This window comes from Glycine soja, chromosome 19, assembly GCF_004193775.1.
Source record: "Glycine soja cultivar W05 chromosome 19, ASM419377v2, whole genome shotgun sequence".
NCBI lineage: Eukaryota > Viridiplantae > Streptophyta > Magnoliopsida > Fabales > Fabaceae > Glycine > Glycine soja.
Genome location: NC_041020.1, coordinates 12794042 through 12866130, shown reverse-complemented (window position 1 = coordinate 12866130; position 72089 = coordinate 12794042). Strand labels below are relative to the sequence as shown.

Sequence of the window (72089 nt, the reverse complement as noted above, 5' to 3'; positions counted from 1 at the left end):
TAAGTCTCAAGCTAATCAGAAGGGGAATGGTAAAATACCACCTCAAGCTGATATTAAGAAGGTGGCAAAGTGTTTCTTTTGCAAGAAGAAGGGACACATGAAGAAGAATTGCCCCGGGTTCCAGAAATGGCTTGAGAAGAAAGGTAAATCAATCTCATTAGTATGTTATGAATCTAATATGGTTAGTGTTAATATTAACACCTAGTGGATTGATTCTGGATCTACTATTCATATTGCAAATTCTTTACAGGGTATGCAAAACCTAAGGAAACCAGTGGGAAGTGAGCAAAGCATTTTATCAGGCAATAAGCTAGGCTCACATGTGGAGGCCATTGGAACTTGCATTTTGACTTTAAGTAGTGGCTTTATTTTAAAATTAGAAAGGACTTTTTATGTACCAACTTTTTCCCAAAACTTGATTTCTATTTCAAGACTTGTACCGTTTGGATATTCCTTTAATTTCAAAGACACATCATTTGAGTTATTTTATAATTCTTAATGTGTTGGGAATGGTATCTTGTCTGATGGTCTTTATCTTCTTGGTTTACAAAATAATGTCACTTATAGTTCTATACATGTTCAAACTGGTATTAAAAGGTGTAATATTAATGAGAATTCCTCTATGTTGTGGCACTGGAGATTAGGACATATCTCCATTGAGAGGATTAAAAGGTTAGTGAATGATGGGGTACTCAATACTCTAGATTTTTCTGACTTTAAGACTTGTGTGGACTGCATTAAGGGTAAGCAGACCAACATGTCTAAGAAAGGTGCTAACAGGAGTTCAAGCATATTAGAAATAATTCATATTGATATTTGTTGTCCAGATATGGATGCACGTGGTCAGAAATATTTTATCACCTTTATAGATGATTATTCACGATATATGAATGTTTATTTGCTTCATAACAAATACGAAGCATTGGATGCCTTCAAAGTCTTTAAGGCAGAAGTTGAGAACCAATGTGGCAAGCAAATAAAAATAGTGAGATCAGATAGAGGTGGAGAATACTATGGCAGATATACTGAGAATGGACAAGCACCTGGTCCTTTTGCAAAGTTTCTTCAAGAACATGGGATTGTTGCCCAATACACTATGCTTGGTTCTCCAAATCAGAATGGTGTGGCAGAAACAAGGAACCGGACATTATTGGACATGGTGCGGAGTATGCTTAGCAACTCCAATCTTCCTAAATCCTTGTGGGCTGAAGCACTAAAGATGGTAGTGTATATATTAAATCATGTTCCAACCAAGGCTGTCCTAAAGACACCTTTTAAGTTGTTTAAAGGTTGGAAACCGAGTTTGAAACATATGCGCGTTTGGGGTTGTCCGTCTGAGGTGAGAATATATAACCCACAAGAGAAGAAACTTGACTCGAGGACCATTAGTGGGTATTTCATTGGATATGCCGAAAGGTCTAAAGGTTATAGGTTTTATTGTCCACATCATATTACTAGGATTGTGGAATCAAGAAATGCCAAATTTATTGAAAATGATTTGATCAGTGGGAGTGATCAATTGAGGGACTTAGGTTCTGAAATTGATTATATAGAATCTCAACCTTCCACATCAAATGAAAGATTGGTTGTAATTCATACCCCTCAAGTTCAAAGGGATGATGAACAACACATGATTGGCATTCCACAAACTGTTATTGATAATCCAGTAGATCAAGTTGATCATCAAATTCATGAAAATGATGAACAACCAGTTGAACAACATGATCCCCAAGAAAATGTTGATGCAACATTAAGGAGGTCTACTAGAGTAAGAAAATCAGCTATTCCTAGTGATTATATTGTATATTTGCAAGAATTTGATTATAATATTGGAGCTGAAAATGATCCTGAAACTTTTGATCAAGCCATGAGTTGTAAAGAGTCAAATTTATGGTATGATGCCATGAAGGATGAGATGAATTCCATGCAGAGTAACAAAGTTTGGAACCTTGTAGAGTTGCCTAATGGGGAAAAGGCCATTGGATGTAAATGGGTCTTTAAGACCAAAAGGGATTCATTAGGCAACATTGAGAGATACAAGGCAAGACTTCTTGCTAAGGGATTTACTCAAAAGGAAGGAAAAGATTACAAAAAGACTTTTTCTCCAGTATCTAAGAAAGATTCTCTTCATATAATCTTGGCATTAGTTGCTCATTTTGACCTTGAGTTGCAACAAATGGATGTGAAAACAGCTTTTCTTAATGGTGATTTAGAGGAGGAGGTTTATATGAAACAACCTGAAGGTTTCTCCTCTGATAGTGGTGAGCATTTGGTTTGCAAGCTTAATAAATCTATATATGGTTTAAAACAAGCTTCTCATTAGTGGTACCTTAAGTTTCATGGGATAATTTCTTCATTTGGTTTTGATGAAAACCCCATGGATCAATGCATATACCACAAGGTTAGTGGGAGTAAAATATGTTTTCTTGTTTTATATGTAGATGATATTTTACTTGTAGCCAACGATCGGGGTTTGCTACATAAGGTGAAACAATTTCTCTCTAAGAATTTTGACATGAAGGATATGGGTGATGCATCTTATGTCATCGGCATTAAGATTCATAGAGATAGATCTCGAGGTATTTTGGGTCTATCATAGGAAACCTATATTAACAAAATTCTAGAGAGATTTTGGATGAAAGATTGCTCACCAAGTGTTGCTCCCATTGTGAAGGGTGATAGGTTTAATTTGAACCAATGTCCAAAGAATGACTTTGAGAGGGAACAAATGAAAAACATTCCTTATGCTTCAGTTGTTGGAAGCCTCATGTATGCTTAAGTATGCACAAGGCCTGACATTGCTTTTGATATCAGAGTAATCCAGGTATTGAACACTGGAAAGCTGCTAAGAAAGTGCTGAGGTACCTTCAAGGGACCAAAGATTACATGCTTATGTATAGACAGACAGATAATCTAGATGTGATTGGTTATTCAGACTCAGACTTTGCTGGTTGTGTTGACTCTCTTAGATCAACATCTGGGTATATTTTCATGATGGCTGGTGGAGCTATTTCATGGAGGAGTGTTAAGCAGTCTTTGACTGCTACTTCTACCATGGAAGCTGAGTTTGTCTCTTGTTTTAAGGCTACATCACATGGTGTATGGCTTAAAATTTTCATTTCTGGGCTGAAGATAATTGATACTATTTCAAGGCCTTTAAGAAATTTTTGCGATAACTCAGCTGCTGTCTTTATGGCTAAGAATAACAAAAGTGGAAGTCGAAGTAAGCACATCGACATTAAGTACTTAGCCATTAGAGAAAAAGTAAAAGACAAGAAAGTGGTCATGGAGCATATAAGCACTGAGTTGATGATCACTGATCCTTTAACTAAGGGCATGCCACCGTTTAAATTTAAGGATCATGTAGAAAGAATGGGACTTGGTTCCACTTTATGATTGTATACTTATATGTTAAAATTGAAACTTTTATATTATGATATTTTCTCATATTTGGGTGCCCATTGATTTATTTGAGAAAAATTATGTTTTGGACCAAGAATAAACATTGGGTTTATTCATTAAGTTTTATTACCACTTTGAGTATATTGCTTGGGAAATTGAGTATATTGTAATACATGGATGATATTACTCATTATAAGAGGAACTATCGCTATGATTTGTATATTCATTTCTTAAGAAGATTGAGCATTAAGTCAAAATGTTTGGACCAAGTGGGAGAATGTAATAATTTGGTCTTAGCATTTTGAAAATCTGTAACGCTCGTCAGTTTTGGAAGCCAGATTCAATGGTTGTTAATGGGTGGTAATGACCACTAATGAATTGTAACAACCAATAATGAGTGGTAATGGCTAGTAAATGCATTCTTGATGGTAGAATGCCTATATAAGCACATGAATTTGGTCCCTGAGCTCATCCCTTCGAATTCAGCCTTAACTTACCCAAATGCATCCCTCAGTGAAGCACATTCATTTTCCAAAAACATAGGAGCTTCCATGCACTGCATTGCCCAAGCATGAAGGAAAAGATGCGCACAATCATCATATGCAATCACTCCATGCCATGGACCAAGAGCACTGAAATGAATTTGCATATTAGCGGACATTCAACGAGATAAATATTCAGCACAATAAAGAACACACAAAATACCTTGCATGAAATGTTGGAAGGTGAGGTGGGTGTGAATGTGAAGATGTAGCAGTAGTGGATAACACAATATCTGCCTTATCAAATATAAATTTTAAATTACTGTGAGCAGTAGTTTGGGTGATCAAATTCATATTAATTTGTAAAATAAAAACTGCTATTCTAAAAACAATACTTTTTATCACCATTTTCATAAATAAATAAATAAGAAATCAACATTAACAATTTTTCAGTAATACTATAGGCACATTACAGCCTCAATAATCTATATCATATCCACCATTTCATACCTTTTTTGTAGTACTTTTCACATTCATCCTTGAAGGCACACTAGAAGCATACCCTTCAGACAAATAAGTTCTACCTCTAGGCAGTGCTCCATTGATACTTCCTCCTACCTGTGTGGTAGAGAATTCGGAGCTGGCTGCAGAATCCGATGAATCATCCTCTGTGAAGCCACTCTGTCTTACATTTGCTGCATGCCCCCCTCAAGGTAGTGGTAATGTTGGTCAAGAACACCAACACAACAATTTTAAAAAAAAAACTTACAAATATTAAGCCGAATCAAGAAAACCCCAATTTGATATACCCTTAAAAAATCAAACTTTGAGAAACAAAATCAAAAGGGTGTGGGATTAACGAGTGAAGGTTACCTCTCTGACCCATTGAAGTGCATTTCTGTCAAGGCCTTCAATGAACATCTTAACCTAACCGTTGAATTCTCAAATAAAGTAAAACCCCTTGATGCAAATGCACTTCTTCAAATTGAAGGGCCTAACAGACACACACACACACAGAAAAAAAACGAAGCTTTTGGTTAAACAAAGCAAAGCAAGAGCCTCAACAAAGGCAGGGAGGTTCCCCTCCCCTCCCCGGAAGCCATCGAAGCGTTCAAAATGCTAAACCCTAACTACCGCAAGAAGAAAAGGGAGGAAATGGGACTCACCGAGGAAGAGTTTTACGCGAAGCAGTTTGAGATCAACGGCGACATTCCAAAGCCTTTCATGATGACGTGCACCTCAGCTCCTCCCCTGTCTCCTTCTCCGTACAGAAGTAGGTTATCCAGAACTCGTCACGGCCCAGCTCATAGCGGGCCTCAATCTCACGGCCCGTTAGGGACTTCAGAACGGTGAGCTTTGATCCGTTCGCGGCGGTGGCGTTAAAACTTTAATCGATCGCGAAGTGGTTTTCCTATTTTACCATTTCGCCTCATGCCGCCACACAACTGGCCGCCTCGTGGCTAGCGCGTGGACCAAGAGGAGCTCGAGTTCATCCGCGAGGCGCATAAGGTGCAGGCGAGGAGGGTGATGCTGGAGGAGGTGGAGAACTTTGGATATTGGATTGGGAAAAGGGAAAAGGAGAGAAGAAAGAAGAGGAACGGACATGAAATTTTTTGTGAAATATGAATGGACGCAAAATTTGTTTATTTTTAAAATTATTTAAAGATGGTCATTATAATAAGACTGTCTTTGTATCACCATATTTTTAAGACGGTCTTAATAGACCCGTCTTTATGTCAGCATGCTTGTGTATTAAAGGCGGTTATTTTAATAACCGTCGTTGTCAACTTTGTGAAAATTACAATAATGCCACCGTTATTATTTATACGACGTGTTACATTTAACCGTGGTAAGTGTGGTGTCGTAAAATGGCATTATTGTAGTAGTGATTTTCTCTTAAATATTTCATATATATATATATATATATATATATATATATATATATTTATCTATTCTGTTAATCATACATTATTTATGACATCTATCAAATATAACAACTTTCAGGAGCAATTAAAACGAAAGTCTGAATTATTTCTTAACCAAAAGGGGATCTAAAACTCCACGAATAATAAGCTGATAACAATATTCTATCTATCCAAATAGAAAACAAAAGTTCATACATAATCTTTTTAACAATCTGAAAATTTCCTAGAGTAAACTAAGCATGCTATACAACCTTCAAACACAAAAAAGTTTCTAAGATGGGCTTCCAACGTTGTCAATGAACAATCATCAATGTGATCTCTTCCAGTACTTTTGATATATTTATCGCATTGGTCTAAGAACCCAATTTTGTTGATTAATGTAGTGAGGGACTGCCAGATGAATTTCATATAACTCCTGCATTGTATGATTTTGAAAAGGAACCCCATTCTGATGATCAATGTGGTGCGTGATAGGGACATCAAGATTTGGAAAAGAAACTTCATTCTGCTGGTAAATGCGGTGAGGGACAGGACCATTATCTGGTAGGACCATGTCATAAATGCTTCTTCTTTTGCCTTTATTACTTGAGGCTTGACGAAGGAAATACTTTTGGGCATGAGAAGCAACTTGAGTTGGGTTTCTTGTTTTGATGATTCTTGAAATTTTTTTCCAATCTCCCTTTCCATATTTCTGAAGCCCAAGCAGAAACAACTTGTCATAAGAAAACAAATTGGTATAAATATTTGAGAAAAGTGAAATATTCAAGAAACAAAATGATTTTAAGAGATACAGACAGTACCTGTGTTCTTCTTCACTCCATCTCCTGCACTCATTGGACTTCGAAGAACTGCCTTTCACTGACAACGAGTGATTGCTTTGGGAGCCTGGCCACACGGGAGCAACCTTTTTTGCTGCCCTATTAAGAAACTGTGTCTGAGGGTAATCATGAGTGTTGTTCCCGCTATTGATGTTTTGTAACGCTGACAATTGATCTTGGAGGTTCAGTTGAACGTAGGTGGTGTCCTCCATCGGCGGCAACATAGGAGGAACCGGAGTGGTGGTGGTCTCCAATGGTGGAAACATCGATAGGGGAAGAACCTTAGGGGCGAAGTTAATTGACAGAGACGTTAAGTTGGGAGGAAGGCAAATGAGGGTGCCTTCCCACTCCAGATCTTGCAGCGCCAGGTACTTCCAATACAGTGGCTCGTCAAAGCCATCATCACCTTGAGAGGTAGTGTTGCCACCGCGTGAAACTCGTTGTTGTTCTCTCCCATTCTTTCTTTCAACTCAATACTCGCAAAGTCCTTTCTCTTCTTTCTTTAATGGAACTCTGATTCTTTCTTCGTTTCTTTCCACCAGGGTCTCTTTTGTTTCGTTTATAAAGGTACTTCACTCTGATATCTTATCCTGATTATTTTAGGAAATTGGATTTGGCGTTTGGGCGCGTAAGCTATTTTCCTCCTTTGTCTAACGGCCCTTTTGGCTTTAACCAATCAAATATGGCACCACACGAACTGATTATGAAGAAAAGAAGATCTTCACCGAGCAATTTAGTTAGAAATTTGAAAAAGGAAAGATTATGCTATTGAATAAAAACAATCGATATAGATATATTAACATAAAAATCGAATATTCAATTATGATCTATTACTTAAATGTGTTGAAATTAGATAAAAATATATATATCTTGTTTTAAATTTATGTTTACTAATTATCAATTTAGTTCTATTAAATATTTTTAAAACTAAAAAAATACATTTTATTTATTAAAATAGTTCTGTATATATTTGATGGTAAAATGGTTAGTTTAATTTTCATGTATTAGTAGGATGATTTTTTTCCACTGACAATTAATTAAATTATTCACAATTAATATGACTATAAGCTAATTATTATATAAATTAACTAAAATTACTAGATATGATGATATTTTTAATTAGATAACAATGTTGTATGGTTCTGGCCACACAAACTTGTAAATTTAACCATTGATCATTTGTTAAATTGCATCTTATACAAAATTAAGTTAAATTTTAATATAAACTTGTAAATTTGTAAATTGAAAAATATTATATGAAAATGATATACTTCTTCTATAGGTCTATATTACTCACAAAAAAAAGTAGAACTTATATTAAATTCAAAAAATTAAGTTTAAACTTCTGTTTCATTTATTCATTTATTTATGTCAACAACTTAAAGATGGGCAACATTACACCTTTAGTTTCTTGATTTATTATTTTCCTAATATTGCAAACCAAACTTATGCTTAAGAATAGAATAAATTAATAACTATTGTATTTTTCATATGTAAATTAAAATAGGTATAGGATTATATATTGAATTCAAGAAATTGTTAGATAGTTCAAAAATTTATGACACAAACTCATCACAAAATCAAGTGATAGTAGTGGATTACATTTCACTCAAAATAAATAAAAAAATAAAATTATCTCAAAACAAATAGTAATTGTGATAGGTCGTCAACATTTTTTTGGTAAATTCATTTCGTACTAGATAATTATTTTGTAGAAAGAATTAATATGTGTAAAAAGAACTAATATTTATTATATATTATTACTTACTAGTTTAAAACATGTATTTGTGTCTTATCTATCTATGTTAAGAGATATAAATAACAATCATGAACGCAGAGTTAATCCTTTTAATAATTATTTATAATCTAGATATCATTTTCAAAATCAATTAAAGGATAAATTAAAAGGTTTAAAAAATGTGTCAACAAAAATGATTTTTTATTAGTGTATATATATATATATATATATAGTGTTGATCATCCACGTTAGATTGAATAATTCCCATAAATTGATTTTTCTATTGCATTCTCTCTCTCATGTAATAGCTTGTTTTGATGCGTTCTCATCTAGTAGCTTTAAATAATCATTATATTAATCTAGAAATAAATTTCTACAACTCTTTTTTTATCAAGAAAATAAAGAATTGTAAACATTCATTTATAAATTTAAAATTTTTTTATTCCACCTAATGAAATAGAAAACATATTCCCATAGAAAAGTATTTTAATATTGCGATGCACAAGTCAGAAACTAAAGAATTGTAAACATTCATTTATAAATTTAAATTTTTTTTATTCCACCTCATGAAATAGAAAACATATTCCCATAAAAAAGTATTTTAGTATTGCAATGCACAAGACAAATTATCTTTACGTAACTAATATTTATGACACAAATATTAATGAAATAAAAATTGTTAAATGGTTCAAAAATTTATGATCACTCAAAGTCATCACAAAATCAAGTGATAGTAGTGGGTTACATTTCACTCAAAATAAATAAAAAATAAAGTTATCTCAAAACGAACACTAATTGTGATTATTTGTCAACATGTTTTTGGTAAATTCATTTCCTACTAGATACCTATTTTGTAGATTTAACCTCAAGTGTTTGTGAGGGTATGTATGAGGTGTGGTGTAAAAAGAACTAATAGCTATTTATGAGCTCTTTACTATTATGTTGTGATGTCACCAAAATTGATGATTTGGAGAAAAGAGAGCTTTCTTCTTTTATATTTATCACTTCTCTTTTTCTTTCTTCTTTCTTCAATGTTACTCACAACATAACAAAACCTATATCTAAACATCTCAATTTAATCATACGGACCTCCAAATATTTCTCATGTTCACGACCCTCATTCATCAATATTCTATAACCATTTTTTTTACATTTTAGATATCATTCAATTTTTTCATATTAGTAATTTCTAAATTCTAATATATTTTCTGCTCTATAAATATAAATATAAATAAATATTTCACATCAACAAAGTTCATGATGTAAAATTAGTTTTCAAACTAATCTCTAAAAAAATATGTTGGTTAAACAAAGTTGAAATTTATTTATTTTTCACATTTGTTTGTAAAAAAATATATTTCACATTAACTTTAATTATTACAAATATAATTTTATTTACTATCTCCAATATTACATATCATAAAATGAAAAAAATTTACATTAAATTACTTTAAGAAGATTTTATATTGATGAAATTTATTTAATATTTTTAATTTTAATCTGATTTGCACTTTTAAATATATTGTTATAGGAAATTCCACTACATGTAGTAATACGGGAGAACATGATTTCAAAATTTAATTATATTTTACAAGAGAGGAACTTATATACCATACATAATTTAAGAATTGTTTCAACAAATGATGCATATAAACCTATCAAAAGAACATTCAAAGGATAATATATAAAAGTCGAGCTCCTCACTATTACGCTGCCACATCAACAATGATGATTTGGAGAAAAGAGCATATTTTCCTTTTGTGTCTATCACTTCTCTTTTTATTCCTCCTTCTTCAATGTTACTCACTGTTGAACAAGTAGCCTCAATAACTTAAGAGGGGGGTGAATTAAGTTTCACAATTTTCCCACTAACAAACTTTACCCCCCCCCCCTTTTAAATGATAGGCTTAGAATGCAGCAGCAGAAGAAGAAGAGACTTTCAATTTAACAATTTTCTTTTAAATGCATAAGATAAAATTGATTGCAATAAAATAAATGAGATAAGGAAGAGAGAAATGTAAACTCGGTTTGTACTGGTTCGGTCATTTCTTGTGCCTACGTCCAATCCTCAAGCAATCCAATGGAGATTTTCACTAACTTTGTAAAAATCTTTTTTACAACTTCTGAACACCCAAGGAATCCCTTTCCCTTGTGTTCAGGAAACTTCACAATACAAGAGACAACCAGTCTCTTGATTACAACTGACTTTCTGAGATAAACAAAAAGATTTCTCTCCTTTAGAGTGGATGATACAAATTGAAGTTCCTGGATGAACTCTCAATAGATTTGCAAGTGTTTTCCCAAGAGTTGTTGATAGAGCATTTGACAATGAAGTTCTCTTAGAATATCTCTCTCTTTCCTTTTGAAGTCAAACACACACACATATATATAGGCCCTTCGTGCCTTTTCAAAATGGTTAGAAGAGATGTGTCTTTTCAAAAAGCTTTTTCTAAAATTCTTCACTGGTAATCAAGTACAGGTTTCTGGTAATCGATTACACAGTTATATTTTGAAGGGTCATGACTTTTCAAATTGAATTTCAAGAGTTTCGTTGTTGGTAATCGATTACACATCAATAGTAATCGATTACACATTCAAATTTCAAATTTCAAACCCTTTTAAGAAGTTGATTTGCAAACTTGTCTTCTGGTAATCGATTACACTGCCTGATAATTGATTACCAGAGCCTTGATATGTTGGAAGCAATGTGTTTTGAGGCAAAAGCTGATCTTGAATGAATCTTGAAGCAATGCTTGTTTGTTGAAGCAACCTTGTCTTAATCTTGAAGCAATGCTTAACCTTTGAATGTTTGTTGAAGTAATCTTGAAAGCAACCTTGTTTGATTATTCTTTGACATCATCAAAATCATGTATTCATACATTCAAAATCTCCCCCTTTTTGATGATGACAATCATTATCAAGTGAATTCTTAGCATCATCAAAACCTGCATTATTCACATTCTCCCCCTTTTTGATGATGAGAATAATTATCAAGGAAATTTTTTTCGGCATCATCAAAACCCGAAACCTGCATTATTCACATTCTTCCCCTTTTTGATGATGACAATCATCTGTAGGTTAGGAGTAAAAACAAAAGAATATTTATCTATATAGTTTACTCCCCCTTGATTTTGCAATGATTGCTTATATGAAACAGTTGAATATTTCATATATAAAAAGTGTCTCATAGAGAATATATAATTTCCCTTACTATCTTATCTTTTATCTATCTCTCCCCCTTTGTCAACATCAAAAACAAATCATGAGCAGAGGGGAGAAAAACATTTAGCAACTTATAATGGAATAAAAGAGTATAGAATGTCATACCGTTCAAGTATCATTTCGTGGCTTAAAAGAAAATGTTACCGCTTTTTGGAATATATGAGAATCAAATGATATCAAAAGGCCTTAAAACTAACTATTTTGCACTCACAAAAATACAAATTCAGTATAAATAATCAAAATATATAATAATAAAAAACAATCATCAAAAGTAATCAATAATCAACATAACTCTCATTAATAAGTAAAGCATTTTCTATGGAGGTAGAGGGATTCATACCTATTTTTCCACCTCCAACAATTTTACCTTTGTTTGTTGTCTCCATAGATCACATATTCACTATCTTTGGGAGAAATATGAATAAACTTTGATGCAACTCCTGCCATGTGTTTGGAGCAACTGCTCTTCTTCGCTTTCATAGTCTTTAGTCATGAAACCCAGATTTATGATTTCATTTTCTGAATCACTTGAAGAATCTATGTCATTCTCTGTTGGATCAAGTGGCCTCAGAATAATTAAGAAGGGGGGTTGAATTAATTATTCCTAAACCTTTACTAATTAAAAAATTACTCTTCTAAGGCTTTTACTTATGTTGTTAAGAGAATATAGAGTAGAAGAGAAACTTAACAGAAAGTAAAAGCGGAAATTAAATGCACAGTGGAAAGTAAAAGAGTAGGGAAGAAGGAGACAAACACACAAGAGTTTTTATACTGGTTCGGCAACAACCCGTGCCTACATCCAGTCCCCAAGCGACCTGCGGTCCTTGAGATTTCTTTCAACCTTAATCCTTTTACAAGAAAAGATCCACAAGGGATGTACCCTCCCTTGTTCTCTTAGAAACCCTAGTGGATGTACCCTCCACTAGAACTGATCCACAAGAGATGTACCCTTTCTTGTTCTCAGTCAAACCCAAGTAGATGTACCCTCTACTTGTACCACAAAGGATGTACCCTCCAATGTGTTAAGACAAAGATCTCAGGCTGTTAAACCTTTGATACTTTGTGAATGGGGACACAAAAGAATTCTCAGGCGGTTAGTCCTTTGAACACATTTGTATAAGGGAATGGGAAGAATCAAAAGAATTCTCAGACTGTGTCGTTTTGAATTCTTTGACAAGGGAGAAGAGAGACACAAAAGAATTCAGACGGTTTGTCCTTTGTTCTTTTGGAAAAGGGAGAAGAGAGACACAAAAAGAATTCAGGCGGTTAGTCCTTGGCGAATTCTTTTTGGCAAAGGGAGAAGAGAATGAAAAGATGAATAGCACAAGTTTTCAAGGATTGAAAAACCAGAAAACTTCAAAAAGCTTTTGGTACAAAGAAGAAGAAGAAGTTCAAAGAGATTCAAGGCTTGTAAAGGATTGTATGAATAAGTGTAAAAGTGCATTAGATTGAAAGAATGAATTGAATTTAAAATACAAAACAAAGCCTTGTTTTTATAGACTCTTCATGCCTGGTCAAGAAGACCATTTAGAAGAGTTATAACTTTTAGAAAAACTTAAAACGAATTTGAAAAAGTCAAAACCTTTTTGAAGAGTTACATCTTTTGATTTATTCAGAAACAATCACTGGTAATCGATTACCAAATAAGTGTAATCGATTACACAAAGCTTTTATGTGAAAGGATGTGACTCTTCACATTTGAATTTGAATTTCAACGTTCAAAGGCACTGGTAATCAATTACCAAAACATTGTAATCAATTACAGCTTTTTGAAATTAATTGGAACATTGTAAATTCAATTTGAAAACTTTTTCAAAACAATTTTGCTACTCGTAATCGATTACAACAATCTGGTAATCGATTACCAGAGAGTAAAAACTCTTTGGTAAACATGTTTTGAGAAAAATCATGTGCTACTCAATTTTTGAGAAAAAATTTTCATACTTATCTTGAATAAGCCTTCTCTTGATTCTCGAATCTTGAGTCTTGAATCTTGATCTTGATTGTTGAGATATTGAACCTTGAATCTTGATTCTTGACTCTAAACTTTCTTCTTGAGTCTTGAATTCTTCTTTATTCTTATCTTGAACTCTTGAAATGTTCTTGATTGATCTTTGAGCTTTTTATCATCACCTTTGTTATCATCAAAACACCTTTGAATCACCTTTGATTCACCATGAAGCTTTGCTTCTACATTATCTTCCCAAGTGTTGTATGCTTTCTTTTCTTTCTTTTCTTTGAAATTTCTCTTGTCAGATTTTTCCATTCTTCTCTAGGTTTTTCTATAGTTTCATTTCCCACTACCATTGTAGGAATAAAGGGACCAATTTCAATGGCATCCCATATATTTAAATCTATGGCTTCTATAAAGATTTGCATTCAGGTTTTCCCATAGTGATAACCCTCACCATTGAACATAAGAGGACTATTAATAAAATTTCCCTCAAGAAATGGAAAGTTAGACAAGACCATAATTATTCTTGAATTTTTTAAACTTTAAACAAAAATCCTGCTCTGATACCACTTGTTAGACAAGTAGCCTCAATAACTTAAGAGGGAGGGTGAATAAAGTTTCACAATTTTCCCACTAACAAACTTTAACCCCATTTTAAATGATAGGCTTAGAATGAAAAAGAAGAAGAAGAAGAAGCAATCAATTTAACAATGTTCTTTTAAATGCATAAGATAAAATTGATTGCAATAAAATAAATGAGATAAGGGAAGAGAGAAATGCAAACTCGATTTATACTGGTTCGGCCACTTCCTGTGCCTACGTCCAGTCCTCAAGCAACCCACTTGAGATTTTCACTAACTTTGTAAAAAATCCTTTTTACAACTTCTAAACACTTGAGGAATCCCTTTCCCTTGTGTTCCGAAAAATTCACAATACAAGAGGCAGCCAGTCTCTTGATTATAACTGACTTTCTGAGATGAACAGAAAGATTTCTCTCCTTTAGAGTGGATGATACAAATTGAAGTTCCTGGATGAACTCTCAATAGATTTGCAAGTGTTTGCCCAAGAGTTGTTCAGAGAACATTTGGCAATGAAGTTCTCTTAGAATATCTCTCTCTTGCCTTTTGAAGTCAGACATATATATATATATATATATAGGCCCTTCGTGCCTTTTCAAAATGGTTAGAAGAGATGTGTCTTTTAAAAAAGCTTTTTCTAAAATTCTTCACTGGTAATCGAGTACAGGTTTTTGGTAATCGATGACTTTTCAAATTGAATTTCAAGAGTTCCATTGCTGGTAATCGATTACACATTAAAATTTCAAATTTCAAACCCTTTTAAGAAACTGGTTTGCAAACTTGTCTTCTGGTAATCGATTACACTGCCTGGTAATCGATTACCAAAGCCTTGATATGTTGGAAACAATTTGTTTTGAGGCAAAAGCTGATATTGAATGAATCTTGAAGCAATGCTTGTTTTTTGAAGCAATCTTGTTTTAATCTTGAAGCAATGTTTAACCTTTAAATGTTTGTTGAAGCAATGTTTAACCTTTGAAAGCAACCTTGTTTGATTATTCTTTGACATCATCAAAATCATGGTTCAAAGATAGTTGCACTCACAACAACGTCTAAGAAGAAGGCTCAAAGATAGTTGCAATCACTTCTATCATGGTTAAGAAATTTAGAGGTTTGATTACTTTCACACGTTTAAAATCCTCAAAAAAATTTATATTCTACACTTTTGATATGTTACTACTCTATCTCTTTTTTTCTTTATGTATATAGATAATTCAGCCAAAAATATATGGATAACTAGATAAATAGATGGTTAAATTGTACTTAATATTTACATTAAGTGATTCTCATATGTCATTTCACAATGGAAATTGAAATTATTTTTCTAAATTTAATTTTTATATTAAGTTACACACACACACACACACACACACACACACACACACACACACACACACACACACACACACACACACACACACACACACACACACACACACACACACACATATATATGTATATATGTAATCTCTAAATAACATTTAAATAAAAATTGATCCATAATTTCCTATCGCTTTATTTTTATATTAGGTTGTTTTTTTTAATTTGATATATATTTATTTATTTGAGATATTTTTTTACTATCTTAAGTATTGATTTCAATTCAACTTATCTAATAAATAAATAATTTTAATTCAATTAAGTCTCTATCATACTTTTTGCTTACAATAATTTTTTTATATTTTATTTACTATAATAATTTTAATGCACTAACAATTATATTTTAATAATTATTTTCAGATGAGTTTTCAGTCAATTTAACTTCAAGTACAAGTATGGATAACTAGATAAATTGATGGTTATTTTGTACTTAATATTTACATTAAGCGATTGTCATATATATCATTTCACAATGGAAATTGAAATTATTTTTTAAAGTTTAATTTTTATATTAAGTTATATATATAATCTTTAAATAACATTTAAATAAAAATTCATCCATAATTTCCTATACTTTTATTTTTGTATTAGCATGTTTATTTAATTACTATTTTATTTATTTGAGATATTTCTTTACTATCTTAAGTATTATTTTCAATATAACTCATTTAATAAATAAATAAATAAATTTAATTCAATTAAGTCTATATCATACTTTTTGCTTACAATAATTTTTTTATATTTTACTTACTATAATAATTTTAATTTACTAACGATTATAATAATTTTTTTTCAGACGAGTTTTCAATCAACTCAATTTCAAGTACAAGGATCTATATCGATGTAGACAATCCTGATTTTGCAAAGTTCAAGATAGGATAAAATGAACTTTCTTCTTTCTTTTCTTTTCTTTTATTATACACATTTTGTAACATTCAACAAACCAAATTGTTAGTTTATTCTAATTCTTTGATTGATTTAGGTAAAAAATTATAAATTTTATTCTAAATAACTACTTTGTAGAAACAAATGGAGCAACATCAAATAAAAGAACTATCTTCTCCAAGTTCTATTGATCTTGACAAGAAAATGTAAAAAAATAGAAGCAAGATTGTCTATGAAATGGGTATGAGAATCACATGTATGCTAACCTACCATGACCTCCATATACATAATATTCAATAATACTTTATTTTTTCTTAGTTTTAGCATATATAAAATAATAGGATAATGTGTTCACAGTTCATGCAACAATCAATGAGATCGATGATAGGTTTGGTTGGAATATGTTGCATGTGAGAAATGCCAAAAGAAAGTTACAAAAGAGGAAAATTAATACACTTGTAGAGAATGCAAACAGTCATCCAAGTACCCAACAACAAGGTTTAATGTTTTGTATATAATGAATTATTTTTTATAACATAATCAAATAAATATTATAATTTTTAAAATCTTTTTTAGGTTCAAGATACAATTGAAAGTCTATGATGACATCAGTATAGCAACATTTGAACTCCTTGACAACCCCCAATATTGTATACCCTTTGGAGACACTTTTATTTTTAAGATCATGCTCATAGCTAACAACTTGAAGGACGGATTTCAAACCTATACCATGACAAGGACTTTTATACCAAAAAATATAACTCAACATGATCCTCTCCTAAAAGAAATTAAACAGGTCACCATATTTATAATTTATTTTCATTTTTTACTTCTTGTAAAAATTATTAATAGTTTCATCCACTAATTAATATTTTAATTAAAAAAATGAGTCCACTTCACTACAACAAATATCATCAGATGAGTCAGTTGAATAACTAATTATGAGTCAAAGCCCACAAAGTACATTAAGAAAAAGACAAATAAATAAATGGTTACAAGTCAAAATCCAAAGTTACAACTATCCAAGAACTCAAAAGATACATCTTCACCATCAAAAGAAGAAGAAAGTCCATAAAAGAAAAATGAGAAAAAACAATCTATCATTAGTAAAAGCTCAAAGCTACAAAAATCCAATGAGTCAAAAGATGTATCTTTATCATCAAAAGAAGTTTATTCAATCTCAGAAAGTCCATTAAGGAGAAAGGAAAATAAATACAAAAATTCAACAACAGGTCACCAGTGAAAGGAAATAAATACAAAAATTCTATTTAAATGAACAATTTTTGGTGTTTTATTTGCATCATTTTTATGTTTTTTTACCATTATGGTTAACTATTTTTCTTTCATTAAATATAATTCTTTGGTTGCTTTATTATGTTAATATCATTTTATTCGTATATTGCAGTTATAATACATAATGCTTACATTTATCTTCATGTTAACCAACTTCAGTTGAGTGGTCAACCTCCAATTTTAGAATATTCCCTTATAAATATATTAATAAATACAAAATATCTTTATTTATACATAATTTTTTATCTCCTTTAACAGAAAATGATATAAACTATCATTGACAATTATATTTTAAAATTTAGTTTATCATACAAATAATTAATGTAAATATTTCTTTAATTATTTATAAGCCCGCACAACACCCATGTATATGTCTAGTTTAATATATATTATTACTTACTAGTTTAAAACATATATTTTTGTCTTATCTATCTATGTTAAGAGATATAAATAACAATCATGACCGCAAAGTTAATACTTTTAATAATTATTTATAATCTAGACATCATTTTCAGAATCAATTAAAGGATAAATTAAACAGTTTAAAAAATGTGTAAACCAAAATGAATATTTTTTTCATTAGTATTGATATTTAATGTTAATAATCTATGTTAGAAGTTTTATTAGTATATATATATATATACTAATGTTGATTATCTATGATAGATTGAATAATCCCGATAAATTGATTTTTCTCTTACGTGATTCTATCTCTCATGTAATAGCTTTTTTTTATGCGTTCTCATCTAGTAGCTTTTAATAATCATTCAATTAATCTAGAAATAAATGTCTACAAGTCTTTTTTTAATCAAGAAAATAAAGAATTGTAAACATTCATTTATAAATTTAAACATTTTTTATTCCACCTAATGAAATAGAAAACATATTCCCATAAAAAAATCATTTTAGTATTGCAATGCACAAGATAAATATCTTTACGTAACGAATATTTATAATAAATAAATTTTTTCTTGTATAAATTATATTATATTAAAATTCATAATAAATAAATACTTTTAAACATGTAAATTATATTTTAAGTTTGTAATGAATAATATATATCTTCAATGTTATTTTTAACTATTAATGTTTTTAAAAAAATATATTGACATTCAATTTAAAAATATAGATAAAAAGAATAAGAAATTAAGAAAACCAAGTATATAATTACAAATAAAGATAAAAAGAGAAAATGTTGAGACGAAAGAAAAAGAATTTTTTGGGGCTAATAGTTAAATCAAATTAAGTTTGAAATTTAAATTAAGAAATATATTTAAAAGGAATAAAAATTAAATATTCAATGTGTGATATTAGGATAAGACATGTAACTCAATGAGATTAATGATAATTACCAAAACTGTTCTCATTCTCAAATATATGGAGTTGTACTACTTGTTCAAGAATGTCATATTGCTGATAAACCATGGAAATATTATGTCATAATATACATGCTTTCCGAAAGCCAAAGCATTCCTGTCACAATGTGGTCGAGTACTACTCCTTGTGTTGAAGGGTCCTTATCATTCCTTTTTCTTCTTCACTTCATCCAAGTGGTGTGATCAGAAGGGGGAGTACCTGCAAAAGGGACTCCATTGCTCGAGTAAGGGTTCGACCTAGAGTAGTAAATACGAATAATAAATGTGCATTCAATGAAAAATGGTTTTTATCTGGGGGTCCTACCCTTTTTATACCAACCTTATTAGGCTCTGGACCTTGGGCTTGTGTTTATTGATTACCATCTAGGTAATCCATCCTCTAAGTAGGGTTAAGTGGCCTAACCTAACGATTAAGTAATTGCGATTATTGCCTCACGTTGGTCCGAATGGGTACATATGGATCTTGAGGGCAAGATGAAGGTGTTGGAGAAAAGGGTGTTGGATGCTGAGGCTTCGAACAAGCTTAATAAGGAGGAAGTGGAGAGGTTGGAAGCTACTTTGGCCACCACCCAGAGGGAGAGGAATGCTGAAAAGGAGGAGAGGATTGGGGTTGAGCAAAAAACATATAACAATGTTTATGAAGCTTATGAGTGTGGGTTGAATCACTGCATCTAACAATTACACTTTGACTATGAGGTCCCAAATGAATCCATTTTCAACATCAACAAAGATGTCTATAATGGAGACTTAATCTTGATTGATGACATTTCGGATGAGGTGGGATTAAATGGTGGGCAGCCAACTACCCCTCTTGGTGAAACCCAAATGACCAATTCGGCTGAGGAGGATGTGGACGATGTCCCATATACGAGCCAAAATGGCGTCTCTTGGGTTGCAGATTGGGGAGTGCACTGGTATGCCCAAAGGACTTCAAAGAGCTCTTTGGCCCATCTCCCCTTGGCATTGTGCAGTTGTTTCTTTAGTTTCACCATAATTACTTTGTTAGTTGCTTTGGCCTGGCCATTTGCTTGAGGGTGCTCTATGGACGCCGCCATGTTCTTGATGTTGAGGCCTACTGTCGTAACCTACCCTTCGGCGGGAGGACAACGCGTGAATCGCGGGTGCATCTTCCAAGAAAGGAATACGCGCGGAGTCGCCACCAATGTTTATTTGAGGAAAACGTCAGAAAAACCGGAAAAGACATGATCTACGAACTTTAAGTGAAAGGTTCGGGAGTTGTATTTACGCACGAGGAAGGTATTAGCACCCCACGCGTCCGTCACAAGAGACGACAGCCTTTTAATTAAATGTGCAAACATGACTTCAATTTTATGTTCCCTTTTACGTTTTTATTCCTTTTTATATTTTTTATCTTTTTGCGGTCGACGAGGGTGTTTCCCTTGCTCCTACGTATTCCTTAATTGCGATAAGGAAATCAGACCTACGTAGTTCTTTGTGAACAAAGTGTTTGGTTAAGTTGTTTTTATCTTTTTTGCAAAATATGTTTTTTTAATGAAAGGTCATTTAAGGCGTTGGACCATTAAACAATCTTTCGATTTCTATGAAAAGAGAGAAGACATTAAGGTATTAAACCATTAATGATCTCTTTATTTTTGAAAGAGGTAATAAAGTTACATGTTGATTTTAGGCCTTTAGAAATCTACACTTAACAAATAAAAGCGGAGAACACCATTTCAAGGCGTTGGACCTTTGAAAATTGGTTTTTTAGGCGATGACAAAAGTTTGGTTTATGAATTGATTTTAGCCTTAGTTTCGCTTCGGTTATTAGTCAATTTAATCAAGAAAGAGAAATCCCAAAGAGAAACGTCCAATTGCTTTTTTTGGTTTATTTTACTAAAAGATATTTTTTGATTATTATATTATTATTTTACCTCTTTTTGGTTTCCAACGTGGTTATGGCACGACCGAACGGTCGGATTTCATTTTAACAGAAATTAATGGATATTACAATTCAAATGATCGGTGGAAATTTATTTTATTTTTTGATTAGGCAAGAAAATGACTTAAGCAAATGACTAAAGCACGTCAAAAGGGGGTACGGAAAGTAAATGAAATGAAAATAAAAGCACGTGAAACAAATGAGGACCACTAAGGGTACATAGAATGAACTGAAAAGTTCAATTTCGGGAACTTACCGGTTGAAGACCGAAGAACAATGAAGAACGAACGAAGAACGGTTGAAAATCTTCGCGAAATCACCCACGGAAACGTTACAGAAATGTTACGGAAGCGCCTCGGCTTGGATTTTCTTCACGGAACCAATTTTTTTCACTAATTTCAAGTGATTCTCGAATTACCAGGAGGGCTGAACATTTTTTCTCTTCACTTCTCCCCCTATTTATAGGAAAATGGGGGAGAAGCTTGCCACCCAGCTCGCCCAGGCGAGCTAGGTTGCTTCCTCCAGAAGCAACCACCTTCTGGAGGAATTTTCAGGAAGGCACAAGTGGGCCTGGTTTCTATTTGCACCCCCATTTTTATTAAATACACCCTTGCTCTTTTTTGGTGATTCTTTTTCCGTAACATTACGAAACTTTATGAATTTCATAACGATGCCTGTTTTCTTTCCATAATGTTGCGAAACCTTATGGATTACGTAATCATCCCCTTTTTACCTTCCGGAACGTTACGGAACTTTACGGATTGCGCACTAACACTTGCTTTTAATTTCCGGCATGTCACGGAACTTCACGAACTGCCTAACCTCGAAGTGGTCAAACGAGGGTCGCATCCCAACAACAGATGGTCCCCGGACGAAATTAGGGTATGACAATTGCCCCTCTTTACTTGTCTTTTATTGGAGATAAAAGGGAAGTAAAGATAAGACATTAATTTCGTTCAAGCGAAAACACCAATCGGCCAGTGAACCTCCCTGCCAGTGGAACCTGCAAAAATTTGAAAATGATCTGTACCGACACATCATCCTGATATTGTCGAACTTGCTCCCCTTGGTTGATACAAGACGCAGAATGACCATAATTTGTCTCTGCGTTTTGTTGGACACGATCGAGCCTGGGTGGCGAGAAACAGAATGACCATAATTTGTCTTTGTGTGCCACCGGACACGACCGCCTCTGGCAGCGAAAAGGTGTGCTGAATGACCATAATTTGTCTCCGCGCACCTCTCAACTTGCTGTTTTTGAATGACAAAGGGCGCAGAATTGGTCTCTGCGCGTTTATCACCCAACTTGCGAAATCTGAATGAAAAAGGGCGCAGAATTTGTCTCTGTGCGGTTATCACCCGCCTCGCTGCTCCTGAATGATAAAGGGCGCAGAATCTGTCTCTGCGCGTTTACCCACTCAACTTGTTGTTCCTGAATGATAACCGGTGGCAAGGTAAAAGGAAACATCTCATGCCAATCTTTGTATAATACTGTCATCTTCTGAATGATATTCTTAATATTTTTGTTGGCTGCTTCCACGGCTCCGTTCATCTTTGGCCGGTAGGGCGTGGAGTTGTGATGCTGGATATTGAAATCCGCACACATTTCCTGCATCATCTTGTTATTCAGGTTGGTGCCATTGTCAGTAATGATCTTCCTAGGGAGTCCATACCGACAAATCAGCTCCCTCTTTATGAACCTGACCACTACACTCCTCGTGACATTGGTGTAGGAAGCCGCCTCGACCCACTTGGTGAAATAATCTATCGCCACAAGAATGAAGCGATGACCGTTCGAAGCCTTGGGCTCGATGGCCTCGATGACATCTATTCCCCGCATGGAAAAAGGCCAAGGGGCGGACATGACATTCAGAGGATGTGGCGGAGCATTAACATTGTCCGCGAACGCTTGACACTTGTGGCATTTCCTTACATGAACGTAGCAATCACTTTCCATGGTGAGCCAATAATAACCTGCTCTCAGGATCTTCCTGGCCATAGCATGCCCATTGGCGTGCATTCCAAACGAACCCTCATGGACTTCCTCGATCACGTGGTTCGCCTCTTTGGCATCCACGCATCGCAGGATAGTCATGTCGTGGTTTCTTTTATATAGTATGCTCCCGCTCATGAAGAAACCAGCCGCCAATCTCCTCAATGTCCTTTTATCATTGTCGAAAGCTCCTGGTGGGTACTCTTTGCTTTCGACATATCGCTTGATATCGAAATACCAAGGCTTACCGTCTCGTTCCTCTTCCACCTGGCAACAATGTGCGGGTTTGCCATGACACCAAAACTCAATGTATGGTAGATCCCCGTGCAGCATCAGCTGGAACATGGACACTAAAGTGGCAAGCGCATCAGCCATTTGATTTTCCTCCCGGGGAACATGATGGAAGGTGATCTCATCAAAGGAATTAGCCATCTCCTTGATATAGGCTTTGTAGGGTATCAGCTTGGGGTCTCTAGTTTCCCATTCCCCTCTCAGCTGATGGATCACCAACGCTGAGTCCCCGTACACCTTGAGTAGCTTGACATTGGAGTCAATCGCTTCCTAGACGGCCAGGGCACATGCTTCATACTCAGCCATATTGTTGGTGCAATCGAACCCCAGCCTCGCTGTGAAAGGTATACATTGATTGTCTGGAGAGACTAATACTGCTCCAATGCCATGGTCTAGAACGTTTGATGCTCCATCAAACCACACGGTCCATTTGTCGCGGTCCTCGTCTAGTTTTTCCTCAAACAAGGCCATGATGTCCTCATCTGGGAATTTGGGATGCATGGGCTGATAGTCGTTGAGAGGCTGCTGAGCCAAATAATCTGCTAAGGCGCTTCCTTTTATCACCTTTTGGGTGACATAAACTATATCAAACTCGGATAGCAAGACTTGCAACCGGGCGATCCATCCCGTAAGAGCTGGCTTTTCAAAGATGTACTTAACCGAGTCCATCTTGGATATCAACTAGGTGGTATGGCTCAGCATGTATTGTCTTAGGCGATGGGACGCCCAGACTAAAGCATAACACGTTCTCTCGAGCAGGGAATAATTCATTTCACAGGCTGTGAACTTCTTACTCAAGTAGTAGATAGCGCGCTCTTTCTTTCCGGACTCGTCATGTTGCCCCAGCATACATCCCATCGACTCGTCCAAAATCGTCATATACAAGATGAGAGGCCTTTCGGGTACTGGTGGCATAAGCACAGGAGGATTCATGAGACACTTTTTGATCCTCCCAAATGCCTCTTGACAATCCTCATTCCAACGGTCAGTTTGGTTTTTGCGTAAGAGTTTGAACAACGGCTCACAAATAGCAGTGAGCTGTGATATGAATCTGGCAATATAATTCAAACGTCCCAGGAAACCTTGGACTCGCCTCTCGGTACGGGGTTCCGGCATCTCAAGGATGGCCTTCACCTTTTCGGGATCTACCTCTATCCCTTTCTGGATTACGATGAAACCTAGCAATTTCCCTAATTTGACCCCAAAAGTGCACTTAGCGGGGTTCAACCTCAATTGATACTTCCTAAGCCTTTTAAACAACTTCCGCAGGTTGACGAGGTGTTCCTCCTCGGATTTAGATTTGGCAATTATGTCATCCACATAGACCTTGATCTCTTGGTGCATCATATTGTGAAACAAAGCTACCATGGCCCGTTGATAATTTGCCCCGACATTCTTGAGTCCAAAGGACATCACCTTGTAACAGAACGTTCCCCACAGGGTGACGAAGGTAGTCTTTTCCATATCCTCTGGCACCATCTTTATCTGATTGTAACCGGAGAACCCATCCATGAAGGAAAATAAAGCGGAATTGGTCGTATTATCCACAAGGATATCGATGTGTGGCAAAGGAAAGTTGTCTTTGGGACTGGCCCGATTCAGGTCCCGATAATCCACACACATTCGCACTTTCCCATCCTTCTTAGGGACTGGTACAATGTTGGCAACCCATTCTGGGTACCGAGTGACAGCCAAAAACCCAACGTCAAATTGTTTCTTTACCTCTTCTTTTATCTTCAAGGATGTCTCGGGCTTCATTCTTCTCAGTTTCTATTTTATCGGGGGGCACTCGGGATTTAGGGGTAATTTGTGCTGTACAATGTCAGAACTCAAACCGGGCATATCTTGGTACGACCAAGCAAAGATGTCTTGGTAATCTCTTAGCAGGGCTGTTAATTCTTCGCGGATGGGCGTGGTCATACCCGTGCCTATCTTTACTTCCCTTTTTCCACTGCCAGTTCCCAAGTCTACTAGTTCTGTCTCTTCTTGATGAGGCCCCATTTCTTAGTCCTCCTGGGCAACTATCCTTTCCAACTCCGGGGAAAGTCCCACATCCTCGTTCTCTTCATCTTCTATTTGATTCGTTTCTTGCTTGAAGTCGATGGGCGGGTCTCAGGTATTAGTACCTTCGAGGGACTCATCGTTGGATCTGGCGTTTTAAACATAAAGAAATAAACATGCAAATGGATGAGAATGGGTAGAGACGCAGGAATAGATGAAGAAAGATCTTTGTATTATAGATTCAGGAACAAAAGACACAAAGCCTTAACAAAAGGAAACTCTAAAGCCTAGGCCCAACTGTAGAGCTTTTAAAGCCATAAAAAGGTTTACATTATGCTTGTCGCGTAAATGTCCGGGCGCTCCTCCACTCGCCAATTTCCTAGTTAAAAATCAGGAGGGCATGGTCGTACCAAATCTGACCCACTCGGAGCATCATCTTCACATATTGCAACGACTTGGCCTTCGTCCCCTAGACCCGCACTTATAAAGCTCCTACTTATGTGGCAGGGCGGGCTTCCTTCTTGTTTTAATCGCGAGCCTTGACTTCCACTTTTCCTTCCCGCAATGCTTTTCCTTATATCTGCCTGTGTGGGTTTGTAGCCTAACCCAAACTTCCCACGATTTCCCTTGGCGCTTATCAGGCTAGTTATGCCGCCGTTATCCTTGCCTAAACCCATTCCAGGTTCGTAACCATTCCCCAACATTACCCGGGCCACCATCACTGCCGTATCTGACAGGCAAGGTTGCCCAGAGAAGGAATCCACAGAGGAAATACTTACCACCTCGAAAGACTGGAAAGCGGTTTCTAATGACTCCTCCGCTGCCTCCACATATGGCATAGAGGATGGGCAACTCACCATGATGTCTTCCTCGCCCGATACGATAACCAAATGCCCTTCCACTACGAACTTCAATTTCTGATGGAGTGTAGAGGGAACGACTCCCACTGAATGGATCCACGAGCGTCCCAACAGGCAGATGTAAGGGGGTTAATATCCATGATTTGAAAGGTAACCTGACAAGTGTGAGGGCCTATTTGTACCGGGAGGTCGATCTCTCCCCTAACCTCTCGGTGGGTGTCGTCGAAGGCACGAACTACCATGGAACTTGGCTTTAGATGGGAAGCATTAAACAGTAATTTCTCCAAAGTGCTTTTGGGCATCACATTTAAGCTGGAACCATTATTGATGAGCACCTTGGCTACAACGTGGTCCATACACTTCACTGATACGTGCAAAGCCTTGTTATGCCCTCTTCCCTCAGCAGGGATTTCTTCTTCGGCGAAGGCGAGATAGTTGTTGGCGGTGATATTATTGACTAGCCCTCCAAAGCCTTCTACAGAGATATCTTGGGCCACATGGGCTTCGTTCAAAACCTTTACTAGCAAAGCCCGATGAGGCTCTAAGCTCATGAGTAATTCTAACAGCGAGACCCTGGCCGGGGTTTTGTTGATCTGCTCAATAACCTTGAACTCGCTCTGCTGAATTATGCGGAGAAATCGCTGGCTTCCTCTAGCGACACCTCCTTCTTGCCATAACCATCCCTTTTCTCCGAAAGACCTTTCACCGGAATATCCTCATTCGGAGTGAGGGGCACTTTATCATCTTGTTCTTCCACTACCTTCACCTTCCCCTTGACGTTCGTGGGCTGAATTGGTAGGTCGGGGGGCGCAAATACGCGACCGCTACAGGTCACACCGCTCAGCCCCGTGATATTGGTTACCTTGGCTGACAATGAACTGATGTCGGTGGCTTCTTCTTCTTCTTTGTTCGGAGGTGTGTACCTCCATGAGATTGCGTGACTGTTTTGGTATGGGCAAGGGACAGGTTTAGCTGCCGAGGGGTGTCGGGGCTTTTGCGAAGCTGCGCCCTTGGTGAAATATATCACCAAAGGTTTAGGCCTTCCAAAACTTCTCTCATCCACGGACTGCATACATATCTGCTGCTCTTCTCTTCCCTCATCACCGACTTCCAATCGGCCTTGATCTATCATTCACTACAACAATTCCTCTACTGCCAAACATGTTTCCATGCTATGTAGCTCGTCGAGATGCAACAAACAAGAGTCCTCTTTATGCCCGCCGTGGGGAATCACACCTCCCTTTTGTAGGGCCTCAAAGATAAACCTCTTAGGGGTTGCCACGTCCTTTAAAGGTTTAGACCTGTGCGGCCTATCTGACCCAATGGCATTAACCGCTCCCCCTCCATGATTGGCAAGCGGGTTGGTTTTCACGTTGGGCCGATCCTCTTGGAATGTCAGCCATCCAAAATCTATCAAATGTTGGACCTTGTATTTAAGGGCCAAGCATTTTTCGATGGAATGCCCCAGGGTATTCCCATGGTACTTGCAAGTTGCGTTAGGATCATACCACTTTGGGAAAGGGGGTTGGAAGATCTTCCCGGGAGGTATTACGGCCAGTTGGTTGGCGATGAGGGACGGCAAGAGGTCTTCATACGTCATTGGGAGTGGGGTGAATTCTTGAATTGGCCTCGGGGGAAAGTTCCTCATTGCGTTGGAATTGTCGGCTGGACGAGTCGTGGTTGGGGTTGGAACTTGGGGGGCCTCCCTCTGAATGGGTGTCTTAGGCTGCATGGGTGCTGAATTAGAGTTCTCGGTGTGAGCTGAGAAGCTCGGATGATGTTGCGCGTACTGATGTGTACCATGAGATGCCTACGGGGGTTTGACCCATGCGGGTGCTGAAGTGACGGCGTGGGCATCTCTCTCCTTCCTTTTTGCCCCAGTTGCTCCGATCCTTTTAGCATTGGCACTTGTGGAGGAAACATAATCAAACTTCCCTCTTTTCAACCCTACTTCGATTCTTTCCCCGACGAATACTAGGTCCGCGAAGCTGGACGACATGTAGCCCACCAACTTCTCATAGTAAAACACAGGCAGGGTGTCCACCATCATGGTGATCATCTCCCTTTCGACCATGGGAGGGGCCACTTGTGCTGCCAAGTCTCTCCACCGCTATGCGTATTCTTTTAAGGTCTCACCTTCCTTCTTGAACATATTCTGTAGCTGAGTGCGATTGGGAGCCATATCGGAATTATACTGATATTGCCTTAGTAAAGCAATAATCAGGTCCTTCCAAATACGGATGCGGGAAGCTTCCAGATTAGTGTACCAAACGACCGCGGCCCCGGCTAAGCTATCTTAGAAAAAGTGTATTAATAGCTTCTCATCCCTAGAGTGTGCGCCCATCTTACGACAATACATCTTGAGATGGTTCTTGGGACAAGTCGTCCCTTTATACTTGTCGAAGTCCAGCACTTTGAATTTTGGGGGGATAACAACATCTGGTACCAAACAAAGATCCGTCATGTCCGTGAACGGATAGTCACCAAAGCCTTCAACAGCCCTCAATCTCTCTTCGAGGAAATCAAGTTTCCTTCTTTCTTCGGTCGCCGGGGGTGGTCCTTCTGTGGACAAGATTATTGGTTGTGCTGTGAGGTTGGGCTGAGGCAAAGTGTTGGGTGCCGGCCCCTCGACGGGGATCGGGGGGTAGAACTCGACATCCCCTTGGGCATACTCTTGATGATCTTCGTGGACATCGTTGGGCTGTCGAGGAGGCTCCCCTTCAAGGATGGGGGAAGAGATATGACCCGCATCATCTTGCATGATTGGCAGCATGTAATTAGGTGGCAATCCATAAGGGTAAGGCACTCGGTTGTATCCCAAATGGGGGTTGCTGTTGTGCTCCTTCCTCGTCCTACCGCATTTGGGGGAGGATGGTGCGCGGTAGCTAGGAGAGTTGGGTCTGCTTCGGCAGCCGAACTAACAGCGGCAGCAGTGGCCACGTTTTTCTCCATGAGTTGCCTCATACCTAACATGGCCTTCATCATGGAAGCCATTTGATCTTTCAGAGTCGACATGTCGGCCTTCATCTGTTCCTGTGTTTCCTCTTGATCACCCATCGTTCTAGATTTGGCTCTGGTGCGATAGGGATGCCTTGGGGCGCGTTTAGTTATGGTGTTTTTCCCTAAAAAAAACAAACGTGAGGAGTAAGTAAAATAATGAATGCATGTTTAGGGATAAAATGCAGGAGTGATTTGATTCGCACTGACTTTTTGGAGTAAAAACATGGGATAAACTCATTTTATTCAAAAGTTATAACTAGTCAAGATCTGAGTGACAATACAAGTTCTCTAGCGGTTCCTAATTATATGGGCCATTAAATCTATCATATGTTGACAATAGTCTAGAAGTCCGTGGATCTCCTTGGGGGCGGAGTAGGTGTTCGCCATTGCTTTGGCCTTGGCTAGCAATCGGGGAAGTTCTTGACTCCCATTCAAGGTAAGAGAAAATCGGTCCATCCACATGGTTGCCTCTTGGTGTAACGAGTCCATCACCCTTCCTCTAGCCTCCTTTTCCGCGTACACTTGGGCAAACTCGTCCGCCACCCTATGCTCGTGTGTCGTGGCTAGACTTATTTCTTCTTGGTACTTGGTGATGATAGCTAACATGTTGGTCTCTGTCTCGCATAAACACTGAGACAAGTTTCTTTTGGACCTTGAGCAAACGGCTAACTCTTCTTTTAAAACCATGCTATGTGCTCGTGATCAGTCTCTCTCTTCCCTTCGAAGCTTGAGCTCACTATTGCTGCCCCATAATGCCTCACGAAATTTGTCACAGCCATGCTCTTCCCTGCGAGCCCTCTTGGTTTCTTTTTCAAGGGCTTTTGCAGTAGCTGCATTTTCTTCTCATAACCCGGCACACTCTTTCTGGACGTCTGTAGCGACCAACTTGAATTTTTCTTTGGCAAGTCTCGCTTTTCCTAGTTTGGTTTTCAGAGCTCGGACTTCTTCATCCTCTTCCGGAGCTTCGAAGTTCTCTTCGTTGATAATCTTTAACTTGGCGAGCCAATCTAAACCTTGTGTACAAACTTTCAGCCATTCATGATAATCACCAATGATGCCATTACGAATGCCCCTAAGTTCTTTATCTTTCCTTAACGGGCTTTCCCACGCCTTATGGACTCTTTGTATAACCTTGAAATTTTGCGCGCCAAAATCTCTCACAAGGAAAGGAGACAGGCTTTCTTCCGTCGGTGCTCCCCTCATGGGGTACCCTAACTGTCTTATAGCAAGTGCGGGATTGTAGTTAATGCAACCCCTCGTTCCTATCAACGGGATGTTTGGGTAGCCCCCACATGAGAAGAGAACTCTCTCCTTTCCTTCTTTCCATCATGGAAACCAGTTGACTGCTCTGCCTTCTATCCCCGCCAAGTGTTGGTCCCAATCTACTCTTCTTTTTTTGACACACGAACGATGGCTTCGGAGCGGACATGGATGCCTTATGTCTTGTTGAAATAAGTGCGAAACCAACCATACACAAAGAGTGGGTAAACAATAGATGATTCGTGCACTACTTTTTTCGCACCTTCGGTCAAATGTGTCAAATAAGTCCGCCAAGACAACTACCACCGGGCTCTCTTTGCTATGGTGATATGCAAGGAAAGCATCAATTGTGGCTAGGTCCACCAAACCATCCACGTTTGAAAAGAGGACAACCCCAAAGATTAGCAATGCTAATACATCCATAAATGGAACCCACTCCTCTTGATTTGCCATATCCCTCACCTTGCCTTCTAAGTACTTTTGTGGTAGGCCCACTATGCCGTTTCGAGTTTGCTTTACGCAATCCAATCCTCTCGCCGAATCCCTGACCACAATTGCAATTTTGCTCAAGGAGGGAAGAAACCCGGAGAAAAGATACGGTTTCCTTCCCCCAAGAGGACATCCTAGAATCTCCTCAAATTCTTCAACGGTTGGTACTAATTGCAAGTCTCCAAACGTGAAGCACCTCAAGGGCTGGTCATAGTATTGGGTGAGTGATGCAATGGCTTCTGTGGATATCTCTGCTATGGTCAAATCTAAGATCTCTCCGTACACCTTGCGGAAGGCTTGCATTTGGAGAGGTCCCATCAACAGCCCTAACTCCTTAATGCTGGTGATATCTAGGCTCTTAATCTTGACTTGATAAAACCTTTTGCCAGTTTGATTTGTCCCCATGTTTGCTAAAGTGAAACAAAAACCGGTGCGAATCAAAACTCTGACATCTATCATGGGTGGACTGGATGAATGCATGAAGAAACACATATGACACAAATGCAATTTATAAATACGAGAGCCCGAGAAATTGTCTCCTTCTTAGATACAACGTCTTGGGGTATGTATTTAAGAAGGTGACACGGACCCTCCGTTGGTTTGCCCAAGAGAGGGGATTTAAGACGGAACCCACACATGATGCATATGCGAAAAGTACAATACGGGGATGTACATAGTACGGAAATATTCACAAACAAATATAAGAAAAAGGGTAAATGATACTTTATGCATGGCAGTGTGAAAAAATGGCACGCAGCGTGTCCGCTTCGTGCCTCTATTCAAGGGACCTACATGGGAGGGAGCTAAAGGGCCTTTAGTGATAATTCCCAAGGTTGTCATATCTCTCTTGATGGTCTCTAGAGGTATCATCATCTTCGAAAAACATATTGCAGCAGTAGGGACTACTAGCAAAATTATGTTTTCAAAGAGACTACTGGTATGCCCAAAGGACTTCAAAGAGCTCTTTGGCCCATCTCCCCTTGGCATTGTGCAGTTGTTTCTTTAGTTTCACCATAATTACTTTGTTAGTTGCTTTGGCCTGGCCATTTGCTAGAGGGTGCTCTATGGACGTCGCCATGTTCTTGATGTTGAGGCCTACTGTCGCAACCTACCCTTCGGCGGGAGGACGACGCGTGACTCGCAGGTGCGTCTTCCAAGAAAGGAATACGCGTGGAGTCGCCACCAACGTTTATTTGAGGAAAACGTCGGAAAAACCGGAAAAGACGTGATCTACGAACTTTAAGTGAAAGGTTAGAGAGTTGTATTTATGCACGGGGAAGGTATTAGCACCCCATGCGTCCGTCACAAGAGACGGCAGCCTTTTAATTAAATGTGCAAACATGACTTCAATTTTATGTTGCCTTTTACATTTTTATGTTGACGAGGGTGTTTCCCTTGCTCCTACGTATTCCTTAATTGCGATAAGGAAATCAGACCTATGTAGTTCTTTGTGAACAAAGTGTTTGGTTAAGTTGTTTTTATTTTTTTTTGCAAAATATGTTTTTTTTTAATGAAAGGTCATTTAAGGCGTTGGACCATAAAACAATCTTTCGATTCCTTTGAAAAGAGAGAAGACATTAAGGCATTGGACCATTAATAATCTCTTTATTTTTTAAAGAGGTAATAAAGTTACATGTTGATTTTAGGCATTTAGAAATCTACACTTAACAAATAAAAGCGGAGAACACCATTTCAAGGCGTTGGACCTTTGAAAATGGCTTTTTTAGGCGATGACAAAAGTTTGGTTTATGAATTGATTTTAGCCTTAGTTTCGCTTTGGTTATTAGTCGATTCAATCAAGAAAGAGAAATCCCAAAGAGAAACGTCCGATTGCTTTTTTTTGGTTTATTTTACTAAAAGATATTTTTTGATTATTATATTATTATTTTACCTCTTTTTGGTTTCCAACGTGGTTACGGCACGACTGAACGGTCAGATTTCATTTTAACAGAAATTAACGGATATTACAATTCAAATGATCGGTGGAAATTTATTTTATTTTTTGATTAGGCAAGAAAATGACTTAAGCAAATGACTAAAACACGTCAAAAGGGGGTACGGAAAGTAAATGAAATTAAAATAAAAGCACGTGAAACAAATGAGGACCACTAAGGGTACATAGAATGAATTGAAAAGTTCGATTTCGGGAAAATACCGATTGAAGACCGAAGAACGATGAAGAATGAACGAAGAACGTTGAAGAATGGTGGAAAATCTTTGCGAAATCACCCACGGAAACGTTACGGAAGCGCCTCGGCTTGGATTTTCTTCACGGAACAAATTTTTTTCACTAATTTCAAGTGATTCTCGAATTACCAGGAGGGCTGAACAATTTTTCTCTTCACATCTCCCCCTATTTATAGGAAAATGGGGGTGAAGCTTGCCACCCAGCTCTTCTGGAGGAATTTTTTGGAAGGCACAAGTGGGCCTGATTGCTATTTGCACCCCTATTTTTACTAAATACACCCCCTTGCTCTTTTTTGGTGATTCTTTTTCCGTAACATTACGAAACTTTACGAATTTCGTAACGATGCTTGTTTTCTTTCCGTAATGTTGCGAAACCTTATGGATTACGTAATCACCCCCTTTTTACCTTCCGGAACGTTACGGAACTTTACGGATTGCGCACTAACACTTCCTTTTAATTTCCGGCATGTCACGGAACTTCACGAATTGTGCTACAATGCTTTCTTTTGACTTTTGGCATGTCACGAAACTTCACAAACTGCCTAACGATGGGTGCCAAGTACCTCGAAGTGGTCAAACGAGGGTCGCATCCCAACAACGGATGGTCCCCGGACGAAATTAAGGTATGACACCTACCATAAACTCATTTAGTTTTCTATCATCAAACTATAAACCATTATCAGTCACAATGACGTATGGGATGCTAAAGCAAGTGATGATATTCTTCTAAATGAACCTCTGTACATTTTGAGTCGTAATTGTTGCGAGGGGTTCAGCCTTTACCGACTTGGTAAAGTAATCAATGACTACTAACAAAAACTATCTTTGCCCCGAGTCCTTAGAGAAGGTTCCTAAGATATCCATTCCCCAAATAGCAAATGGCCATGGGAAAGTTATGGGATGCAGCTCTTCGCTAATGTCTCAACAACTGAGGGTCCTTTATTTGAAAACCTTGTTAATTTATTCTGATGCGATCTACGAATCACTTCAACATCTGACTCTCTGAGCTCCTACTTCCTTGGATAGTCTTAGGCCTACTAACAATGCTTCATATTTGACCTAGTTGTAAGTGGCTTTAAATTTGAAATGCAGAGATTATGAAAAAGCTACATTATTCAAGCCGTCAACATGTAGAGTCCACTGCTCATCCTACAACTAAGGCAATGATGGGTGAAATTCATTTATGAAATCTGCTAAGCTTTGGGCTCAAATGATGCCTTTGGATTCATAATGGGTCTCGTACTCTAATAACTCAATGAACCAAGCCATCATCCTCTTGGCTAGCTCAGGCTTTCACAACATTTTAGCTATTAGGCAGTCGATCCGAACATTAATCCCATGGCTTTGTGAATACTATCGAAGATGCTAAGCAATAGTAACCAATGCCCATGCCACTTTCTCCATTACCTAATACTGAGTTTCTTGATCTTGTAACACTTGGCTAACAAAGTATACCGATCTTAACTCATTGTTTTCTTCTTGGACAAGGACGTCACTTATGGCTTCAACGGAGGGAGAAAGGTATACTACGAGTATCTTACTAGTGCCGGATTTTGAAGGCACCAGAGGGTTGCAAGTCTAACCTTCAATTATCGAAAGGTTTCTTCACACTCATCATTCCATTGGAAGTTCTTTGCCTTTTTACAAAGATTCATTATCGATTTGGCCTTCTCGACGATTCTTGGCAAGAACCTAGACAAGGAGGCTATTCTAGCAACCAACCTTTGTGCTTCCTTCATGTTCCTAGGACTTCTTATCTCCAAAATGGCTTGACATTTATCAAGGTTTGTGTGTATTCCTCTATGTGTTAGCATAAAGCCTAAGAATTTCCTCCTTCTACCCCGAACACACATTTTTTGAGGTTTAGCCTCATGTTGTGTTTCCGAAGTTGTCCAAACACCTCCTTTAGATCCTTCATATGTGCTGACAAGTCGTCAAACTTGAGGAACATGTCATCCACATATACTTCCAGCTTTCGCCATAATTATGTGTCAAATATCTTATCCATTAGTCGTTGATATGTGACTCTAACATTTTTCAATCCGAATGGCATAACTTTGTAACAATAGTTTGTCGATTCGGTGATAAAAGTGATTTTATCATCATCTGCCAAGTCCATCTTGATTTGGTTGTAGCCTAAATAGGCATGAAGGAAACTCAACATTCAATATCCCGCTATCCCATCTACTAAGCCATCGATCTTGGGGAGGGGAGTATGCATCCTTTTGACAAGCACGATTCAAGTCAGCATAGTCTATGCACGTCTTTCATTTACCATTCAGTTTTTTGAGCATGACTACATTTGACAGCTATGTGGTGTAGTCTACCTTTCTAATAAATTGGCCCACCATCATTTTGGAAACCTCTTGTTGCACTGCCTAACACCTTTCTTCCCTCATCTTTCTCTTCCTCTGAGCAATGGGTCTAGCGTCTTAGCATATGGATAATTTATGGCAATGGAAGGCTAGCTATATGCCTGGCATGTTAGTCATGGACCATGCAAATAGGTCAACATGCAATCTCTATCTTTCACTCTCCTTAGACCGGCTTCGACTTCTTTCACTCATAGTCTGAGACTGGTGACTGCAATCTCTATCTCTTCCTTTGTCTTGGTCTTGCCTATAACTATTGTGAAGCCGATAAGATTGAGGCTTGTGGATAAAATCCTTCAAGTGTCTCGGCTTGATGAAATCCTCCATTTAGTCCTTCAGAATGATACACTCCTTGGTTGAATGTCCTAGATTGCTGTGATACTAGAAACATTGGCGAAAATCAGCCTTAGGAGGAGTGTTGGCTCTTTTTGGCATGGCTAGGATTTAAGTAGCCAAGGCTTGATCCAAGATATTTGATATGCTTGTGCTAAGGGGGGCGTAATGAGGTTTTCATTTTTTGGCATGGCTAGGATTTTAGTAGTCGGGGCTTAATCCAAGATATTTGATTTGCTTGCGTTGAGAGGGGTGTATTGAGGTTCTCGGGGAGATTTATCCCTCCATCCCTCCTTCCTAGTCTTGTTAAAGTTGGACTTGTCGACCTCCTTCTTGGTTAACATAGCCTCAACTCGAACTTGGTTCCAGTATTATGCTAATTCTTCCATCTGCATGTACTTGGTTGCTCTGTGTTGCAACTCTTCCATATCAAAAGTAGACTTCTTGCATAGGCTATTTGTGTCGTTTTCAAGTGGTGCATGACAACTATTGGGTCTAGGTTTGGGATATCCAAAGCTATATTTTTGAAACATTCCATCAAATTCTGAAGTGGTTCTTTCTTCTCCTGTCATATGTTGATGAAAGTTATCAACGTCAAATGATGGGGCTGGTCAGTTGCAAACTGGGTTCCAAACCGAGCTGCCAGTGTATCAAAGGAGTCTATGGTATTAGAGGGCAATTAGGTGAACCAGTGTAAGGCTTAACCTTTCAAGGATGTTGGGAAAACCCAGCATAAAACAACATCGTTAGTAGTGTACAGTCTGACTTAAGTAATGTAAACGTCAAGGTGCTCATCTGGGTCGCTTGTACCATCATACTTTTTTATATCCAAACTCTTCCAATTGGAAATGAGGGTAACCTATATGATGTCGGGGATGAAAGGATTCTTGCACTGCTGCAACTACTTCTCTAATGCATTAACAAATTGGGGGAATGTGTCCTACCGAACACTAACATTGGTGGCCTTTCGCATCTCAAAGGCTATTGACCCCAATGGACATTTCATTTTTATGTCGCTAGGACAAGTTACGTTCTTGTATTTATGTATTCCCCTATTGAAGGGCCATGACTTCTCTGGCATGGTGTCGACGCATATCAGATACTTGTACCTATGGACTCCTTTTACCATTAAGGATAAGTCGGTCCGGTCCTCAATGTGTGCTTCTCCATGCTATCGAATCCCTGGTTGTTCAATTGTTGTTGTGTTTGTTCCAGATCGTGTAATTGCCATAATTCTTGGGGTCAGGGGACTATATTACACAACCCCACAATGGGCGGCAAAAAATTTTCTGTCACAATATAATCAATCGAGCATTACTCTTTATGTTGAAAGGTCCTTGTTTTTCCTCTGTCTTCTTTACTTCATTTGACTGGTGTGATTCAAAGGAGGGGTACCTGCAAAAGGTACTCTAATGCTCAAGTAAGTATTCGACCTAGAGTAATAAATACGGATAATAAATGTTCATTCAATAAATAGTGGTTTTTATCTGGGGGTTCCTACCCTTTTTATATCAACCTTATTGGGCCCTAGACCTTGACCTTGTGTGTACTGATTACCATCTAGATAATTTGTCCTCCATGCAAGATTAAGTGGCCTAACCTCACGATTACTAGTAACTGCAATTATTAACTTGTGTGGGTCCGAATGGGTACTCAGCTACCCTAACCTAACACCTAATACCTATTTGACATGTCACTTTGGTCTCTAGTGGGACAAAATAGATACTCAATGTCTAGTCTATTATACAAAGAATAGGGAACAAAATCAATGTCACATACAATAGGGACACCAACGATGATTAATCAAAATTTTGATGCAAATATATTTATGTACAATGTATACAATGATGGAACATCTATTCTGCTACTATACAATTTTCACTTCTCTATTTTCTTTAACCTTCCATTTTGTATTTGTAGGGACAGTCTTCATTATGTCAATTTTCTAACCTTCAGAGACTTGAGCATCATTTGATGAATCTAGCGATTGTGATTTTGGTTTGCTCGTAACTCTATTATATCCATATCCAAAAGTAGTTCCCTTCTTTTTGGATAATTGAATAAACAAACCAAAAGTAACATAATTCCATTCAGACATCAATGATATACAAAAGTGAATGAGTAACACAAGATCATGGACAATGAGATCTAAGTATATAGATATGTATGTCTGTGTGCATGTAATTAAAAAAAAGAAACATTAAGTGTATCCAATGCATAGTTAATGAGCATTAAGTATTTAAGTTTATATATTTCTTACTTTTAAATTTAAATTTAAATTGATTCCTACATTGCTGCAATTTCCAATGTAGGAAGTTTAGATGAAGATAAAAAATGCATGGTTAACGAAGATCGTCCATCTCCATGGATGATGTTATATCATTCAGTAAAGGCTTCATCAACTAGCAAAATCATATGATAAGAACCCACTATATGTTCTCATTTTGATAAGGCCTAAATTAAACATCTGGTTATTTCATTTCAGTTTTCCCTACTTTTCAATTGTAAGTAACATTAAGTGTCTTTAGTGAGATGTCTAACCAATTTTACCATGCCACAAAGAGAAAAAATGTATTCATACTATTTCTAAGAAAATTTAACTATTAACTAAGTAAATCATTTTATACAATGAAGAGAAAGTAAACAAAACTTTAGGTAATGTGACATAAAGATTCAACCACAACAAGAAACAAACATAAGTCTTGAAGATTCAAAAGTTCATGCACGTAATGTGATGGCCCTAGAAAGGGAATCGTAATTAGGAAGAGTGAAAAATTGAGTCTTGAAACCTATACAAATGCAACCTATGCAGGCTCTTGGTTGATAGGACTTAGGAGGTCAACATTCGGGTATTGTAATTTTCTAGGAGGAGAAAATTGGTCATATGAAAGAGTAAGAAACAAAATAGAATGGCTAGATCATCTACAGAATCGGAATTCTTGTCATTTTCCTAAGGATCGTATAAACTTCCATGGCTAAAGATTATTCTAAATGACTTGAAGTTGAATTAGAAGGTCCCATGAAGCTCTATTGTGACAACACGTCAGCAATCAATATTGCTCATAAACCTATACAACATGAAAGAGAAAACATATTGAAATTGATAGACACCTTATCAAGGAAAAATTGGAAGTAGCTGCTATGTTGACTATGGGACTAAGTAGTTCCAAATTTGATGTAGTTAACAAGCTAGGAATGGAAGACATCTATTCCTCGGCTTGAAGGGGTACTGAGTTATAACGATTGCCGAATCATTCCAAAACAAATAAAATTAAGATTAATTTTGCAGTACAAGAATAACCTAAGTTGACTCAGAGATACAATTCATTTTGGTTCTGACTTTAATCCACTTATAAATAGCAGGAGATTTTAACAAAAAGTTTGCAGACGATAGAAGAAATTTCAAAAACACAAACAAAAATGCAGAAATTGATAGAGTTTGCTACAGATGATGATCATATTGTGTAATAGATTCAAGAGCATCAATCCAATTCACCAAATCCAAGCAATTTGAATTATCACAGTTTGCTAAAAATGATGATCATATTGTAAAAGTGTAGTCAATGTCATTATAGGTAACTCAATCAAATTAATCCCTAAATTCATTAAGAACACAAAACAAATTGAAATATCATCCAATCAATCTATGATTTGATTCAAAATAGGAAATTAATCAACAACCTAATTTGTTTCAAATCCTAAATACATTAAAGATCATGAAAATCGAAAAAAGAATTGCATAAGAAGATGAAAATTCTCACAAAATTTGAAATACTTAACCAGAACTCAAATTCCACATTGTTTGGACTGGATCCTTAGACTGATTAGTTGTTTAGCCTTTCATACTGATCACCAGTTGAAGAACAATAAAATTCGATCAAGAAAAGGAAAGAAGTTGAAGAAAGAAAGAAAAATGAAGAACAATTGAGAGAAAAAGAGAGAATAGTTTGATCATAAAACTTGTACAAGAAGTTTCTAAATTTTGATTTGTACAAAATGATTCTGACGATCCAACTAACTAACTACACCAATATATATTGTGACTAATCAGAAGGGAAGGATGGGCCTTGATTAGGCACAACTAATCTCTCTAATCAAGGTAATTACACAATGCAAATGCCCAATTTCTACTACTAGAAAAGCTGGATTCTACATTGGTTATTTGAAGCATACTATATTGGTTTACGACCGCCGTCGTAGGAGACGTCGTAAAAAGGGGAAGTCTTTTCTACGACGGTCGAGAACGACCGTCTTAGAATGCTGAAACGATCGATGTAAAATGTTCGACATTCTAAGACGTTCTTTAACACGTGACCGTCTTAGAATGGCTAGAATTCTACATCATTCGTCTCAGAACCGATGTAGAATGTTGAACATTCTAAGACGGTCTTTGACACGTGACCATCTTAGAATGATTATCATTCTACATCGGTCATCTTAGAACCAATGTAGAATGTCTTTTTTTAAAGTTTGAGCTACTTTTTTTCTTTTTTACAGAACCTTGCTCCTTCTCAGTCTCACTGCCCTTCCTGTAAATGTCATATTTTTGTTTAGTTAACATAGACAGGCTACTTCAAAGTTCAAACAATCAAAGCAAGTCCAATATAGTCTTCTTAAACTGTAGCCTTTTGTTTAGTTAACAAATACAAAAAATTGAGATTGGCAGAAGTAGGAACTTTATTTATTATCATAGAATTGTCCACAAGTTTAGTTCATAATGAATAAAATGCATATATAAAACAAAACAGTGGAATATCATCACATTTATTGCTGAACAGACAATAGAAATGGAAAAATGTCAAGAAGGTACCTGCCAATGTACAACTTTTTAATAATGTAAGCACTAAGTAGACCTGTGTACAAGGTGATGAAGATACATTAGACCAAAGCCACAAGTCTAAGCAACATTCACATTTTCAGGAGATTTCCCAACAGCAAATGATGGCTCCACATAAGCATCATCAATCTTACCATCACATGCTTCAAAGATGTTATTAGGAATGTCTGTATCATTGTCTAATAAGAATGCATTACAAAGTTACTAAAAGTAGTCCAGGTAGGAAGATATCAAGGGGGACATCTTAGAATGTATTTTCTAAAAAAATAAAAAAAAACATTATTTTTCACAAGAAAAGGCCACATTCTTGGACAGACTAAAGCTGTAGAAATGGGTAGTTGAGAAGCATACAAATATTTCTCCTGGCATTCAAAATAGTATAAAAACCCAAATTGCGTTATATATAGATTTAGGATTTCCCTGAATTCAATAAACGCTTAAAGCACGATCATAAATCATATTTTTTTGTTAACCATGTTTCATAATAGATAGATAAAAGCTTTAAGAAAATAGAAACATAAAAACTAATTAACTTAAATAATGTAAACCCGTACGTACTAATTAAGAAAATAGAAAAATAAAAGTAATCTAAAATGAATGTAAACCCGTACGTACTAATTATGCCCACCACCAAAAGTTTCCAAGGCACTTGCAAATGCAATATCTATGAAACAATTAATGTATATGCGTACGCTGAGAAACAATTAACTTATCACCATTTGTCAAATCTCTTTTTTATTTTATTTTTTTTCAAAAAAAGAAGAGAAGCCTTAAGATTTTGAAATGTGTACATAAGGGACCAAGCTACAACTAATGTGTTAAAAATAAAAATAGTTATCAAACTATTTGACAGTAAGAAAAAGTTAAAAATAAAAAGGAGTCAATTAATGGGCTGCTTTAGCCAGCTGGGTCCATCAACTAAGAAGTAAAATATACAAAAATAATTAAAAAAAACACTGGGCCTTGTTTCTAAAATACGTATACTATTTAAAGATTATATTATTATATCAGTTTGACTTTTTTTATTTTGTCACTTTTTTTGGTGATTTTTATTGACTATGTATATTATATTTTCAGCCAACAGTTTCACAGGCTATACATAAAAAAAGGTTTTTATAGAATAATGCTTTTTGTGTTGTTTTTTTTCATTGCATGGACTCAAAGTGGGCTCAAACTTGTGAAACTTAGTTTCAATAGTTAGCTTTTGCAGTAAAGTACTTTGCCTTCGACGCATTCAAACCCCCCATGTGCCTAATTGGTACCATTCACCTTTAATTTCCTTGATCTATAGTTCTATGCTTTATAAAATAAGAAAGGAAGTTTCGCTAGTGCCTACAAATTTATGTACCCAAATGTCCATATTACTACTGTTTCCTTCACCAATTTTCATTTGTAACAAGAAATATGATAGAAGAATACAAGGAGTTAATTATACAATCATGTACAGATGCAAAAAAAATTCTACAGAAATATTTGGAACATGCAAAGTAGACCACTCCAGGGTAATCCCAACTTCGATTAAAACCAGGCAATAAATGAAAATCTACTTCACAGAAATATTCTACCAAATAGCACCATCATCTATTCAAAACAAATAGTGGCTGCAAAAGTGAAAAGCATTCTAAAGAATGCAGAATCATACCTGTGGTGCAACCAACCTTTGAGGAAGAAGTTCTTCATGGCATCTAGCATAGAACTCCCATGATAAGATCTGTGCATAATAACAAGAATTTCAGGAAAGGAATATAAAAATGATTCAAATAGAAAATATATTTAACTATAATAACAATTTTGCAACCTTCAAGTTTTGAGTGAATATGATGTGAAGTTGACCTTCACGAACAACATGAAGCGGCTCATATACACTCTCTTCAAGTCTTATTTCACGTGGCAAGTCCAGAAACAAAAGTTCACCAATTACTCCACTGCCAAATTTTATTTCATTAAGCCTAGGTAACACTTCATAAGTTGCCTCTGTAAACAAAATGCAAAATGGACATAGTATTAGATTACAAGATTTACATTGGAAATTTAAAGAAATAACATGCTAATTATCTAGCTTACAAGTACATCCAATGCAAAAATTGTGCATCTTTCACTATAGCACGATAAGAATCACTCAGTTATTTGACTTGCTTCTTATTGATCGCATTTAAGCTCAGTTTGTTGAATTTGTTCTATCTAATTTTCAAGTTTAAAATTAAGAATGTTGATGTAAGCTCCATTGGAGGTTGTAGGCCTAGAATCTTCTTCATCAATGGATTCCTTTGCTTCTTGGAAGATGAATAGCAGCGGAATAGTGAAGGAAGAAAGAGAGGAGATGCCACTTCAAGGAGAAGATGAGTCTAGAAGAAGCTCACCACCATAGGAGGCCATGGATAAGAGCTTGGAGGAAGAAGGAGATGAATGAAGGGAGAGGAAGAGAAGAGCACGAAATTTTGTGCTCTAAAAGAGCTCTGAAATTTGAAGTTTAATTTTCAAATGATCAAAGTTGAAAAAAATGCACACACATGACCTCTATTTATAGCCTAAGTGTCACACAAAAATGGAGAGAAATTTGAATTTCTATTCAAATTTCACTTGAATTTGAAATTGAATTTGTGAAGCCAAATTTTGGAGCCAAAATTTCACTAATTATGATTAGTGAATTTTAGGTATGGTTCAGCCCACTAATCCAAGATCAAGTCCAAGATTTTCCACTAAGTGTGCTTAGGTGTCATGAGGCATGTAATGCATAAAGGGCATGCACAAAGTATGACTATATGATGTGACTATGGGGTGTAGCAAGCAAATGCTCACCTCCCCGTCTAAAATTTAATTGGATTGGGCTTCTCCCAATTCAATTAAATTTATTTCTCAACACACACATCAAATATTCACTTAATGCATGTGAAATTACAAAGCTACCCGTAATACAAAAACTACTCTAGGTGCCCTAAAATACAAGGGCTGAAAAATCCTACATTTCTAGGATACCCTACCTACAATATGGAGCTGTAAATAAAAGGACCAAAAATAATGAAATCCTAATCCAATATGTACAAAGATAAGTGGGCTCATGCTTAGCCCATGGGCCCAAAATCTACCCTAAGGCTCATGAGAACCTTAGGGCCTTCTCTTGCATCTCTGGCCCAATCTTCTTAGAGTCTTCTATCCAATGCCCTTACGGGGTAGGATTGCATCATTCCCTCCCCCTTGAAAAGGATTTGACCTCAAATCCATAGGTTCTTGAAACTCAAGGATTCTTTCCTTAACACTTGTAAAAAGAATAAAAACATATGTATTAGTGATGTTGGGTATGTTAGAGTAGGGTAAGGAAAACATAGTTTGTTAAGTCATGAGAGAACATAGTTCCTCATCAACTCAATGAGTGGTGCTACAAGTATAGAAAAATATGGGACAAACCTTTTGTAAAATTTTGTTAAGTCATTGAAGCCCCTAATTTCCCTTATACATGGTGGAGTAGGCCACTCAGGAATGACCTTTATTCTCTTAGGGTCCATGGGAAGCCCTTGATCACTATTTAAAAAGTTAAGGAAAGTAATGGAATAAAACATACCTTTTTCTTTATTTTCATGTTGATTATTCCTACAAAAAATCATGACAAACCTAAGGTGTCCCATATGAGCACCTAAGTTTGTATTGAAACAAAAAATAAGAACAAACCTACCTAATGAGTCCCTATGTACACAAATCATGAAGCTGTTGGGTGCATGAGTGGTTTTACAAAAGAGGGTTGCACCACTCAACACATTCATCATATCGCCTATCATAGGGATTTGGTGCCTCATAATACTTATTTTGGGCACTAACAAAGCACAAGGATTTAAGCTCTTATGAACCAAACCCTCATCCAACAACTCCTTTACTTGAGGAATAACCTCAAGCTCAAGAGATATGGCGGTGCTAAGGGATGTTTCCCTTGATAGGAGAAGGTAGAAAGATTGTTTAAGAAGGAGTTCTATTTTGATATCACATTTTGTTGCAAAATGATTTTCCTTCTTAACAATCTTCTTGGAGGAATCCTTTTCCTCTTTTTCCTTCCCCTTGGCCTTTGAAGACAAGGCCTAACTATCCTTCTTTTTCTTTTGGTTTTCTAGTTTTTCTTCCTTATCCCTCTTATCTTTCATAGTTAGTTGATCCTTGGCCACTTGTGAAGGTGTTTGAGGATGCAACACAAATTTAGTTCAAGATGGGTGAGGGTAATCTCATTAGTTAGGTCGTTGTAAATGATCTTTCTATCAACTTGTCATGGCCTTCCTAAAAGAATATGCCCTGCCTCCATGGGAACTATATCACAATTAACTTCATCCTTATATGTCCCAATGGAGAAAGGTACCTTCACTTGTTGGTTAACTATCATTTCCCCTTGTTCATTGAGCCATTGAAGTTTATAATAAGGTTTTGGGTGAGGAATGATAGTGAGGTTCAACTTGGAAACTAATCTTGTGCTACAACAATTGCAAGAAGATCCACTATCCACAATGAGAGAACAAGTTTTATCTAAAATTTTGCATCTTTTATGAAAGATGTTCTCTCTTTGGGATTGAGATAGATCACAAGATTGACCTCCAAGGAGCCTTCTAACCATTAGGAGGTAACCTTCTTCATGGGGGTAGACTTCCTCACTAGACTCTTCACCCCTTACTTCATCTTTACTTCCACTAGTGGAAGGGGAAGAAGTAGTCTCCTTTTGACTACTATAAATGTCTTGACCCCTCATAATCATGGTTTTCTTTGGGGGGCATTGAGAGGCAATGTGACCTCTCCCAAGACATTTGAAGCATTTAATGTTGCTAGTCCTTTCTTGGGAACAAGTCTTAGGGGTGGATTTCTCTATGGTCTTACCCTTATCTTCCTTGGGTTTTGAAAGTGCAGCCCCCAAAATTCCTTGGGCTTGGTCCTTCCTTGGATAAGAGTGAAAGCCATAAGATTTTGAAGAAGATTTCTTTTAAGTTGTTGCTCCACTCTTATACAAAGTTGGACTAGCTCATCTGGGTCCCTATATGGAAGGAGTTCAACCTTATCCCTCACTTCCATATTAAGCCCACTAAGGAACCTAACTATGCTTGTTCTTTCCTCCTCCCTAAGTCCAGCTCTTAAAAGGAGTAGTTTCATTTGTTGTCTATATTCTTCAATACTCATACTCCCTTGTCTAAGCCTCTGGAGCTTGTCTATAAGCTCTCTTTCATAGTAGGAGGGAATGTGCCTCTTCCTAAGGGCACTCTTAAGATCATTTCAATACTTTACCAGAGGATCCCCATGAATCCTTCGTTCCCTAATAAGGGAAGTCCACCAATAGAGGGCATACCCTTGAAAGCTAAGGGTAGCCAATGGAACTTTTCTCTCATCGCTAATATGATGGCAAACAAAGAGTTGTTCAACCTTCATTTCCCAATCTAAGTAGGCATCAACATTATCTTTTCCATGGAAATATGGGAGGCTAATGTTAACCTTTTGAGGCCTTCTTGTTGGATGGAGTGGCCTCAGAATAATTAAGAAGGGGGGGAGATGAATTAATTATTCCTAAACCTTTACTAACTAAAAAATTACTCTTCTTAGGCTTTTACTAAATTGTTCAGAGAATGAGGAGTAGAAGAGAAACTTAACAGAAAGTAAAAGGGGAAATTAAATGCAAAGAGGAAAGTAAAAGAGTAGGGAAGAAGGAAACAAACACACAAGAGTTTTTATACTGGTTCGGCAATAACCCGTGCCTACATCCAGTCCCCAAGCGACCTGCGGTCCTTGAGATTTCTTTCAACCTTGTAAAAATCCTTTTACAAGCAAAGATCCACAAGGGATGTACCCTTCCTTGTTCTCTTTGAACCTAGTGGATGTACCATCCACTAGAACTGATCCACAAGAGATGTACCCTCTCTTGTTCTCAGTCAAACCCAAGTAGATGTACCCTCTACTTGTACCCAAAGGATGTACCCTCCAATATGTTAAGACAAAGATCTCAGGCTGTTAAACCTTTGATACTTTGTGAATGGGGATACAAAAGAATTCTCAGGCGGTTAGTCCTTTGAACACTTTTGTATTAGGGAAAGGGAAGAATCAAAAAAATTCTCAGACTGTGTCGTTTTGAATTCTTTGACAAGGGAGAAAGGAGACACAAAAGAATTCAGGCGGTTAGTCCTTTGTTCTTTTGGAAAAGGGAGAAAAGAGACACAAAAAGAATTCAGGCGGTTAGTCCTTGGCGAATTCTTTTTGGCAAAGGGAGAAGAGATGAAAAAGATGAATAGCACAAGTTTTCAAGGTTTGGAAAAACCAGAAAACTTTGGAAAGCTTTTGGCACAAAGAAGAAGAAGAAGTTCAAAGAGATTCAAGGCTTGTAAAGGATTGTATAAGATTGATTGGAAAAGTATTCAAGATTGAAAGAATGAATTAATTGAAAATGCAAAACAAAGTCTTGCTTTTATAGACTCTTCATGTCTGATCAAGAAGACCTTTTAGAAGAGTTATAACTTTTTAGAAAAACTTAAAACCAATTTGAAAAAGTCAAAAACCTTTTGAAGAGTTACATCTTTTGATTTATTCAGAAACAATCATTGGTAATCGATTACCAAATAAGTGTAATCGATTACACAAAGCTTTTATGTGAAAGGTTGTGACTCTTCACCTTTGAATTCAAATTTCAACATTCAAAGGCACTGGTAATCGATTACCAAAACATTGTAATCGATTACAGCTTTTTGAAATTATTTGGAACGTTGCAAATTCAATTTGAAAGCTTTTTCAAAAAAAACATTTTGCTATTGGTAATCGATTACAACGATCTGGTAATCGATTACCAGAGAGTAAAAACTCTTTGGTAAACATGTTTTGAGAAAAACCATGTGCTATTCAATTTTTGAGAAAACCTTTTTCATACTTATCTTGATTAAGCCTTCTCTTGATTCTTGAATCTTGAGTCTTGAATCTTGATCTTGATTCTTGAGATCTTGAATCTTGAATCTGGATTCTTGACTCTAAACTTTCTTCTTGAGTCTTGAATTCTTCTTGATTCTTATCTTGAACTCTTGAACTGTTCTTGATTCACCTTTGATTCACTTGAGTTGTTCTTTGATTGATCTTTGAGCTTTTTGTCATCTCCTTTGTCATCATCTTTTGTTATCATCAAAACACCTTTGAATCACCTTTGATTCACCATGAAGCTTTGCTTCTACACTTCTATCCTTTTCTCTTCTTTGGGAATGATGTTTAGTATGTGAACTATGGCACCCTCTATAATAGTCGCTAAGTTCTTCACTTAAACTCTTGCAAGAGTCATGACTACTATAAGAGACATGTTTTTCTCTTTTCATTTCTTTCATTATTTTTCTTCTTTCTTCCTCTCTTATTTTCTCTCTTTTATCTTGACTTATTTCTTCCACTCTTTTTTTTTCCTTTTTCTTTTCTCTGTTGCTTTTCTTTCCACAACTTAAGGGATCTCAACTGATCTAATATCTTATACAAAGGGTCCTTAGGAGTAGAACCCTCACCATTAACACTAGATGAAGAATGAAGACTCATGTTGGTTCCTAAGTTGTGGTTCTTTCTTGTTGGAGGTTTGAAAACAAAAGGTCTAAGAAACTATGGTTGAAACAAGCCAAAATAAACACTAAAAGAGGTGTTAAAGTTAAGGAAAAAACTAATTGGTAAAAGGCAAGCTATCAAGGTGGTTTGACAATGGAAGGTAAAGGAAATAAGCTATGAAAGTAAGCAAGAAATTAAAGTGCAAGAAATGCAAACTAGGCGGATCCTAAGAGTGTTTGGATGACCTCGTTTAAGGTTCCCAACAAAACACTCACTATCCTAAAGGAAAATTGCCTAAAATTATTACACACAAATGGAAGTAGGGTGACCTATTGGAGGCTCCCAACTTACTTCCAATGAAAGGCCTTTTTGTTACAAAATTTGAAAGCAAAGAAAATAGCCAATTACAAAATTACAAAACAAAAAGTCCTCAATTTTGGTGGCTATTCTCTCTTTTGTGTTTCACTCAATTTGGAGTGTTTCTTATTCCAATAGCTCTTAAGGTGGTTGGCCCCTTGCTTCTTGACTCAAATTCTTCAAGGGATGACACCAATCCTCCTTTCCAATTCCCTATGTGGCAACTCACAGACAAGGAAACAAAGAGACAAACAATAACCAAAGACCAAAAAAATGAGATGAAAGCTAAACCAATATATTTTTAACAAGACAAATTTTCAAGGATGATTCAACAATTAAAGCAATGAAAAGCACATAAAACAAGATAGGACTCAAAGAGAAACTTAGAATGGCTCTAGAGTAGAGTAAAAAAAAACCAAAAAAAAAGACTCAAGAAACCTCTACTTTTGGCACTTGTTTTCACACAATTTTCAATTGAAATTTCAGAACTAAGATTGGTATAAAATAGGCACCAATTATAGAACAAATTTCGAGCCAAAACAACAAGTACTCTTCGCTTTCACTTTTTTTTTTGGACACTGATTTTTTTTGTGATTTTTAGTATTTTTTTAATTTTATCCAAATCACTTGGTTCTTTTATTATAATTTTTTTCCAGATGTCTAGAAAATTCAGTAAATTTTTCAGCTCAAAATTCTTGGTGAAAAATTCCCAGTAATTTATACACGTTCGTATGTTCAAGCTGCCTGCACCAGCGATTTCAACCTAGAAATCAAGAGTAGTGTTTATGTTGCTTAAGGCTTGGATAGTTACAATTTGTGTTTGCTTATGCTCAATTATCTTGAATAACACAATTCAAGAGAGCTTAAGACTTATTTTGATTCACAAATCCAGCCACAACTCAGCACCACAACTCAACTTCATCATAGGCATCATCTTGGAAACTTAGAAAACAAAAAAAAGTTCAACAACAAGACTACTTCTAGGAATTGATTTAGAACATGTTATGAACTAAATAACATGCATGGATTAGACTCAAAATTCAAAAGATTGGCTAAGAATAACAAGAATACATGAACAAATGTATCTAGAATTCAATCAAGAAAATAAAAATTCAACACAAACTTGGAACATAATGTGGCAATTATTATGACTAAACATGACCCTAAGACAACATGGATTAAGTGATTTACACTTAGATTTTTGTGTTTTTTTTTTCTAATCAATATTTTGGAAGAAAATTTAGATCTAAGGTTCAGTACAAGAATATTATGAATGAAAAATGATGGAACCTAAAATCAACACAAAAACATGATTCAAGAGTAGATCTACAAAATTTGAACCATAGAAATGCAAGAACAAGTGTAGATCTAAGATTTAATAGGTTTATTTTTTTTAATCTACTATAAACAACACCAAACCACAAGACAATGGAGGATATACATGGAGAATAAGATGAAGAACAAGGAATTAAAGAGAATTCACCAAACAAAAAGATAGCGGAAGCAAAAGAACATCACCTAGATGAAGATGCTCTTGATACCACATGATGTAAGCTTCATTAGAGTTTGTAGGCCTGGGATCTTCTTCATCAATGGATTCCTTTGTTTCTTAGAAGATGAATGGCAGTGGAATAGTGAAGGAAGAGAGAGAGAAGACACCACTTCAAGGAGAAGATGAGTCTAGAAGAAGCTCACCACTATAGGAGACCATGGATAAGAGCTTGGAGGAAGAAGGAGATGAATGAAGGGAGAGGAAGAGAAGAGCACGAAATTTTGTGCTCTAAAAGAGCTCTGAAATTTGAAGTTTAATTTTCAAATTATCAAAGTTGAAAAAAATGCACACACATGACCTCTATTTATAGCCTAAGTGTCACACAAAATTGGAGGGAAATTTGAATTTCTATTCAAATTTCACTTGAATTTGAAATTGAATTTGTGGAACCAAATTTTGGAGCCAAAATTTCACTAACTATGATTAGTAAATTTTAGTTATGGTTCAGCCCACTAATCCAAGATCAAGTCCGAGATTCTCCACTAACTGTACTTAGGTGTCATGAGACATGTAAAGCATAAAGGACATGCACAAAGTGTGACTATATGATGTGAATGTGACAATGGGGTGTAGGAAGCAAATGCTCACCTCCCTCTCTAAAATTTAATTGGATTGGGCTTCTAGCAATTCAATTAAATTTATTTCCAACCACACACATCAAATATTCACTTAGTGCATGTGAAATTACAAAACTACCCCTAATACAAAAACTAGTCTAGGTGCCCTAAAATACAAGGGCTGAAAAATCCTACATTTCTAGGATATCCTACCTACATTATGGATCCCTAAATACAAGGACCAAAAATAATAAAATCCTAATCTAATATGTACAAGGATAAGTGGGCTCATACTTAGCCCATGGGCCCAAAATCTACCCTAAGGCTCATGAGAACCTTAGGGCCTTCTCTTGCATCTCTGGCTCAATCTTCTTAGAGTGTTCTATCTAATGCCCTTGGGGGTAGGATTGCATCAAATGTGGTCATTGGTCAGCACTGACTTCATTAGGTACTTAGCAGCCAAAAAGTTAAACAAAATGAAATCAATATTGGAATTTTACAATGAAACTAAATTGCCACAATAACATATTATAGAATAACAACATAATGGCCACTTTGGTTTGGTTTGATAAAGCAGTTTCTGTTTTCATTTCTTGATTTCAAAATATTTACAAATGTCATTTTGTTTTCACTCTGTTTCCTATTTTTGGAAATTTGAAAAGGAAATAGTGAAAACAAAAAATCTCCAACTTATAGTTTCTTACACAAATCTTTGAAAATAGGAAACAAAGTGACATTTCTGTAATTATTTATGAGAACAGGAAATGAAGATAAAAAAGGTTTTCTCAAACCATATAGGACTCAATATTTTAATTTCCAATATACTTACCAAATCCCCTTCCAGATTTAGAACCACATATGTCACACTGCCATGCATCCTGAACAAAGAAATATCAATGTCAATGTATGTACTCATCAAAGATTCAATAGCATTAAGAGATTAAAAAAGCAAACTGGTGTAGACCTAAAATATCAAAGAAAATAAATGCAATAATTTTAGACATAACTCTAGTATAAAGGCAATTTTAAGAGTTGTCAACAATTACATGATAAGCTAATAAAATCAACTAACATTTTTAATGCATGATTAAAATATTTGATTATTAGCAAAGATTAAGGCATCCTATTTATGATGCAAGAAAAACAAGGATAAATGACAAGTGCAAAAACTTACCATAGTTGCTTGGGGACACTATTAGAAAATATGCTTTCTATATCGATTATTTATGACTTTCAACATCGCTTTTTGAACCGATGTTGAAAGTACCGACGTTGATAGTATTATCGTTAACATCGATTTTTAAAAAACCGATGTTAACTTAAAATTACCAACATTGGTTATATAAATAACCGATGTTGGTAATATGAATTACACCCAAAAAATGTATATTAATGTTGAAAGTTAACATCGGTTTTCTGTAAAAAAAAAAAAAAAAACTGATGTTAACGAATGTGTTAATGTTGACAGTTAACATCGGTTTTCTATAAAAAAATCGATGTTAACGAATGTGTTAATATTGACAGTTAACATCGGTTTTTTGGAAAAACTGATGTTAACGTAAGTTAACATCAATTTTCTATAAAAAAAAAACGATGTTAACGTTTTCGATATTGACATCGGTTTTTTACAAAAAATAGATGTTAACGAATGTGTATTAAGTTAGAATATATGAAGAACATCCAACAACATGTCAATTATATCTCAGAATAATTTAGTGTATACAGACTATGGATTAGTTTTCATATTTCCTTATTATCTCATGATTTGTTTCCTTATTAAGATTGTAATCTAGTATTAGTATAAATAAGGAATATTGCTTTATGTTTTGATCATATTCAAGAGAATATTATTCAAAGTCTTTATTCTCCCAATTTCCTCCAACCTAAAACACTATAATTTCATCAAATTTAATAAAGCACAGCAGAATATAAAAAATATGGCTAACAAACAAATCATAAGTGTAACACATACTAGAACTAGCAGTATGATACAAAAGCTCTATTTGATAATATCATAAAAATTCTATCAAATGAAAGCACAATTTCCTACGCAAAATATCAATATGTCCATCATAAATCCAAATCACAAAATTTAAAATTTAAACATATGATCAAGTATAGTGATGCTCATGATAAATGGAAAACAAAGAACAATTAAAGAGTAGGTTATAAGGTTTGTAGGCAATAACGGTGCAAGAGAGAGATAAGGTATGAGCCATGTTACAAAAATTACATTGGTAATTTGGTATTGAATTAGAATAGAAACATTTTGCAATCCAAAAATAGAAAATATTCTAACCTCCAAAAAGAAAGGTCTCCTTTGATGAACTTTTATGCTTTGGACTACTTTTCTTGGGATTAACAGCCACAAGCTTAATTTCCCTAGCATTATAACCGCTAGAAATACCATTTGAAGAGCAAACTTTTGGTTGAATTCCCTCTAGCCTAGCATTAATAGCTTTCACCTGAAATCATTGTAAATTTGTAATGCAATGAAAAAAGAATAATAAACTCTCATTGTAGTTGTTACGAAAATGTTAAAGGACCTTCAATATCTCAATTACAGATGTAAAACGTATATTTGCATGTGTAAAATATTAAACAATAATAAAATCAGGAAATTGATTCTTTTTATTTCATGCTTACCAAAGATGAAGGGAGATTGTGGCGCTAAAGTTCATCACGAAATTGGGACCCAGCTTGTGTATACATTTCCTGTTAAAAAAAAAGAGAGAATAATAAAGGAATGTACTAAGATCCATCTTAATTTTAAATCTCAAAACCACTATTCACAAGTATGCATATATTACTATTCAATCAGCCTATGTCTAATGTATGACAATATCAATATCAATTACTAAAGTATTCAATTAAACATTGGAAAAAAATCCGGTTATACATGCTTTGCATAATTGAATTAAAATAGAACACCAAACTTCCAAGAACAAGATCATCAATTCTTGAATTTAGAGCCATATCAACTTGGCAAGATTGAAAAAATAAGTATTATGACAAAGTTTGACAACATCAACTTTGACTATACAATATAGTCAATAATCTACTCCTAGAATGGCTCTAACACCAAATTACACCCACTAGAGCCACATCTTTTTTTTTCCATTCCTTAATGTTCATACAATAAGGTGTTAATGATATTATAAATCACATCAGCATAAATGCACTCATAAACACAACCGTAAGTTGAAAACAAACACATAATTTTAGCAATCCTGACATTTGTTTTGGCTAATATATTTACTAATTTAAATAACTACAGAAATGGCATAAATCCCCAATATTTGGATAACTGTATGAACTTAACGATGTAAACAAGTTCAAACAATATAAAATGACAAGAAGTCAAGAAGACATTTTTACCTCAATACACAAAATAGTTGCTTCCCTAACAGCAGGATTCAGATCATTCAGCAACTGCAAAATCTGCAATTGATCAATTTTTAAAAGGAGTTAGTATCACATTCAAGAAATGTTGAACAATAAAAAAACATGTACTTTTTTGGGAAAAAGAAAGAAAGAAAAAAACATGTACTGCTTGTTTGTAAAAGTCAATGAACATACAGGAGAAAGAATAGCACGTTGAAGGGGAAGCTCAGTAGATGAAAACAGACCAATTACAGATGTGACTGTTCGTGCAAATTTCTCTCTGACTCTCCAGCTTTTGCTTGTCCAGGCAAAGAACCCTGCTCTTTCAACAATTATTGTAGGAGATGAAACCTGCAAATAATAATAAAAAAATCTCCAAATGAAAGGAAATTCAGCAATAGCCAGAATTTAAATTTAAATTTGCAGCAAAACCAGCCCCAAGAAAATAGTGAATTTTCTTCACATTTAGATGGATATAAATAAAAATAAATACCAAAAGTTAACATAGAGTGTACGGAAGCATTTTACTGCCAGGATAAACACACAGAATTGTATTAAAATTTCCAAAATAAACATTCAATGTACTATAAGGTCATGTAGGTAAATATATCCAAACTTGGATTTTACATGGACTAGCCAAGCAAAACTCCATTTATGTGGCAATATATCCTAAGAAAATGCCAACATCATCATTTTGAAATGAGCGAAGCACAATGTACAAAGAAAGCTATCACTTATTCTAATAGCTTCCAGCTTAACTTGTTAATTGTTAAAGACCTATCCTCATTCAAACGTTATTTTAAAAAGTATGCTTTGTCTATAGCAGTTTATGAGTTGGTGCACAATTATTGTTAAGTGTTAAATTAATATTGTGACCACAAATTTCATCATATATGAATAAGGTGATGTTTGGAAGAGCTTACTATGACTTATGTTTAACTTTCATACAAGCTCTTTTTAGCCCATCTCAGTAAGGTCCATGTTAAAGCTGATCAAAATATTAGTTTATTTTAGTAAACTTTACAAACTTATGATATAAAGACTCATGTGATAAGCTTATCGAATAAACACTTACTTAACCTATTTATGCATGCATAGCCTATATCCCATATCACAAAGACTACCTAGCAGCAAATCATCGAAATTCACTCCCAGCACCACAGGCTTGCATGTCATTAACAAAATAACCAAATATTATAAATATTATGTTCAGGATCTTTCATTCATCCAACCTACTAGGATAACATAAGGAAGTTGTGACATTATGGCATTGACTGCAATGACACTACATCAGAATGCTATAACCATGTGCAAACACTAGAGAGATCCTACAGTTAAGTGTAATTTCTGATTAAAGATCTAATAAGAGTCAATACTCAATAAACCACTACTAACCTTACATCCAAGCAATCATGAATCACCACTCATAAGAGTTTTCATTTGCCAGAAACCAAGAAGAGTGAAACGTTCATGCACAATTGCTAAGATTTAAATAACAACAAGTTTCCCCTTCCTACACTCAAAGTCTTATTCCCGATCTCACTTTTCCAACCGACAACTACCTTTATCAATTATTATTATTATTGTTCACTCTCATCTATCTTCACTCATAGCACTCACTTTTCACTTTCCATATACCAGATTCCGAGATTCTCTCTACTTTGCAAAAAAAAAACTACCTCACCTGCCTTTCTTTCTTTCTTTCCAAGTTTCACACTCACAAATAAAAATTCACTAAACTGCAACAGATACAGATACGATAAATAAAACAATAATTCGAGGAATGTACCTCCATGAGAGTGAGAAGGAACCGCCTGGCAGCGTCGCGGACGGGCTGCTTGGCATCACCGAGGCGGTCGACGACGGCAGGGACTAGCGCGTTGAAGTGGAGCTTGAAGTGGTCACCGGCGTGCACGGCAGCAGAGTCGAGAGCCTGGAGCGCGCCCTGCGAGACCTTGAAGCTGTTGTCCTTCAAGAGATCCAAGCAGCAATCGACAAGAGAAGTGACCTCACTGGAGCTGAGGCTCCTTCTGGAAGCTTCCAGCACCTTGTGGAGGCGCTCCACGCCCGCCATTCGCTCCTTCGCGTCCTTCGCGCGTGCGAGCTCGAGCGCTTCCTCCATCGGATCTGGCACGGCGGGGTGCAGATCTGGTTTGAAATGTCAGCGGATTCACCACCACATAATGGCGCCGGGAAGTTGGGAAATGCGAATGCAAATGCAAATGCAAATGCAAATGCAAATGCAGGATTTAAAAGGAGTGAGAGGGGGCGTCAGTGGTGTGGGGTGAGAGAGATGGTGAATTTTGCGGAGGCCTCAAGATGAGGGGAGAAGTTGCGGTAGGAGAGAGAAACAGAAGGGAGGATGACGCGGAAATGAAATGAGAATGAAAATGATTTGAAAACTATGGGGTTGCGATGCTGGCAAAATTAACCATTTGCCTTATTCTAATTTACGTTTCATACCACTGTTAAATGTTTTGATGCACTAGACTTAATCTTCTTTGATTGGATGGGATCCTTATAAGTGATAACTAATGAAGGTACGATAGTATTAGGTATTTAGGTTGCTTTCAAAGTTTTTTTATTTTGACTATTTTTATATAAATTTATACTTATTCTATCAAATTTAACATAATTATACGTCAAAACATAATTATATGAAATCATTATTTTAGTATGATTTAAAAATAAATCATATTGGTGTTATATACTATTCAATCATAACTTTATGCATTCTTAATTGTGTCCTAGTGGATTAAAATTAATTTTAAAGGTTAATTTTTTAAAAGCCAAAATCAATTATTAATTGAAGATATATGACAAGTTATATAACTAATTTTAATTTTTCCCCCCTAGAGTAACCGATTTTAGTTATACTCGATTATATATATAACCAGCTTTAGATAAATAAACAAAGAATCGGTTGTTTAACCATTATTTTGTAAAGTTATGGTTTGGTTATAATAACCACATGTCATATGTGGTTAATTTTTATAATTATTCTTAATTAATAGACTATCATATAACTAGTTAATTATGGTTATGGTTTGGAGTAATCATTTTGACTTACTTTAAAAAGATATATGATCAATTAAATTAAACTAATTAATCCGAAAATAATTAATCCGAAATGCTTTTTTTTTGTTTCTTCTTTCCTAAATGAGAATTAAAATATATTTAATTGAGTATTAAAATAACTTTTGACAAACAAAATTCATCACTATTTAAATATAATTCTTTTTCTTTGTTTCTTCTTTCCTAAATAATTCACAAAATTAACAAATGAGGTTAAAAATAATAAAAAAAATGACAAATGTAATAAAAAGAAATTACTTGTGGATTATAATTAACTCTAAATTTAATGACTTAAAACATAATTTTCGTGTCTCGTGAAAATATTTTTATTTTTGTTCTGAAAAATTTATTTAAAAATAATGAAAATATTGTTTTTTTTAAATCCTACAAATATATGAGATAACTATAATTATTTAAATTAAACCACTGTAACATATATTTTCAATAAATCAAATTAATATATACAAATATTTTAATTTACTTTAAATTTAAAGATAATACGATAATATAAATATAGTAGGATTTCATAGAATTTTTTAACAATATTCTCCATTTACCTTTTTAAGAAGAAAAAAACTAATTTTTTATTTTTATAATAATTAAATAAAAATATATTAATAATAAATTTTAATTTTTTTACGATATAATTGTTTTTAGCAACATTCTATAAAAATTCTAAAAGTTAAACTCTATTATTAAAAACAATTTTTTTTTCAAATTAACTAATATCAAATAATTTATATAAATGTGTGTTATATTTAAATGATAATCATGAAATAATAAAATTAAAATTACAAAATTCATTTTAAAAATTTAGTTTAATTTTTAAATGCTTACCTTTTGAATTTATTATTGTTTATTAATTCTTATATTTTTTTAATTAAAATATAATTAATAATGCAATATATGATTTTTTAAAAATATATAAATATTTTTAAAAAAGTTTATATTAACATGGGTTATTTGAAAACCGATGTCGTTGAACACTTACAACATCGGTTTTCAAATAACCGATGTTAAAATCACATTAAATTCAGTTTTAACATCGGTTATTTGAAAATCGATGTTGTAAGTGCTTAATGACATCGTTTTTCAAATAACCGATGTTAATAGGGTGATGTTGAAACTCATTTTTTTAGTAGTGGGAAAAATACCAAGTGCATGATGCCCAACATTGCTATATAATGACAAGCACCACCGTTTCTTTGCACGAGGAGAGTAATATTTAGCCACAAATTTTCTCCAATAGGCAATACTATTATCCTGAGGCAAACAAAACATTCAACAACAAAGTTGTAACTAATCTAGAACTTCAGAAATACCCAACACATAAACAAATGTCTAGCTCCGTGATTGGACACTATAATTCCAGCTGCACCACTTTGTATAGCTATCCTTGCTGCCATGTTGGAATGAAGGCATTAGTAAAATATTCAAAGAGGGAAAGAACAGATGAAATTGAAAGCAGCTTTGGTTTTTCTTATTGTCCTCAACAGTCAGGACGCCCTTCACCAGAATTGGCAGTTTGGTGATTGTTTGAAGCCACTTCACATCCTACAAAATGAACAAGGATTATTTAGGTGGTGGACTTTATTCAGTGGAATATGTATACATAATAAATGAAGAAACAAAATGTAAACTATGATTTAGTTGAACCTATTACTCTACACTCCTCTAAGGGATGCAGGAATATTAGCTTGCAAGCAAATCATGAATCAAATCAATGAATTGGGAAAATAAAGTTGTCAACTAATCAGGAATCATCATGAGTATGACTTTTAAAGTAATTATAATACAAGTTAACAACCTTTCAGTTTCACACATGACAATCTATGATTATATGATAATGTATAAAATCTTTGTGTTGTCAATGCTTTGTTAAATTGATTCCACTTTAATAAATTCTTGCCTACAATAGGATCAGGATAATAACAACCAAGGAAAAAGAAAATGCCTTATTTGATTATCTAACATACCTTCCAGCTAAGAGTACGATCAATTTGACCGACAACATATGAAGCAAGTCCAAAGTCATCAGCCTGAAAGGATCATGACAGTAAAAATTCAAGTCCAACGCATTGGGTCACAAGCCTGAAGCCACTAATAATGTAATCATTCAAATCAACAAATAGTAAAAATTCACAATCACAGTAGAGAAAAAAGGTTTAGAGTTAGAGAGTTAAACAAATCCATTGACTGGTCTCCCACAACACCTTCCACGAAATCACAATCACATTTTCCCTTCCATTTTCTTTCTTTTCTATTCCATTTTCTCTCTCAATTCATTCAATTAATCAATCATCTCTCTAAACCCTCCCCCCATGGAACACGCCTTACAAGCCATCATCGCCTCTATTGGCAACTTCTTCGTGGTCACCCTCCTTCTCGTCGACGCCATCCTCCTCTGCCAGCACCACCGCAACTCCACCAAGACCCGAACCTGCTCCTCCCATATCCGAACCTGCCCCGCCCCCCATCGTGAAGCCTCCTCCTCCCTTTCTGTCGTGGACGCTAGCTGGTCCTTCGACACCAACCTCGTCAAGATCTCCTGGGACGAGCTCGCCCGCGCCACCGACAACTTCTCCCCTCACTTTATCATCGACGACAACAGCTTCGGCCTTGTCTGCAAGGCTTGCCTTTCCAGTGGCGCCACCGTCACAGTCAAAAAACTCTCCCTTGACGCCTTCCAAGGCTTCTACAAGTTCACCGCCGAGATGGAAACCCTAAGCCGCCTCTGCCACCCAAACATCGTCAAAAACCTCAGTTACTGGGCCTTAGGCCCTGAACGCCTCCTCGTCTACGAGTTCATAAAAAAGGGAAGCCTTGACCAGTGGCTCCACAAGCCCGATATCTCTCTCTCCCTCCCCCCACTTCCCTGGCCCACACTCGTCAACATCATCCGCGGCATGGCACTAGAGGAAGTCATCAGACTTGCGGTAGAGTAGTTGAACCAGAGGGTCTCCACAAAGGTAAGGTTGCGGCCCAACACCTCCACAGCCTCCGGGATGGAAGCGTAGGGGAGCATTGTCACTGGAACCCTATGATTGCTGGCGGCGCTGGATGTGATGTGAGAGAGGGGAGGGGCCAAGGAAGCGTGTGATTTTTGCGGACGTGGTGGATGCTGCGCTAAATATTAATATTTGTGGGAAATTAAAAAGTAGAATATTCAAAGATGGTCAAAAGGATAAACCCATCTTTGTAAATTTATATAACTATGACAATCTTTCTCAACACGTCGATGTAAGCATTCATACTCGCTTTTTAAGATGGTTATTTAATAACCGTCGTCGTATGCAATCCTTAAAATTACAGCACTACCACCACATATCCTTCAACAACGTTTCTCAGTAACCGTCGTAGTTACTGTGTCGTAAATTGCAATATATGTAGTAGTGTTCGCAACCCAAAATCCAAGTGCAGAGGCTTTGACTTCCATTCCTAAAATAACCCTCAAAAACATAGAAGTGGCCCAAGATTATTTATGATAAAATTGTAGCTCTTTTGCTTATCTTTCAAGGGACTACTCATATGCTCTATTTGGAGTTCTATAGCATCCTATAAGTCCTGCACGAGGCAGATAGGTCAAGTAATGAAGCACAAAATCCGAAAATAAGCAATAATTACCATGGTGATAGAAATCTCTCAAAGAACAACAATCAACCTCACCAAATGTGTATGGGTTTATGTTTACACTCAAGCACAAAATGTAACTAGCATATCCAAATTTTGACAAGACTCTAATTCATTCAACTTGAACTACACATGCATCAAAAGATCAAAAGGGCTTTTATTGGTTTGTAATGTATGACTTAGGTAAGGGTGGATATGAGAAGGATATTTAGGCTAAAACTAAGAGAAAAGAGGGGTAGAAACAAAGAAACAAAGTGGAGAACAACAAAAACAAAAAGAACTTGCATGAATGAAAATGAACCACTACATACTTTTATTACATTTTTTTCTTTTTCTTTGTTTGTACATTTTTTTCTTTGAACTTTTGCTTTTTCTTTGATATGGGAGCCTTGCTGGAGGCTCATTTTTTGGGACAAGAGGGGGATACGGTGGTGCAGGAACTGGTTGATATCATCATTATGGAAGATAGAAGCATGTCATCAAAGACTTGTAGTCTAGGACTAATATTTCTAGCATCAAAGCAAGTTTGTAGTTTGCTGTGTTTGATTATTCAATTCTTTAGGCTACATATTTTTATTTTCTAAAAAATGGAAAACTGTCAATGATATTATTAAGTCCCATTAGTTATTAGCAACACCCTCTCACCAGCCTATAGATGACCGAACAATTTTTTAGCTCAGCCAGTTGAAGTATGACGATCGGATTGATGTATGAGCAGCAAATTGTGCAGATGGTTGTATTCTTAGTTTTGTTAATGGCTACCTTTGTCACTACTGCTCTTTGTTTATTTAATTCTGATACACTTCAGACTTTTTAGATAGAAAATGGTTTATGCGTCTTTTTTGGTTTCACTTCCTCTGTTTTTGTAGAACGTGTATTTTTACACCTTGCCTAGCTTATTCTTCCTTTAAACACCTCTCTTTAGTATGGGATGAATGTATTCAATTTCCTCTTCCATGGAAACCTCTGTCTAGGTCTACTAAAAGCAAAAAAATAAAAATAATAATTCATAACTTGTCACAAAAAAATATATATAAAGTAACACAAATAAATAAAAAATGTTGAAACTAGGGTGAGGTGGAAGGAAAATGAGCCACTCATGTCAGAAACCTAGATAACTACTTTTAATTATTTTTTTATCCAACTCTAATACTAAACTAAAAGGGTATTAAGTTAATTAAATACAATGAGTAATTTCAATTAAACAATCCACGACGTTTCAAATTTATGTTTTTGAGATAATTAGTTTATAAGAGCATGCGTTAAATTCTTGTCTTTACTGTTTTAATTAAGAAAGAAACAAGTTTCAAAACAAAGCGAGATAGATTTACATGTTATTTATGTTTCAAGTCCTAAGAATACTGTGTGCCAAAATATTTAATATAATATCATTCATGTTTTAAAAAATATATATGTTGATATAATTGATGGCTCCGTGTTTCCATTGCCATCCTTAGCAATTTCCAGAAAGAACCATATGCATCATTATACTACTTGAAATAGATTGGAACACTCTACAATATGTCGAGCAATATTGACAGATGCAGGTATATTTGGAGCCTCTTCCATAATCATGTTAAAATAGAAAGCAACCAATTTATCAACACACAGTAATAAAAAATTAAAAGCGTTGGACAAAGGTAGAGTACTAAAAGAAATCAAATACAAAATATTTACACCAACAGAATCACCTAAGGAAATGCTATGGGTTCAGAGAACCACTGAATTAGTTTCAGTATATTAGTCTAACATAAGCAAGCCAACTGACCTGTTTCAGTATTTGCAGTTCTCACATTCAAGATCAATTGGAACTTGTCCAATATTGGATCTAGTTGTTATCCACCCTTGCATAACCTAACCAGTTAAATTGTAATGTATTTCCAGTGATAATATTATAATAACATATTTATAAAAAGAGGAAAAATAGCAAAAACACAACACAGATGATTTGATGAATTAGCTCCCAAAAGATATATCTCTAGAGTATATTGCAGGCAAGTGATGCTCAAAATCATGATTACAACAAAACAATGTAAAAACAAAAAAAACAAAAGTAACTCCATAACCATGTACACATACAAATCATCCTCAAAAGCATTATAGAACTAAACCATATTTTCACGGCCTGTAAATTCCTAGTCCTACAGCTTTTCCTTTTAATAGTTTTGTGAAGATCATTAATCCATCATTTTCATTAGGATCAAGGAAAATCATCAAGGTTGAAAGCAGTAGAGATTTCTGCTACATACACTTCCTTGTCTTTGATTTTCATATTCAGACTAATTGATTTTCCCCTTGAACTTCGATCTTTCAGTATTGTGCAGTATGAGTGGACTGAAAATATGTAACTTCACCAGTGCAAAGCGAGTCTATATCCAATTTACAATCAACATATTTGGTTAGGATTAGATAAAAGATTCACTTTTAATTGTAAGAAATGGTCAATGGTTCTGTGGACTGAGTAATATAGAATTTATTTAGTTTCTCATCTTTAGTTAATTTAATTGTCTCCACTCTCCAACACTTGCCTAGTTCCCAGAATTAAAGTATTTGAAAAGGGCATTCAATTGAAATAATACAAAGAGGAAATCATAATGATGGGTGGTTAATTTGTAGTACTTTCAAAGTATGAAAAGTAGATGCAATTTTTTTTTTTTGTAATTGTGAGCATCTTCCGAACACAAATCTTCAAAATGAAACTTAAATGAAAATACTTTACTTTAAAAATAAAATATTTCGTGTTTGATCTTCTATGATTGTCTCATTCTACCAATTTAGTCATCCCACTTAGTTGTCATCACTATCTAATGGATTTTGATTTTTTTTAACATTTTCTCTTAAATATATATATATATATATATATATATATATATATATATATATATATATATATATATATATATATATATATTGTGTTAATCATACATTATTTATCACATTTATCGAATATAACAACTTTCACGAGCAATTAAAATGAAAGTCTTAATTATTTCTTAACCAAAAGGGGATCTGAAACTCCATGAATTATAAGCTGATAATATTATTCTATCTATCCAAATAGAAAACAAAAGTTCATACATAATCTTTTTAACAATTTGACAATTTCCTAGAGTAAACTAAGCATGCTATACAACCTTCAAACACAAAAAAGTTTCTAAGATGAGCTTCCAACATTGTCAGTGAACAATCATCAATGTGATCTCTTGCGGTACTCTTGATATATTTATCGCATTGGTCTAAGAACCCAATTTTGCTGATTAATGTAGTGAGGGACTGCTAGATGAATTTCATATAACTCCTGCATTGTATGATTTTGAAAAGGAACCCCATTCTAATGATCAATGTGGTGAGTGATAGGGACATAAAGATTTGGAAAAGAAACTTCATTCTGCTGGTAAATGCGGTGAGGGACAGGACCATTATCTGGTAGGACCATGTCATGAATGCTTCTTCTTTTGCCTTTATTACTTGAGGCCTGAAGAAGGAAATACTTTTGGACATGAGAAGCAACTTGAGTTGGGTTTCTTGTTTTGATGATTCTTGAAATGTTTTTCCAATCTCCCTTTCCATATTTCTGAAGCCCAAGCAGAAACAACCCGTCATAAGAAAACAAATTGGTATAAATATTTGAGAAAAGTGAAATATTTAAGAAACAAAATAACTTTAAGAGACAGAGACAGTACCTGTGTTCTTCTTCACTCCATCTACTGCACTCATTGGACTTCGAATAATTGCCCTTAAGTGACAGCTAGTGATTGCTTTGGGAGCCTGGCCACATGGGAGCAACTTGTTTCACTGCCCTATTAAGAAGGGTAATCATGAGTGTTGTTCCCGCTATTGATGTTCTGTAACGCTGACAATTGATCTTGGAGGTTCGGTTGAACGTAGGTGGCGTCCTCCACCGGCGGCAACATAAGAGGAACCAGAGTGGTGGTGGTCTTCGATGGTGGAAACATCGATAGGGGAATAACCTTATGGGCAAAGTTGTTTGACAGAGACGTTAACTTGGGAGGAAGTCAAATGAGGGTGCCTTCCCACTCCAGATCTTGCAGCGCCAAGTACTTCTAATACAATGACTCGTCAAAGCCATCATCACCACCTTGAGAGGTAGTGTTGCCTCCGCAACCGTGAAACTCGTTGTTGTTCTCTCCCTTTCTTTCTTTCAACTCAATACTCACAAAGTCCTTTCTCTTCTTTCTTTAATGGAACTCTGATTCTTTCTTCGTTTCTTTCCACCAGGGTCTCTCTTGTTTCATTTATAAAGGTACTTCACTCTGATATCTTATCCTGATTATTTCAGGAAATTGGATTTGGCATTAGGGCGCTTAAGCTATTTTCCTCCTTTGTCTAACGACCCATTTGGCTTTAACCAATCAAATATGGCGCCACACGAACTGATTATGAAGAAAAGAAGATCTTCACCAAGCAATTTAGTTAGAAATTTGAAAAAGGAAAGATTATGTAATTGAATAAAAAAAAATCGATATAGATATATTAACATAAAAATCGAATATTCAATTATGATCTATTACTTAAATGTGTTGAAATTAGATATATATATATATATATATATCTTATATTAACTTTGTCGTTTACTAATTATCAATTTAGTTCTATTAAATATTTTTAAAATAAAAAAATATATTTTATTTATTAAAATAGTTCTGTATATATTTGATGGTAAAATGGTTAGTTTAATTTTCATGTATTAGTAGGATGATTTTTTTCCACTAACAATTAATTAAATTATTCATAATTACTATGACTATAAGCTAATTATTATAAAAATTAACTAAAATTACTAGATATGATGATATTTTTAATTAGATAACAATGCTGTATGATGTATTCTAATTAAACTCTAAAATAATTTAACCATTGATCATTTGTTGAATTGCTTCTTATACAAAATTAAGTTAACTTTTAATATAAACTTGTAAATTTGTAAATTGAAAAATATTATATGAAAATTATATACTTCTTCTATAGGTCTATATTACTCACAAAAAAAGTATAACTTATATTAAATTATTCAAAAAATTAAGTTTAAACTTCAGTTTCATTTATTCATGTCAACAACTTAAAGATGGGCAACATTACACCTTTAGTTTCTTGATTTATTATTTTCCTAATATTACAAACCAAACTTATGCTTAAGAATAAATTAATAACTATTGTATTTTTCATAAATTAAAATAGGTATAGGATTATATATTGAATTCAAGAAATTATTAGATAGTTCAAAAATTTATGACACAAACTCATCACAAAATCAAGTGATAGTAGTGGGTTACATTTCACTCAAAATAAATAAAAAATAAAGTTATCTCAAAACAAACATTAATTGTGATCGGTGTAGATTTAACCTAAGTGTTTGTGAGCTTATATATGAGGTGTGGTGTAAAAAGAACTAATAGCTATTTATAATATATAAATGCTGAGCTCTTTACTATTACGTTGTTGTAATGTCAACAAGCAAGATAATTTGAAGAAAAGAGAACATTCTCTTTTTATGTCTATCACTTGTGTTTTCCTTTTTCTTTCTTCAATGTTACTCACAACATAACAAAATCTATATCAAACCATTTCAATTTAATCTTACGGACCTCCAAATGTTTCTAATGTTCACGACCCTCATTCTTCAATATTCTATATTATATTCTATAACCATTTTTTTACATTTTATATATCATTCAATTTTTTCGTATTAGTTATTTCTAAATTCTAATATATTTTCTGCTCTATAAATATAAATATAAATAAATATTTCATATAAACAAAGTTCATGATCTAAAAATAGTTTTCAAACTAATCTATAAAAATATATGTGGGTTAAACAAAGTTGAAATTTATTTATTTTTGACATTAGTTTGTAAAAAATATATTTCACATTAACATTAATTATTACAAATATAATTTTATTTACTATCTCCAATATTACATATCATAAAATACAGAAAAAATTACATTAAATTACTTTATGAAGATTTTATATTGATTAAATTTATTTAATATTTTTAATTTTAATCCGATTTGCACTTTTAAATATATTGCTATAGGAAATTCCACTACATGTCGCAATATAGGAGAACATGATTTCAAAATTTAATAATATTTTAAGAGAGGTGAACTTATATACCAGACATTTGAAATTATTTTTCTAAATTTAGTGTATTTTAAGTCTATATCATACTTTTTGTTTGCAATAATTTTTTGATATTTTATTTACTATAATAATTTTAATGTACTAACAATTATATTTTAATAATTTTTTTCAAATGAGTTTTCTATCAACTTAACTTCAAGTACAAGTATGGATAACTAGATGAATTGATGGTTATTTTGTACTTAATATTTATATTAAGCGATTGTCATATATGTCATTTCACAATGGAAATTGAAATTATTTTTTAAATTTTAATTTTTATATTGAGTCATATATATATATATATATATAATCTTTAAATAGTATTTAAATAAAAATTCATCCATAATTTCCTATCCTTTTATTTTTGTATTAGCATGTTTATTTATTTATTTGAGATATTTCTTTACTATCTTAAGTATTATTTTCAATTCAACTCATTTAATAAATAAATAAATTTAATTCAATTAAGTCTATATCATACTTTTTGCTTACAATAACTTTTTTATATTTTATTTACTATAATAATTTTAATTTACTAACGATTATATTTTAATAATTTTTTTCAAACGAGTTTTCAATCAACTCAACATCAAGTACAAGGATCTATATCAACCTAGACAATCCTGATTTTGCAAAGTTTAAGATAGGGTACAATGAACTTTCTTCATTCTTTTCTTTTCTTTTATTATACACATTTTGTAACATTCAACAAACCAAATTGTTAGTTTATTCTAATTCTTTGATTGATGTAGTTAAAAAATTATAAATATTCTAAATACTTTGTAGAAACAAATGGAGCAACATCAAATAAAAAAATTATCTTCTCCAAGTTCTATTGATCTTGACAAGAGAATGTAAAAAAAATAGAAGATCTTTGCAAGATTGTCTATGAAATTGGTATGAGAATCACATGTATGCTAACCTACCATGACCTCCATATACATAATATTTAATAATACTTTATTTTTTTTCTTAGTTTTAACATATATAAAATAATAGGATAATGTGTTCATAGTCCATGCAACAATTAATGAGATCGACGATACGTTTGGTTGGAATATGTTGCATGTGAGAAATGCCAAAAGAAAGTTACAAAAGAGGAAAATTAATACACTTGTAGAGAATGCAAACAGTCATCCAAGTACCCAACAACAAGGTTTAATGTTTTGTATATAATGAATTATTTTTTATAACATAATCAAATAAATATAAAAAAATTGAAAATCTTTTTTATGTTCAATATACAATTGAAAGTCTATGATGACATCAGTAAATTTTAGTAAATTTAATAATTATGATTAGTAAATTTTAGCTATGGTTCAGCCCGCGAATCCAAGATCAAGTCCAAGATTCTCCACTAACTGTGCTTAGGTGTCATGAGGCATGTAAAACATGAAGGACATGCACAAAGTGTGACTATATGATGTGGCAATGGGGTGTAGCAAGCAAATGCTCACCTCCCCCTCTAAAATTTAATTAGATTGGGATTCTCCCAATTCAATTAAATTTATTTCCAACCACACACATCAAATATTCACTTAATGCATATGAAATTACAAAACTACCCCTAATACAAAAACTAGTCTTGGTGCCCTAAAATACAAGGGATAAAAAATCCTACATTTCTTGGATACCTTACCTATATTATGGAGCCCTAAATACAAGGCCAAAAAATAATGAAAACTTAATTTAATATGTACAAAGATAAGCAGGCTCATACTTAGCCCATGAGCCCAAATTCTACCCTAAGGCTCATGAGAACCCCAGGGCCTTCTCTTGCATCTCTGGCCCAATCTTCTTGGAATCTTCTATCAAATGCTCTTGTGGGGTAGGATGACATCATTACCTCCCCCTTGAAAAGGATTTGACCTCAAATCTCAAGGTTCTTGGAACTCTGGGCATTTTTCCTCAACACTTGTAAAAAGAACAAAAATATATGCATTAGTGGTGTTTGGTATGTTGAAGTAAGGTAAGGTTTGAAAACCCATATCCTGGGCATCTTCCCATGAAGGAACATGGTTCCTCACCAACTCAATGAGTGGTGCTACAAGTATAAAAAAATATGGGACAAACCTTTTGTAAAAGTTTGTTAAGTCATGGAAGCCCCAAATTTTTCTTATACTTGGTGGAGTGGGCCACTCAGGAATGACCTTTATTCTTTTAGGGTTCATGGGAACCCCTTGATCACTATTTAAAAAATTAAGAAAAGTAATGCAATAAAACATACCTTTTTTCTGTATTTTCATGTTGATTATTCCTACCAAAAAGTATGACAAACCTAAGGTGTTCCATATGAGTACCTAAGTTTGTATTGAAACTAAAAATAAGAATAAACCTACCTAATGAGTCCCTATGTACACAAATCATGAAGATGTTGGGTTCATGAGTGATTTTACAAAAGAGGATTACACCACTCAAAACATTCATCATACCACCTATTTTAGGGATTTGGTGCCTAATAATACCTATTTTGGGCACCAATGAAGCATAAGGATTTAAGCTCTTATGAAGCAAACCCTTATCCAATAACTCCTTTACTTGAGGAATAAACTCTAGCCTAAGAGGTGTGGCAATGCTAACAAGTGTCTTTTTACAAAGGAGAAAATGTAGAAGTTGTCTAAGAGGGGAAATTTCTTTAATATTTGTCTTTATTTCTAAATGCCTTTCCTTCTTAGCTAACCTCTTGGAGGAGACACTTACCTCCTTACACTCCTCCTTAACCATTAAAGGTTGTCCTTTTTCTTGGGGGTAGATCTTTTCACTAGATTCTTCCCCTTTTGCTTCTTCACTTTCACTAGAGGAAGGTGAAGTAGTAGCCTTATCTTGGCTACTATAAATGTCTTGGCCCCTCATAATCATGGTTTTCTTGGTGGGGCATTGAGAAGTAATGTGTCCTCTTCCAAGACATTTAAAGCACTTCATGGAGCTAGTCTTCTCTTGCATACTAGCCTTAAGGGGTTGCTTTTCTATTGTCTTCCCCTTATCATCTTTGGGCTTAGAAGGTGTCACCCCTAAGATGCCTTGACCTTGGTCTTTCTTTGGATAAGAGTGAGAGCCATAAGATTTTGAAGTAGACTTCCTTTTAAGTTGCTGCTCTACCCTTATTTCCCAATCTAAGTCAGCCTCTACATTGTCCTTCCCATGGAAGTATGGGAGGCTAATGTTAGCCTCTTGAGGCTTTCTTTCCTTTTCTCTCCTATGGGAGTGAGGTCTAAGATGTGACCTATGCCTTCCTTCATAATAGTCACGAAATTCTTCAATTAGGCTCTTGCAAGAGTTATGACTACTATAGGAGGCATGTTTTTCTTTTCTTAACTCTTTTAGTATTTCCCTTCTTTCTTCTTCCATGATTTGTTCCCTTTCATCTTGATTTATTTTTACCCTCTCTTTTCCTTTTTCTTTTCTTTCTAGTTTTTCTTTCCATAACTTGAGGGAACTCAACTCATCTAAGATTCTAGATAGAGGATCCCTATGACTAGTACCCTCGCCATTAACACTAGATGAATGATGACTCATGTTGGTTCCTAAGTTGTTGTTCTTTCTAGTTGGGGGTTTGTAAAAAAGGTAAAAGTTAAGGTTCCAAAAGAACTCAAGATAAGCGTGATAAGAAAGAAGAAACTACTATGCAATTAAAAGATAAACTAGGTGTGGCTAGTAAAGTAAATAAACTATGAAAGTAAGCAAGAAATTAAAGTGAAAGAAATGTAAACTAGGCAGATCCTAAGAGTGTTTGGATGAGCTCATTTAAGGTTCCCAACAAAATACTCACTATCCTAAGGAAAAATTGCCTAAAATTATTACACACAAATGGAAGTAGGGTGACCTATTAGAGGCTCCTAACTTACTTCCAATGAAAGGCCTTTTTGTTACAAAATTTGAAAGCAATGAAGGTAAGTAAATTCTCAATTAAAAAAATTACAAAAAGGTCCTCAATTTTGGTGGTTGTTCTCTCTTTGGTGATTCACTCAATTTGGAGTGCTTCGTAGTCCAATAGCTCTTAAGGTGGTTGGTCCCTTGCTTCTTGACTCAAATTCTTCAAGGGATGGAACCAATCCTCCCTTCCAATTCCCTATATGGCAACTCACAAACAAGGAAATAAAGAGACAAGCGATAACCAAAGACCAAAAAAAAATGAAATAAAAGCTAAACCAATAGAGTTTTAACAAGACAAATTTTCAAGGATTATTCAACAATTAAATCAATGAAAAGCACACAAAAGCAAGCTCGGACTCAAAGAGAAACCTAGAATAGCTCTAGAGTAGAGTAGAAAAACTAAAAAAAAAACTCAAGAAACCTCTAGTTTTGGCACTTGTTTTCACAACAATATTCAATTGAAATTTCAGAACTAAGATTGGTATAAAATAGACACCAATTATAGAACAAATTTCAAGCCAAAACAACAAGCACACTTCCCTTTCACTTTTTTTTCCTGGACACTGGTTTTCCTGCCAACTTGTGTGAAGTGACCGATTCCCAGTTATTTTTACAAGTTTGTATGTTCAAGCTGCCAGCACCAACGATTTCAGCCTCGAAATCAAGAGTAGTCTTTATGTTTATTAAGGCTTGGATAATTACAATTTGTGTTTTCTTATGCTCAAATTTGTTGAATAACACAATTCAAGAGAGCTTAAGACTTATTTTGATTCACAAATCCAACCACAACTCAGCACCATAACTCAATTTCTTCATAGGCATCATATAGGAAACTTAGAAAACAAAACAAAGTTCAACAACAAGACTACTTCTAGGAATTGATTTAGAGCATGTTATGAACTAAATAACATGCATGAATTAGACTCAAAATTCAAAAGATAGGCTAAGAATGACAAGAATACATGAACAAATGTATCTAGAATTCAATCAACAAAATCAAAATTCAACACAAACTTAGAACATAATGTGGCAATTATTATGACTAAATATGACTCTAAGACAACATGGATTAAGTGATTTACACTTAGATTTTTGTGTTTCATTTTCAAATCAATATTTTGAAAGAAAATTTAGATCTAAAGGTTCAGCACAAGAAGATTATGACTGAAAAATTATATAACCTAAAATCAACACAAAAACATGATTCAAGAGTAGATCTGTAAAATTTGAACCATAGAAATGCAAGAACAAGTGCAGATCTAAGACTTAATCGATTTATTTTTTTGAATCTACTCTAAATAGCACCAAACCACAAGACAATGGAGGATATACATGGAGAATAAGATGAAGAACAAGGAATTAAAGTGAATTGACCAAACAAAAAGATAGAGGAAGCCAAAAAACATCACCTAGGCGAAGATG

General features: G+C 35.1%; 3 protein-coding genes across 4 annotated transcripts; 1 reads left to right on the top strand and 2 right to left on the bottom strand.

Annotated features, from left to right (window-relative positions):
- Positions 1–39660: 39660 nt before the first annotated feature.
- On the bottom strand, positions 39661–50121 carry LOC114398278 (probable transcriptional regulator SLK2). The gene is made up of 4 exons (XM_028360464.1): positions 49967–50121; positions 42372–42547; positions 42216–42284; positions 39661–40589 (listed from the first exon to the last, which is right to left on the bottom strand). Exons 1-4 carry the CDS (start codon positions 49992–49994, stop codon positions 40449–40451), a joined length of 414 nt encoding a protein of 137 aa, XP_028216265.1. The 5' UTR covers positions 49995–50121; the 3' UTR covers positions 39661–40448.
- A 728-nt stretch (positions 50122–50849) lies between these two features.
- Positions 50850–56399, bottom strand: LOC114399592 (CLIP-associated protein-like). Of its 2 annotated transcripts, XM_028361797.1 has the most exons (7): positions 55731–56395; positions 54137–54292; positions 53936–53998; positions 53204–53272; positions 52857–53022; positions 51387–51435; positions 50850–51008 (listed from the first exon to the last, which is right to left on the bottom strand). In XM_028361797.1, exons 1-4 carry the CDS (start codon positions 56061–56063, stop codon positions 53228–53230), a joined length of 597 nt encoding a protein of 198 aa, XP_028217598.1. In that variant the 5' UTR covers positions 56064–56395; the 3' UTR covers positions 50850–51008; positions 51387–51435; positions 52857–53022; positions 53204–53227. The 2 variants fall into 2 exon arrangements, with proteins under 2 accessions (XP_028217598.1, XP_028217599.1); XM_028361798.1 differs by lacking the exons at positions 50850–51008; positions 51387–51435; positions 52857–53022 and having other exon boundaries at positions 53213–53272; positions 54187–54292; positions 55731–56399.
- Positions 56400–59337: 2938 nt separating this feature from the next.
- Positions 59338–59961, top strand: LOC114398605 (probable serine/threonine-protein kinase PIX7). Its single transcript, XM_028360784.1, has one exon. The coding sequence runs from the start codon at positions 59338–59340 to the stop codon at positions 59959–59961; it is 624 nt and encodes a 207-aa protein (XP_028216585.1).
- The last annotated feature ends 12128 nt before the right edge of the window (positions 59962–72089 follow it).

Excerpts from the sequence above, each read along its gene's own strand:
- LOC114398278 (XM_028360464.1), bottom strand. The coding sequence starts at position 49,994 with ATGTGGTATCAAGAGCATCTTCATCTAG. Across the intron at positions 42,285-42,371 it reads TATTCACTCAAAACTTGAAG|ATCTTATCATGGGAGTTCTA; the intron begins GTTGCAAAATTG and ends TATTATGCACAG. Across the intron at positions 40,590-42,215 it reads AAAGGTTGGTTGCACCACAG|GTCTACTTAGTGCTTACATT; the intron begins GTATGATTCTGC and ends CCTTGTACACAG.
- LOC114399592 (XM_028361797.1), bottom strand. The coding sequence starts at position 56,063 with ATGGAGGAAGCGCTCGAGCTCGCACGCGCGAAGGACGCGAAGGAGCGA. Across the intron at positions 54,293-55,730 it reads TCCTTCTCACTCTCATGGAG|GTTTCATCTCCTACAATAAT; the intron begins GTACATTCCTCG and ends TATTATTTGCAG. Across the intron at positions 53,999-54,136 it reads AACGTGCTATTCTTTCTCCT|ATTTTGCAGTTGCTGAATGA; the intron begins GTATGTTCATTG and ends GATCAATTGCAG.
- LOC114398605 (XM_028360784.1), top strand. The coding sequence starts at position 59,338 with ATGGAACACGCCTTACAAGCCATCATCGCCTCTATTGGCAACTTCTTC.